The sequence below is a fragment of the Schistocerca americana genome, chromosome 3 (genome assembly GCF_021461395.2).
Source record: "Schistocerca americana isolate TAMUIC-IGC-003095 chromosome 3, iqSchAmer2.1, whole genome shotgun sequence".
Lineage (NCBI taxonomy): Eukaryota > Metazoa > Arthropoda > Insecta > Orthoptera > Acrididae > Schistocerca > Schistocerca americana.
This window is the reverse complement of record NC_060121.1, coordinates 89713909-89785997: the sequence shown is the minus strand read 5'-3', so window position 1 is coordinate 89785997 and position 72089 is coordinate 89713909. Positions and strand designations below refer to the sequence as shown.

The 72089-nt window shown below is 48.4% G+C and overlaps 1 protein-coding gene across 1 annotated transcript; it reads left to right on the top strand.

The window, feature by feature from the left end:
* The first annotated feature begins 33199 nt into the window (after positions 1-33199).
* LOC124605887 (proline-rich protein 2-like) lies at positions 33200-34720 on the top strand. Its single transcript, XM_047137834.1, has one exon. It carries the CDS (start codon positions 33200-33202, stop codon positions 34718-34720), a length of 1521 nt encoding a protein of 506 aa, XP_046993790.1.
* Positions 34721-72089: the final 37369 nt, after the last annotated feature.

The following is a 72089-nucleotide window of genomic DNA, read 5'->3' as shown; positions in this document are numbered from 1 at the left end:
AGGAGGGTGAGGGATGGAATATTCAGCAGCAGCGAGAATGACTTCCGTGAGGTGTGCGACCTGACGATTGCAGCTTGTAAAGGTTTGATCCTGAAAGGTCGCCCTGGAAGAGAAGAGCCCCCAGTCTGCCTTGGAGATGGTCCAATTAGAGAAGCACGGAGAGGGGGTATGCTGCAGGAGATGGATAACACACGGGAAGTGGTCGCTCGAATATGTATCAGAAAGTGCATACCACTCAAACCGGCGTGCAAGTTGGGGAGTACATATAGAGAGGTCTAAATGGGAATAGGTGTGAGATGTGTCCGAAAGAAAAGTAGGGGCGCCAGTATTGAGGCAGACAAGATCGAGCTGGTTGAAAAGGTCTGCTAACAAGGAGCCCCTCGGGCAGGATGCTGGAGAGCCCCAAAGGGGATGGTGGGCATTAAAGTCTCCAGTTAACAAAAATGGTGCAGGTAGCTGAGCAATAAGTTGCATCACGTCTGCCCTGGTAACGGCAGATGACGATGGAGTGTAAACGGTACAAAAGGAAAACGTAAAAGTGGGGAGAGTAATGCGGATGGCAACTGCCTGCAGGCCGGTGTGCAACGTGATGGGATCGTAGTAAATATCATCCCGGACCAGCAACATAACCCCTCCATGAGCTGGGATACCTACCACAGGGAGTAGGTCAAAACGCACAGAGGTGTAGTGTGCCAACGCAATTTGATCGCATGGGCGTAGCTTCGTTTCCTGGAGGGCTACGACAAGCGGACGGTGCAAGCGGGGCAGCAACTTCAAGTCCTCTCGGTTGGAGCGAATGCTGCGAATATTCCACTGAATAAGTGCCATCGTAAGAAAAGGAAGATGAGAGAAGTGGTCACCTCGAAGGCCGCTTAGGGCCTGGCTTCGAGCGAGCACTGCCGCCGCTATCAGTAGGCGGACAGTCATCGTCCATTGGGTCTATAGGGTCATCGGCCATCTCGGGAGGATGGCCGGGAGGGGGAGCTTCCTCCGCCAGTGAACTGCCAGATGTACGGCGACCAGCGGTGCGGCCAGGCGAAACGGATGACGGCCTGGGGCGGCAGCCGCTGGGTGGCGCACGAGAAGAAATGCGCCGTGGCGGGGAAGGAGAACTGTGCTTCCTATGCGCCTTTTTGGAAGGACGTGTAGTGGAAGCACCGGTCGAAGGCTGGGAGGTCGAGGTACGGAGGAAGTCTGCATGGGATGATTCCTTCTTGAAGGCCCGTGCATCTGACTTCGGTGTCTTCGTCTTAGCAGAAGCTGAGGAAGGTGCTCGTGTCTGTGGGGTGATGGGAGGAAGAGGAGACGTCGACCGCGCGATCTTAGCACTGGCCGAACGGACGACCGTGGTGCTGAAGGTCAGATCGCATGTCTGGGTTGCTACCTCCCGGGTAGTCCGAGGAGAGGCGAGGACAGTACTGTATTTCCCCGCTGGGAGCAGCGTGGGCTTCCTACTAGCCAATAGCTTGCGAGCAGCCGAGGTGGACACTTTCTCTTTGACCCGAATTTCCTGGATACAGCGTTCTTCCTTATACACAGGACAGTCGCGGGAGGATGCGGCATGGTCACCCTGACAGTTCACACAACGAGGAGACGGAGGTGGACAGTCACCCTCATGGGCATCCCTGCCACAAGTGACACATTTAGCCGCATTGGAACAAGACTGTCAAGTGTGATTGAAACGCTGACACTGGTAGCAGCGCGTAGGTGTCGGGACATAGGGGCGAACAGAAATAACCTCGTAGCCCGCCTTGATGCGCGATGGCAGCTTAACACTATCGAAGGTCAAGAAAATTGTCCGGGTCGGTACAAGGTCATTGTTGACCTTTTTCATGACCCGATGGACAGCCGTCACGCCCTGCTCAGCGAGGAATGATTGAAGCTCCTCGTCAGTCAATCCGTCGAGGGAGCTAGTATAGACTACACCACGAGACGAATTCAAAGTTCGGTGGGCCTCCACCCGGACAGGGTACGTGTACAGGAGGGTGGCCCGAAGCAGTTTTTGTGCCTGAAAGGCACTCTCAGTTTCTAGTAATAAGGTGCCGTTACGCAACCTGGTGCAAGATTTGACAGATCCGGCGATGGCATCTACGCCCTTCTGAATAACGAAAGGGTTGGCAGAGGAAAAATCCTTTCCGTCCTCAGATCGAGAAACTACGAGGAACTGTGGTGCAGGCGGTAGTACTTTTGTCACTGTTGGCTGGTCACGTTTCCGTTTTTGGGTCGAAGTCGAAAGAGATGGAGTAGAATCCATTGCGGAGGAATCCCCCATGATTGCCAGCGTCTCCGATGGCGCGCTCCTTCCTTGTGGGGACCCTCTCAGAGGGCACTCCCGCCTTAGGTGAATGTTTACACCTCAGGTCACACCTCCCGAGAAACAGACGGAGGGACCAATCGGCATGGTCAGAAGGTATCAGCTCAGGCAATCACCCCTCCCCGGGCCTGGCCTTTACCAGGGGGTACGCGCGTGCCTTACATGTCTACCCAGGGCGGGGACTTACGCGTTACCCCGTCACCGGCTACGCGTGCGAACGCGTGGGTCGGCCTTCAGGCACGCACAGGGAGGAAGGAAGAAGAGGAAAAAGAAGAGAGAGAGGGAGAAAGAGGACAGACTGTCTCAAACGCCGAGGCGGAGACCAGAGAAGGCAAGGAGAAGAAGGCAATGAGAAAGCAAGGAGAAGAAGGCAATGAGAAGGCAAGGAGAAGAAGGCAATGAGAAGGCAAGGAGAAGTCAAGGGAAAGAGTAAGGAAGACAGTGAGGTGGAGAAGAGCAAAGAAAGGAACCAACAATAGGAAGGAAGAAACGAGAAGTGAAAAACCAAAAAGACCACGATGATAGGTCGTGGAACCGTCCGTCTCCGGACGCAGGCGCTAACTACCCCCGTGAGGGGGATGGACTCCTTTTAGTCGCCTCTTACGACAGGCAGGAATACCGCGGGCCTATTCTAATCCCCGGACCCGCAGGGGGGCTGTTGATATGTGATCTAAAGGGTTGTAGAGGTGGTTATGAAATTGCAGTGTTGTAGCCGATGTATTTATATGAGTCATTGCTTTGTGTATTTTGCTAGTTTCTGCTCGTTCTACAAATAATTTTCTTAAATTGTCTACCTGTCCATAATGTAGGTTTTTTATGTCGATGAATCACCTTCCTCCATCCTTTCTGCTTAATATGAATCTTTCTGTTGCTGAATGTATGTGATGTATTCTATATTTGTGGCATTGTGATCGTGTAAGTGTATTGAGTGCTTCTAGGTCTGTGTTACTCCATTTCACTACTCCAAATGAGTAGGTCAATATTGGTATAGCATAGGTATTTATAGCTTTTCTCTTGTTTCTTGCTGTCAATTCTGTTTTCAGTATTTTTGTTAGTCTTTGTCTATATTTTTCTTTTAGCTCTTCCTTAATATTTCTATCATCTATTCCTATTTTTTGTCTGTATCCTAGATATTTATAGGCATCTGTTTTTTCCATCGCTTCTATGCAGTCGCTGTGGTTATCCAATATGTAATCTTCTTGTTTAGTGTGTTTTCCCTTGACTATGCTATTTTTCTTACATTTGTCTGTTCCAAAAGCCATATTTATATCATTGCTAAATACTTCTGTTATCTTTAGTAATTGGTATTTTTTTCGTAGTTCCACACGACTTCTTCCTGTTTTCTCGATTGATCTGTGTTCAGTTTTTCAAGGCCTATCCACTGTGCCAACTTATAACAAAATCTGAGGGGGTTGCGATGGGGATGTTCCCTTATTAGTGGTACTGTGTGTTGGTGGCGTTGCCAGTTTACATACTGTGCATGTAACACACAATAAATGTGTTGGATGCCTCCTGTGCTCAGTTTACTTGAAAAACGTTTGTTGTCATCGTAATTTATGTAACTGGCTCTCCGACTTCCAATTTGACAATTTGTGGAATAATTGTCTGAAGAGAAAACGTAGGCATGAAGGAGTAAGTAAAAGAAATTATTCGCTATTATAGCGAACTTTTGAATCCACTGGACACTTGAATTCTCTATATTGATTTTGAGAGTTTTGTTATTTCTCTTCTTATTTACTGTCTCAATGTCATCCGTGAGAATAAAATTAAAGGCAGTTAGATTAGGTTCCTGATCTATAAATTATGATTTAATATTCTGCGCTGCTAAATAAATTTTGGAGGTTATATTCTTTACGTAAAACAGAGTATCGGTTTCAGTCCTAGGATTGACGATTAACTTCAGAAAAACAGTTACAGAATAGTGGCATATCGATTACGGCTCCTCACCATCAACAATAGTTGTTACCCATAGTTTCGTATTCGCTATTTTACCGTCGTTACCCTTTAGAGACCAACCTGATCTTTCCACAATGCCATTTTTGACTTGCTTCTTAATATGTCCTATAACTACAGATTTGTTGAAAATATTAACTGTTAAATACGCTATTCCACAAATTAAAAACTTCCAGTTATTCTTCATATCTTGAAACTTACTACCGTTGACTTTCACTGAAGAAAAGATACATGATAATAAAATGAAATCAAAGATTAGAATGTCAAAGCATAGTGTGAATGGTTAAAAGGAAATGAACTAAAAATCACCTTCTTGTCTAAAACACGTTACTCTTCCAGAGAACTTCAGCACCTCTCAAAATTTTTTACACCTCTGATGTTTAGCCACATGTGGACAAATAGGGGGTCTCATGATGCAGCACTGTTTAGGCGTCACAAAATAAAGCCTCAAAAATCATTAAATAAAACTATTCTTCTACTGTTGCTCCGAATCGCATATACCAACCGCCCTCTGCTGCGACAACGACTCAAAGTCTATTGGGTATTTGATTTTTCTCTGCTTTTTCGGGCCTCCTTACCTCTCCTTCTAGCCCAACCTTTGTTCTCCAATTACGCCTTCATCGGCGAGGTTCTCCTCAATATTTTTCATTTGTGCTGAATCGTTTTGTACCCTTCTTGCATATACACGTGTGCCATGTATTTTTTAGAGACTGCATGAATATATAAGGTGTGTATTTCTTCTCTTGTCAAATTAAATATTACATATCTTGCTGTGAATTAATTTGTTTGTCCACATTCCACTTACTGCGTTTCCTTGAAATTATATAAAATATACGTCTGTAAATAAAGAAAAAACTTGAAACAGCTGTTGCAGCTGATTGGTGAAGGGCTGAAAAAAAGAAAAACACCTCCGCTGATGCTGCTTAGTGTCGCGTATAGCCTCTTTCGGCATCCACAGCAGCTCGAAGTCTATTGGGCATTGAGCCGACAACTCGAGCCACATAACTAGGAGATTCAAGTAGCTCATTCCAAGGGTCATGAATCACATCCGAAAGCTGTCGGCGAGTCGACGATGACTGCCCCTTTTCTCGTATTAATCTGACCATTTCTGCCCAAATATTCTCAATGGGATTCATGTCAGCTCCTTTAGGTGGCCATTCCATTACAGTAATATTACTATGGTCGTCGAACCACCTCTTAACCAAAAGTGCCATATGAATAGGCGAACGATCTAGTTGGAACATGATCAGATCATCGCCAAATCTTGCTGTCACAGAAGGCAACATCACGTTCTCCAGAACTGATATGTAATTGCGGGCATCGAATCTTCCTTCCACTTCCCACAGGAGCCCACACCCTTCGGCCGATATCCATGCCCATGCCGTTACCGATGCCGTTACCGATTCCCTGCCACTCCTTCGGCAACTGTAATATATTTTCGATTATACCTAGCACCTTTAGGCCGGTAAACAAGTACTTTTCCGGTTGATGGCGTAGAGAAAACTTTTTCGTCCGTCAAAATCACTCGCCTCCAAAACAGGAGAGGTTTGTCGACATTTTCAGCAGAAAAAGCAAGGCGAGCTTCTCTGTGAGAAACAGTCAATGTCTGTTTCATAGCAGCGCTTCTTGCCCTCAGTCCACCTTCCCTTAGACGACGAGTGACGGTCTTACTGCTAACATTAAGACCCAAAGTCTGCTGAATTTGTTGTGCGTTGACAAATGGGAGGTTCTCACTGAAACGGCGTATCTGCTGATCCTGAGCTGCTGCTGTTTTGCGGCGACGGCCATGAGGTCTCCCATTCGGGCTACCACTCTCTTCCTTTCGCCTAATCCACCTGGCTAGGCCGGCCTCGGTGGTCTAGCGGTTCTAGGCGCTCAGTCAGGAACCGCGGGACTGCTACGGTTGCAGGTTCGAATCCTGCCTCGTGCATGGATGTGTGTGATGTCCTTAGGTTAGTTAGGTATAAGTAGTTCTAAGTTCTAGGGGGCTTATGAGCACAGACGTTGAGTCCCATAGTGCTCAGAGCCATTTGAACCACCTGGCTACCGTCGACTTGGGAAGACCCATAGTTCTTGCTATATAGCCATTTGAAGATCCTTCTGCATGGAATGCTATTATAGCGCCCTTGTCTTCCTCAGCCAGATGGGCCATTTAGCGTTGACAGAATGATTCGTCGCGGTTAATATCTGCTGCGGAAACAGCGCTAGTAGGAAACAGACTGCCTCCTCCACGACGGCAGCCACAACGCAGTGGCCAAGTATGTGTAACACGGAAATCGATGGCATAAACGAGAGTTCGCAAGCCCGTACCCGTGTCATTACATAGTGGAGCAACTTAGAACCTGTAATTTTTCGGCCGGCCGAAGTGGCCGTGCGGTTAAAGGCGCTGCAGTCTGGAACCGCAAGACCGCTACGGTCGCAGGTTTGAATCCTGCCTCGGGCATGGGTGTTTGTGATGTCCTTGGGTTAGTTAGGTTTAACTAGTTCTAAGTTCTAGGGGACTAATGACCTCAGCAGTTGAGTCCCATAGCGCTCAGAGCCATTTTGTAATTTTTCTCAGAAGCAACTGGTCCACTCTTGTCATGTCTTTTCCTGATAAATATTACATGAAATGAAATGTTTACGTTTTGCATATGCGGCAGGCCTAAAGCAAGAAACATTTCTGAAATATATGAGGCAACCTGAAGAACACTTCGTGAATTTTAGCTGTAGAAGGTTGCCTTATAAGAATTAAAACGTGTTTATCCTTGCTCGCCGTGTTTTTAAGTGGCGCAGTTTACTCTGAGGCATACATAATTCTCGCCGGGCATAAGAAGCGACTCGACTAACGAGGGGAAATCGCCAGGTGTCCTAGGCTGATTGTCCGGAAACTTTGCTCAGTGAAGGAGAGGTCAGAATAAGCGAAAATGTGTTTCGACTTATCTGCAGACACTCGACAGTTTCCGAGAAAACGACGGTCAAAGTTATCAACGCGCTCTTGCTATGGTGTAGATACCTTCTGCAGCCGAGAATTGAAGCGGTGGCTCAGTGGCTGCCGTCGTTCCTTCTTAACTTTGATTCCCATGTTCGAGACCATATTGGGTTTTTTATTATTATTTTTCCTGCCTCTCTAGTAGATAATTCTGATAATGTTTTTTTCTAATTTATGTTGAAATAATGTTGTCATTATTCGCCAATTAACTTTGTGTAATTAATGAATTAAAAATAATAAACGAATGAGACAAGCTGATCTAAAATCATCTGGTCTGCCTCATGTATCGTTCTATCCAAATGGTTTATAAATGTTAATCTACATTCAGATCCGATTATGGCACCTTTAATGTGTTGAAACCGGTTATCCAGTAAACAGTATTTAAGCGATCTTGGCTTCTGAATTATTTCTACAACAGAGTGATCGCCCCACTACACACTATATGTTCCCTTTTTGACTTATTTCTTTACACAGTAAATTAACTGACGAATAACGACAACAGTGTTTCAACATAAATTGGAATAAAGATTTGTAGATAATTCAGAGAGTGCGTGGTAGGGGGGGGGGGGGGGGGGGGGAGGAAAAACCGGGTTTCGAAGTCGCTAGTCGCTATGGTAGCCGCAGAGCCACCGCTTCAGTTGAATCCTTACCCGCTAAGAGGTATCTACATTATAGGAACAGCGCATTGAAAACTTTGACCGTCGTTTTATCAGAAGCGGTAGAGTGTAAGCAGATAAGCCGAGACACGTGTTCGCTTATTTTGACCCCTCTTTCACTGAGCGAAGTTTCAGCAAGATCGGGGTATGACACTTGGAGTGTCCCCTCGTAAGTGGCCTGCGTTGGGATTCAGTAGACATGTTTGGAAACTTTCTTTCTTGTTGTGACACTTTGCATTATGAGGGCTGATTTTCCTGATAACGATCTACTAATGGACTTTGCTCCTAATTTACGTTACTGCGTAGTAGACCTACTGCAACTGCTTAAACCGGAAATGTTTGTTTATTTGGATACTCCGCTTCTTAGTTGCTACATTTCGCTGTAATATTTTCCTCTGTTTCAAAACGGCAAGTTAAGGTGACCACTGCAACTTGGTAACATCAGTAACAATTTAATACTTTGAAACAGTTACATGTGGTGTAGGAGGAATGTACTCTGTTGAATGAGGAATACATTAAACACGAAATCTGCGTCCAATGACAGTAATTAACTTTCGGTTACATGACAAAACACAAGTCGAAGCACTGTCAGTTCATCTTAGTACCCAGTAAAACTCAAACTGGAACGATCGGAAAACATACTTTTGTGGGGAAGGCAAACGAATGACTGCGTTTTATTGGCCGCACACTAAGAATACTCAACAGGCCAAATGAAAACACTGCCTACATTACGTTTGTCCGTCCACTGCTATAATGTCTTTGACAGACGTGATTGACTGTGCACGCAAAAACGTCCAAGGTACGGTAGCACGATTTGTAATGTCACGAAAAAGGGGAGAGATGGTCCTAGATTTGATAATCGAGTTGGGGTAACATTCATGAAAACAAAAGCGTTTTACGTTGCTGCGAGATCTTTTCACGAAATTTCAATCACCAAAATCTGTTCTGAATGCCAAAACATTATTTCCTCGGGAATTTACACAGGAAGAAACCATAGTAAAAATGTAATTCAAGGCTCTCAAGAAAAGATTTCAAAAATGGCTCTGAGCACTATGCAACTTAACTTCTCAGGTCATCAGTCGCCTAGAACTTAGAACTAATTAAACCTAACTAACCTAAGGACATCACAAACATCCATGCCCGAGGCAGGATTCGAACCTGCGACCGTAGCGGTCACGCGGTTCCAGACTGAAGCGCCTTTAACCGCACGGCCACACCGGCCGGCAGAAAAGATTCAACTGGTCCTTTTTCCCGCACACTGTTAATGGGTGGGACGGTAGAGAAATAGTCCGAAACTTCTGCCAGGCATGTAAGTCTGGATTGTAAAGAAATCTTGTTGATGTAGTCTTGTAGATGTAACAACGAAATTATGTTGTAATTGCGACATGTGACTTTCATTTGATTTGAACATCGAAGTTGTTTGCTGTTTTTTTACTTTTTGTTCATTAGTTTCAGCCATATACGAACGCCTAGGCGCGTTAAATTGATATTGAAATGAAAAGTGATGCATGGACCAATAACAATAAATTCTTACCTACTTGTTATGGTACTGCAGTATCTGCCATCGTCTTCAGAAGTGGATATCGCAAACGACATTCCTGGGGTGTTTATAAATGGATATTGCAGACAACTTCGAACAAAGTTTGAAAGTAGCTTCGTAAAAGTTCCGTGATCAAACGATCTGAGTTGCTGGCGAATACAGTTTATCCTCACTAGACAGTATATATTGTCATTATACATGAGTTGAATAAGGTTCCGCCGGGTTCTGTGGCGCAAGCGGTTCCAGGCGCTTCAGTCACGAACCGCACGGCTACTTCAGTCGCAGGTTGGAACCCTACCTCAGGCATAGATGTCTGTGATGTCCTTAGGCTAGCTAGGTTTAAGTAGGTCTACGGGCTGATGACATAAGCAGTTTGGTCGCATAGTTCTTGAAGCCATTTTTGACCTTTCGCGTAAACTTTCTTTACATAGACGACCATATCTTTAGATTGCGTTGACATAGAAGCTCACTTTTTTACACTACCAAGGGACCGGTTACCGCAACAAGTGAGATACATTTCCGCTTATTATGTCCACCCGTTCTGGAAGTAAACGGGTTTTAAATGTTGAGTAGACCGATAGACGGTCAAGCAAATGAGACTTGTAGGGTTCCGTTTTTACCGGTTTAGGTGACGAAATCCTAACAACGAAAACAGCTACGACAGCTACTGAAGATGAGGGCCGCATAAATAACACCCCCTACTCTTTATTCGAAATGTTCTAGTTGTAGTCGATACATCAGCATATTAATCGTAGCTACGCTTTCGATCCAAATCATGTTTACAGGAATGCAAATAGAATCCATTTGCCTATAAACGTGGTAATTCACATCCCAGCATTAATGCCAACGCGTTTTAGAAGTGCGAACATTCCCATTGCTAGCTAGATTAAGAAACACTTAGGCTAGTGAATGTTTTCCGGCTGTGGCGAGTCTAGTGGAGAATTCGAAACAGTGTAGAATATGTTTGGCAGCTATGTAGCCGTTTATTTTCCGAGGTGGTGCAGAATTATCCTACTAAATTTACCCTCTAATAACAGTATTTTGTTATTTCGATAAACATCCCGAATTATTGTCACATAATCGGTGACATAAAGGAAGAAAATTCATGTTTTTGAGCCCAGAAAGCTCTATGCAACAGAAACTGCAGATCATTTTGCCATTTTCATTGCGAAATTGCCGGCTTATTCATGTCTGGGGTAATAATAGAGGGCTGTTTGCCTGGGTTGTCTGCTAGCGTAGTGAAAGGAAGGTCTGGTTTGTTTTCGGTTCTAATGTCGATGAAGGCAGGTAGAATATCAGTAAAGCAATTTTAGAAATTCTCGCGCCCCCAATACGTTTTACCGCTACCTTTATTCTGTACTGGCGCCCTGTGCATGTCAATATGACACTCTTGTAGAATTTCATACATGTTACTGCCTACTTTTTCCGCTTCTGTCAATAACGGAATTGACTTAAGTGTGGCACTGAATGATTTTTAACTGAATTTTGTTATGAATCTTCACGCATTGCTAAATTTGCACACTTTCATGGTAGGTCAGCAACGGTAATCCAGTATGACTGGTCTGAACGTTGACACAAACCGTTTCGCGGCCGAATGCGGACAATATTTTTTTAATTCGTAACGATCTGGGGTTCTTTGTCTTACTAAAACAGTTATGTTATCTCGATAAGTTGAAATTCATTTTTATTGGTACAGTTCATACCAATTAGCGTTTCTTCTTTCAGTTCTGTCTTATATTTACGTGTTCTATTTAACACACTAATCAGCATTAATATAATCTTACAAATTATTGAAAACAGCCTAAAGAAGTTCAGATAGTTTGTCAATTTCACTGCTGTGCATAGTATGTTGGTAGCACTTCGTCGCCTTGCCTGTTATGCTGTGTAGCAGACTTAAACGTGCAGATCAGCATAACGAAAAGGCGAGGTGTCTCACTCATTTTGTCCGCGACTGTACACTCGCCTTAATAATTCACATTTTTCAGGTTTACCTCGATGAATTTGTTGGAAAAGTAATTGAAGTTGACACCTAGAATACCTCCTCTAACATTTTTTGAGCAGATGATGCAGAAGTTCTGGTTTAATTGCATCAAAACCATGGGATCATTTTTCTACGCTTTTACCCAGTGGCTTTACAATCAAAGAGAAAAATTGGCCAGTAGAGCTGTTCCACTGAAACCTCAAACCACAATATACACACAGCACTTTCTGTCTGTCAACCCAACGTGCAACATTTACACTTACCACACACTGCAACACAATTAACTGCTGAAAAATAGAAGTAAGTCACTTAACACACAGTACAAACAAATTTTCATAATTTAAGAGCCACAAAAATTTACCCTGCAGTTTAGCACATCAGATATGTGCCAATACATGAATAGAACACAACAGAGGGGGACTTCACAAAATGGAGGTAACTGATGTAGTCAAAAATGAGCTTGAAAGATTACCACCTTGGCTCCTGCCTCATGTGTTTATTCTTCTTGGTAAGGAATAAGTCCATAGTCTCCCCACTGAAATCTTTACAATTCTGAATGTTATTGTATAACAGGTGCAACACAATTGTCTTGTAGTGTCAGTTGGCCACACTTTCGTTAACTTTGAATTGACAGTTTGGATGATGACTAGTCACCTAACACTTGTACACTGAAATGCCAAATAAATTGGTTTAGGCATGTGTATTCAAATACGGAGATACATAAACAGGAGAATATGGTGCTGCAGTCGGCAATGCCTATGTAAGATAAGAAGTGTCTGGCACAGTTTCTAGATCAGGTACTGTTAGTACAATGGCACATTATCCAGATTTGAGTGACTCTGAAAGTGGTGTTATAGTTGGTGCACAAGTGATGGGACAAAGCATCTCCAAGGTAGCAATGAAGTGGGATTTTCCCATACAGCTATTTCTGAGTGTACTGTGAATATTAAGAATCTGGTAAAACATCAGTTCTCCAACTTTTCTGTGGCTGGAAAAAGATTCTGCAAGAACAGAACTAATGACGTCTAAAGAGAATCTTTCAACATGACAGAAATATGCCCCTTCCACAAATTGCTGCAGATTTCAATGCTGGGACATCGAGTGTCAGTGTGTGAACCATTCAACAAAACATCGTCAGTATGGGCTTTTGGAGCCAAAGGCCCACTTGTGTACCCTTGATGACTGCGCAACACAAAGCCTTACACAATGCCAAGGGTTGTCGACACTGACATTGGACTGTTGACGACTGGAGACATCGTGCCTGGTCAGACAAGTCTCAGTTCAAATTGTATCAAGCATGAAGCAGATGGACACGTACGGGTATGCATATAAACCCATGAATCCATTGACCATGCATGTTACGAGGGGACTCTTCAAGCTGGTGGGGGCTCTATGATGGTGTGTGGTGGGTGATGATGGAGTGATTTGGGACCCCTGATATGTCCAAATATGGTCTGACAGGTGATACACACGTAAGCATCCTGTCTGATTACCTGCATCCACTCATGTACATTGTGTGTTTTTATGAAATTGTGCAATTCCAGCTGGACAACATGATGCCCTACATGTCTGAAATTTCTATAGTGCATGTTGCAAGGCATCCCAGATATGCTCTATAATGTTCATGTCTGAGGAGTTTGGCAGCCAACGGAAGTGTTTAAACTAAGAGAGCATTCCTGGAGCCACTCCAGGAACATTCCTGGAGCCACTCCAGGAATGCTCTCTTGAGTTTAAACACTTCCACTGGCTGCCAAACTCCTCAGACATGAACATTATAGAGCATATCTGGGATGCCTTGCAACATGCTGTTCACAAGTGTCTCCAAAACCTCATCCTTTTATAAATTTATGGAAAGCACTGCAGGATCCATGGTGTCAATGTCTGCAGTAGTGCTGGAGGGAACTGAGTCCATGCCATCTTGAGTTGTGGTATTTCTAAACGGTATTAGGCAGTTGTTGTTGTTGTTGTTGTGGTCTTCAGTCTTGAGACTGGTTTGATGCAGTAGGTACTGGGAGATGAAAAAGCTTGCACAGGATAGAGTAGCATGGAGAGCTGCAACATACATCCTTCTGAATCTGCTTAGTGTATTCATCTCTTGGTCTCCCTCTACGATTTTTACCCTCCATGCTACCCTCCAATGCTAAATTGGTGATCCCTTGATGCCTCAGAACATGTCCTACCAACCGATCCCTTCTTCTGGTCAAGTTGTGCCACAAACTTCTCTTCTCCCCAATCCTATTCAATATTTCCTCATTAGTTTTGTGATCTAACCATCTAATCTTCAGCATTCTTCTGTAGCACCACATTTCGAAAGCTTCTATTCTCTTCTTGTCCAAACTATTTTTCATCCACGTTTCACTTCCATAGATGGTTACACTCCCTTCAAATACTTTCAGAAACGGCTTCCTGACACTTAAATCTATACTCGATGTTAACAATTTCTCTTCTTCAAAAACGCTTTCCTTGCCATTGCCAGTCTACATTTTATATCCTCTCTACTTCGACCATCTCCATTTATTTTGCTCCCCAAATAGCAAAACCCCTTTACTACTTTAAGTGTCGGATTTCCTAATCGAGTCAAATTAAATCGGGTGATGCTGAGGGAATTACATTCCATTATCCTCGTTTTGCCTTTGTTGATGTTCATCTTGTATCCTCCTTTCAAGACACTGTCCATTCCGTTCAACAGCTCTTCCAAGTCCTTTGCTGTCTCTGACAGAATTACAGTGTCAACGGCGAACCTCAAAGTTTTTACTTCTTTTCCATGAATTTTAATACCTACTCCGAATTTTTGTTTTGTTTCCTTTACTGCTTGCTCAATATACAGATTGAATAACATCGGGGAGAGGCTACAACCCTGTCTCACTCCCTTCCCAACCACTGCTACCCTATCATGCCACTCGACTCTTGTAACTGCCATCTGGTTCCTGTACAAATTGTAAATAGTCTTTCGCTCCCTGTATTTTACCCCTGCCTCTTCAGAATTTGAAAGAGAGTATTCCAGTTAACATTGTCAAAAGCTTTCTGTAAGTCTACAAATGCTAGAAACGTAGGTTTGCCTTCCCCAAGGTCGGCTTCTGCCAGTTTTTCCATTCCTCTGTAAAGAATTCCTGTTAGTATTTTGCAGCTGTGACTTATTAAACTGATAGTTCGGTAATTTTCACATCTGTCAACACCTGCTTTCTTTGGGATTGGAATTATTATATTCTTCTTGAAGTATGAGGGTATTTCGCTTGTTTCATACATCTTGCTCACCAGATGGTAGGGTTTTGTCAGGACTGGCTCTCCCAAGGCCGTCAGTAGTTCCAATGGAATGTTGTCTACTCCGGGGGCCTTGTTTCGACTCAGGTCTTTCAGTGCTCTGTCAAACTCATCACGCAGTATCGTATCTCCCATTTCATCTTCATCTACATCCTCTTCCATTTCCATAATATTGTCCTCAAGTACATCGCCCTTGTATAGACCCTCTATATACTCCTTCCACCTTTCTGCTTTTCTCTTTTTTGCTTAGAACTGGGCTTCCATCCGAGCTCTTGATATTCATACAAGTAGTTCTCTTATCTCCAAAGGTCTCTTTGTTTTTCCTGTAGGCAGTATCTATCTTACCGCAAGTGAGATAGGCCTCTACATCCTTACATTTGTGCTCTAGCCATCCCTGCTTAGCCATTTTGCGCTTCCTGTCAATCTCATTTTTGAGACGAAAGGAGAAAATACGAAAATGCAGTAAATGAAGCAGGCAAAAAGGAATACAAACGTCTCAAAAATGATAACGACAGGAAATGCAAAATGACTAAGCAGGGATGGCTAGAGGACAACTGTAAGGATGTAGAGGCTTGTCATACTAGGTGTAATATAGACACTGCCTACAGGAAAATTAGAGAGACCTTTGGAGAGAAGAGAACCACTTGTATGAATATGAAGAGCTCAGATGGCAACCCAGTTCTAAGCAAAGAAGGGAAGGCAGAAAGGTGGAAGGAGTATATAGAGGGTATATACAAGGGCGATGTACTTGAGGACAATATTATGGAAATGGAAGAAGATGTAGATGAAGACGAAATGGGAGATAAGATACTGCGTGAAGAGTTTGACAGAGCACTGAAAGACCTGAGTCGAAACAAGGCCCCGGGAGTAGACAACATTCCATTGGAACTACTGATGGCCTCGTGAGAGCCAGTCATGAAAAAACTCTCTCATACATCGTGCTCACCAGATGGTAGGGTCGAAATACCCTCAGACAGCAAGATGAATATCATAATTCCAATCCCAAGGAAAGCAGGTGTTGACAGATGTGAAAATTACCCAACTATCAGTTTAATAAGTCACAGCTGCAAAATACTAACACAAATTCTTTACAGACGAATGGAAAAACTAGTAGAAGCCAACCTCGGGGAAGATCAGTTAGGATTCCGTAGAAACACTGGAACACGTGAGCCAATACTGACCTTACGACTTACCTTAGAAGAAAGATTAAGGAAAGGCAAACCTACGTTTCTAGCATTTGTAGACTTACAGAAAGCTTTTGACAATGTTAACTGGAATACTCTCTTTCAAATTCTGAAGAGGCAGGGGTAAAATACAGGGAGCGAAAGGCTATTTACAATTTGTACAGAAACCAGATGGCAGTTATAAGAGTCGAGTGGCATGAAAGGGTAGCAGTGGTTGGGAAGGGAGTGAGACAGGGTTGTAGCCTCTCCCCGATGTTATTCAATCTGTATATTGAGCAAGCAGTAAAGGAAACAAAAGAAAAATTCGGAGTAGGTATTAAAATTCATGGAAAAGAAGTAAAAACTTTGACAGAATTACAATGTCAACGGCGAACCTCAGAGACAGCAAAGGACTTGGAAGAGCTGTTGAACGGAATGGACAGTGTCTTGAAAGGAGGATACAAGATGAACATCAACAAAGGCAAAACGAGGATAATGGAATGTAGTCAAATTAAATCGGGTGATGCTGAGGGCATTAGATTAGGAAATCCGACACTTAAAGTAGTAAAGGAGTTTTGCTATTTAGGGAGTAAAATAACCGATGATGGTCGAAGTAGAGAGGATATAAAATGTAGACTGGCAATGGCAAGGAAAGCGTTTTTGAAGAAGAGAAATTGTTAACATCGAGTATAGATTTAAGTGTCAGGAAGTCGTTTCTGAAAGTATTTGTATGGGGTGTAGCCATGTATGGAAGTGAAACATGGACGATAACTAGTTTGGACAAGAAGAGAATAGAAGCTTTCGAAATGTGGTGCTACAGAAGAATGCTGAAGATAAGGTGGGTAGATCACGTAACTAATGAGGAGGTACTGAATAGGATTGGGGAGAAGGGAAGTTTGTGACACAACTTGACCAGAAGAAGGGATCGGTTGGTAGGACATGTTTTGAGGAATCAGGGCATCACAAATTATGCATTGGAGGGCAGCGTGGAGGGTAAAAATCGTAGAGGGAGACCAAGAGATGAATACACTAAGCAGATTCAGAAGGATGTTTTTTTTTTGGTAGGGTTTAAGGGCGCTCAACTGCTGAGGTCATTAGCGCCGGTCACTGGTGTTAGAGCAAATGGAATCTGCTAAAACTCAAGGGGATGGGGGGACACCAGAAGTACCTGACAAAGATGCAGATAAAATAAGTAAAAAGGTTAAATGTCTTTGGACAAGCCAGTTAAAGTTATAAAACGCAGAATACGAGCAGCTGCTCGAGGGTCATCAGCTAAAACATCCGGTAAAGTAGATGGCAGGGACAGGATAACACGAAATTGATTAAAACGGGGACACGACAACAAAACATGGCACACTGTTAATGCCTGACCACAAGGGCACTGCGGGGCTGGATCACCGGAGAGCAGGTAGCAGTGGCTAAACCGGCAATGCCCAATCCGCAACCTGGTCAGAAGGACCTCCTCGCGCCGAGATGGTCGGGAGGATGTTGTCCAAGCAGTTGGGAGCGGTTTTACTGCCCGGAGCTTGTTTCCTTGGAGGGATGACCAAGCATCCCACCACAACGACACAAACCTCTTACATACATCCCCACGAACGTCAGATGACGGGATACAATGGGAGGCTGGCCGAGGCAGGAGGACTGCAGCCTTGGCTGCAGCATCCGCAGCCTCATTCCCAGGCACTCCTAAATGTCCGGGAACCCACAGAAAGCTGACAGAACCACCATTATCAGCGAAAGAACGGAGGGACTGCTGTATCCATTGAATCAAGGGATGGACCGGACAGGGAGCTCCAAGGCTCTGAAGAGCACTGAGCGAGTCAGAGCAGAGTACATACGATGAATGGCGGTGGCGGCGGGCATACTGAACGGCCTGATGGAGAGCGAAAAGCTCGGCCGTAAAGCTGGAACATTGGTCGAGGAGCCGGTATTTAAAGGTGGCGGTCCCGACGACAAAGGCGCAGCCGACACCATCGTCAGTTTTGGAGCCATCGGTGTAAATAAAGGTGTGACTGGCAAGTCGAGCACGAATTTCGACAAACCGTGAGCAATACACTGCAGCGGGAGTACCCTCCTTCGGGAGTGAGCTGAGGTCGAGATAAATAGGAACCGGAGCCTGGAGCCAAGGTGGTGTCGGGCTCTCACCCTCTCTGAAGGTGGTAGGGAGGGCAAAATCCAATTGTCGAAGCAGGCGACGGAAGCGGACTCCGGGGGGCAGCAAGGCAGACACATACAACCCGTACTGACGGTCGAGAGAATCGGCGAAGAAGGACTCGTAAGAGGGGTGGTCAGGCATAGACAACAACCGGCAGGCATACCGACACAGCAGTACGTCGCGCCGGTAAGTCAATGGTAACTCGGCAGCTTCAGCATAAAGACTCTCCACAGGACTAGTGTAGAAGGCTCCGGTCGCAAGACGTATCCCCCGATGGTGGATGGAGTTGAGCAGGCGTAAGAGGGACGGCCGAGCGGACGAGTAGACGAGTAGACGAAGCTCCCATAATCCAGCTTCGATCGGACTATGGACCGATACAAGCGAAGCAGGACAGTGCGATCCGCTCCCCAAGATGAACCGCTAAGAACTCTGAGGACATTAAGGGAACGTTTTTTTTTTTTTTTTTTTTTTTTTTTGATTGTGGTTTTAGGGCGCAAAACTTCTATGGTCATTAGTGCCCAGCCCGTGACTTAGGAAACAGGAAAAAAACGAAATTTGAAATCAGCAGCAAGGGGAACAAAGTCATAAAATTAGAGAAACTATAGGCAGAAGGAATGCTTAAAAATCCACTATAGAAAGGGGTTGGTTGTCCAAAAAATCAAATGACTGACGTCATTTCACTGTCACTAATAAACAGTAGAACGCGGTCAGCTGAGTGCTTGTCATCTGCTAAAATCAACGATAGATCAGGCGATAGCTGTAGACGGGAGCGTAACGGATTAAAATAGGGGCATTCAATTAAAAGGTGTCTGACCGTCCACAGCTGAGAGCAATGGGGACAGAGTGGGGGAGGATCACCGCTTAAAAGATGTCGATGGCTAAAAAGACAGTGCCCTATCCGGAGTGTAGCTAAAATTACCTCCTCCCGACGACGCGTTCGGGAGGAAGAGGTCAAAGTGCAAGGAAGGGCTTTCACTTCCCGCAATTTATTATGGGGAAGTGTTGACCAATGCGCATGCCATAACTGAGCAACTTGGCGACATAAACCGCTCCGTAGATCGGTAAACGGAAGAGACTGAATAGCTGGCCGAGGAAGAGAGACTGCAGCCTTGGCCGCTATATCGGCCGCCTCATTCCCACAGATACCAGCGTGTCCGGGAGCCAGAGGAACGCCACTGAGACGCCCCCCAGGTGGAGCAAGCGCAGACAGTCGTGAATCCGGTGGACCAGAGGGTGCACAGGGTAAAGAGCTTGGAGACTTAGGAGAGAGCTGAGAGAATCTGAGCAGATTACGTACTGTATCCGCTGATGGCGGCGGATGTAGTGGACAGCATGGAGAACAGCGTAAAGCTCTGCAGTATAAACCGAACACTGGTCGGGAAGCCGAAAGTGATTTGGGGTGTCGCCAACAATATAGGCACTCCCTACACCTAACGATGTTTTCGAGCCGTCGGTGTAAATAAATGTGGCTTCCGTCATTTGTGCACATAGAGCAGCAAATGCCCGACGGTAGACAAGTGTAGGGGTACCATCCTTGGGAAATTGACATAGGTCTCTGAGCAAGTCGATCCGGGGACGGAGCCAAGGCGGTGCTGTACCCCAAGTTGTCAAGAAGGTTTTAGGAAAGCGGAAGGAGAGTGAATGGAGCAGCTGACGGAAGCGGAATCCCGGGGGTAGTAGGGAGGAGGAGCGGCCTGCATACCCTACCTCCAAGGAGGTGTCGAAAAAAAGGTCATGGGCTGGATTAGGAGGCATGGAAGATAGATGGCTAGCATAACGACTCAGAAGGACTGCCCGCCGATTGGACAGCGGAGGTTCAGCAGTCTCAGCATAAAGGCTTTCCACAGGGCTTGTGTAAAAAGCTCCAGACACTAAACGTAATGCACGGTGGTGGATAGAGTCGAGACGCCGAAGAATAGACGGCCGGGCAGAGGAGTAGACTATGCTTCCATAATCCAATTTCGAGCGCACTAAGGCGCGATAGAGGCGGAGAAGGACCACTCGGTCCGCTCCCCAGGAGGTACCATTCAGGACACGGAGGGTGTTAAGGGAACGCAGACAGCGAGCCGAAAGATAGGAAACGTGGGAGGACCAGCACAGTTTTCTGTCAAACATAAGACCCAAGAATTTAGCGACGTCGGAAAACGGAAGGTTGACAGGACCTAGATGTAAGGAGGGCGGAAGAAACTCCTTACGTCGCCAAAAATTAACACAAACGGTCTTACTGGGTGAGAAACGGAAGCCGGTTTCGATGCTCCACGAGTGGAGGCGATCGAGACATCCTTGAAGACGTCTTTCAAGCAGGCTGGTCCGTTGAGAGCTGTAGTAGATCGCAAAATCGTCCACAAAGAGGGAGCCCGAGACATCAGGAAGGAGACAATCCATAACTGGATTAATGGCGATGGCAAACAGTACAACACTCAGCACGGAGCCCTGGGGTACCCCGTTGTCTTGGGAGAAAGTACGGGAGAGAGTAGTGTTCACCCGCACCCTAAATGTGCGCTCTGCCATAAATTCGCGAAGAAAAAGGGGCAGCCGGCCTCGAAAGCCCCAAGAGAACAGTGTGCGGAGGATGCCTGTCCTCCAACAGGTATCGTATGCTCTCTCCAGGTCAAAAAATATTGCTACCGTTTGGCGTTTCCGGAGAAAATTGTTCATGATGTAAGTGGAGAGAGCAACAAGATGGTCAACTGCAGAACGATGCTTTCGGAATCCGCATTGGGCAGGTGTTAAAAGACTGCGGGATTCCAGCCACCAAGCTAAACTGTAATTCACCATATGCTCCAAAACCTTACAGACACTACTCGTGAGAGAAATGGGGCGATAGCTAGAGGGGAGATGTTTGTCCTTTCCAGGTTTCGGAACGGGAACGACAATAGCTTCCCGCCATCGCCTGGGAAAGGTACTGTCGGTCCAAATTCGATTGTAAAGGCGAAGGAGGTAACGCAGGCTATGGGTTGACAAATGCAGCAACATTTGGACATGGATACCATCCGGTCCTGGGGCGGAGGAGCGAGAAGAAGAGAGGGCATGTTGGAGTTCCCGCATGGAGAAAACAGTATTGTAGCTTTCGTGATTTTGAGAGGAGAAAGCAAGATGTCGCACTTCCGCTCACGTTTCTTCGTGAAAAACGCTGGCGGGTAATTTGAAGAGCTCGAAATCTCAGCAGAGTGCTGACCCGATGAGTTAGAAATTGCGACGGGGTCCTCGAATGTATCATGCGCGACAGTGAGCCCAGAGACCGGGGAGAAACTAGGCGCGCCTGAGAACCGTCGAAGCCGACTCCAAACTTCCGAGGAGGGAGTGAAGGTGTTAAATGAGCTAATAAGGAATTTCCAGCTTGCCTTCTTGCTATCGCGGATGACGCGACGTCATCGCGCACGGAGCTGCTTATATCGGATACAGTTTGCCAAAGTTGGATGGTAACGGAAAATGCGAAGAGCACGTCCCCGCTCACGTATTGCGTCACGGCATGCCTCGTTCCACCAAGGAACTGGGGGGCGCCGGGGCAATTCGGAGGTGCGTGGTATTGAACGTTCCGCAGCTGTGAGAATAACGTCGGTAATATGTGTGACCTCATCGTCGACGCTGGGAAAGCGACGGTCATCGAATGTCGCTAGAGACGAAAAAAGTGTCCAATCGGCTTGGGCAAACTTCCAGCGTCGCGAGCGCATATATGGCAGTTGAGGCTGCAATCTAAGAACACATGGAAAGTGGTCACTCGAGTGTGTATCATCAAGGGCGAACCATTCGAAGCGCCGAGCTAGCGGAACAGTACCGACCGCAAGGTCCAAATGAGATATATTTGTCGTGGAGGCAGACAAAAATGTGGGGACCCCAGTGTTGAGGCAGACTAGATCCGCTTGGTGGAAGACGTCTAGCAATAGTGAGCCACGTGGACAAGGATGTGGAGATCCCCAAAGCGGGTGGTGGGCATTGAAGTCCCCAACCAGCAAATAGGGGGGTGGAAGCTGACCAAGAAGATGAAGGAGATCAGCTCGTGCCATTGGTGTGGACGATGGAATGTATACCGTACAAAGAGAGAACGTGTATCCAGAAAGGGAAAGACGGATGGCGACAGCTTGGAAGGAACTGTTTAAGGGGATTTGGTGATAATGGAGAGTATCGTGGAGCAGAATCATGAGTCCTCCGTGTGCTGGGGTGCCTTCAACAGAGGGGAGGTCATATCGGACAGACTGAAAATGAGGGAGAACAAAGCGGTCATGGGGACGCAGCTTTGTTTCCTGAAGACAGAAGATGACCGGCGAGTAGGATCGTAAGAGGATCGACAATTCATCCCGATTGGCTCGAATGCCGCGGATATTCCAGTGGATAATGGACATAGGGTGAACAGAAAATGGAGGAACGTGACCAAGGGTGCTGTCAACTCAACGACTGCTCAGAGCTTGCGACCGACAGCATGAAATGGCATTCAGTCGAAGGCAGAAGATCCTGATCCATAGGTTGGTCAGGAGCAGCTCCAGCCACCAACGATCGGCCATTTGACCGGCCACCAGCAGTGCGCCTCGGCGACACAGAAGATGGCCGAGGGCGATTTCGCCAGGTGGTGCTGTAGATGGGACACGCCTTGGCGGAGAAGGAGAGGAACTGTGTTTCTTCGTAGCCTTCTTGGAAGTATGATGTTTAGAGGAAGTAGGAACCAAAGGTTGGGAAGTTGTGAAGAGTTTTTACGTACCGCGAGTATGCTCTTTTTTCGAAGTCTTGGTGTCTGACTTTTGGGCTCGAGATTTAGCAGAACCCGACGAAGGGTGAGCCATAGAGTGGGCAGGCGAAAGTGGTGAGGTTGAACGGGCGCTCTTTGCGCTGGCCGATCTGACGACCGTGGTACTAAAGGTGAGGTCGCGAGTCTGCGTGGCCGCCTCCTTTGTTGGCCGAGGAGAAGCAAGGACAGTGCTGTATTTTCCTTTCTGAGGCACAGTGGGCTGTCGACTGGCGAGTAACTTTCGAGCAGCAAAGGTCGACACCTTTTCCTTTACTCTAATTTCCTGGATGAGTTTTTCGTCCTTAAAAACGGGACAATCTCGAGAGGAAGCAGCGTGGTCACCCACACAGTTGATGCAGTGAGGGGATGGAGGTGGACAAGCACCCTCATGGGCATCCTTGCCACACGTAACACATTTGGCCGGATTGGAACAGGACTGGCTGGTGTGATTGAACCGCTGACATCGATAGCAACGCGTAGGGTTTGGGACATAAGGGCGAACGGAAATTATCTCACAGCCTGCCTTTATCTTTGATGGGAGTTGAACTCTGTCAAATGTCAAGAAGACAGTGCGGGTTGGAATGATGTTCGTGTCAACCCTTTTCATAACCCTACGAACAGCCGTTATGCCCTGGTCAGACAGGTAGTGCTGAATTTCTTCGTCAGACAATCCATCGAGGGAGCGTGTATAAACGACTCCACGCGAGGAATTTAAGGTACGGTGCGGTTCCACCCGGACAGGGAAGGTGTGGAGCAGAGAAGAGCCTGGAGGGCACTGTGTGTTTCCAACAACAGGGTGCCATTCCGTAATCTGGAACAAGACTTTACAGGACCCGCAATTGCGTCGACACCTTTCTGAATAATGAAAGGGTTGACCATGGAAAAGTCGCGACCTCCGTCAGACCGAGAACCAACAAGGAACTGTGGCAACGATGGAAGAACCGTCTGTGGCTGAGACTCAGTGAACTTACGTTTGTGAGCAGACATAGTGGAAGGTGAGGAAACCATTGCGGAAGAATCCCCCATGATTACCGGCGTCTCCGATGGCGCGCTCCTCCCTTGTGGGGGGCCCTCACCGAGGGCACACCCGCCTTAGGTGATTGTTCACACCTCAGGTCACACCTCCCGACATACGGACGGAGGGACCAATTGGCACTTTCGGAAGGTATCAGCTCGGGTAATCACCCCTCCCTGGGCCTGGCCTTTACCAGGGGGTACGTACGTGTCCTACCTGTCTACCCGGGGCGGGGAATTACGCGTTACCCCGTCACCGGCTACGCATGGAAGTGCGTGGATCGGCCTTCAGACACGCACAGGGAGGAAGAAAGAGACAGGGAAAGGAAAGAAGAGAAGTCTCAAACGCCGCAGCGGAGAAAAGGGTAAAGAGAAGAGGTAAGGAAAAGAGAAGGGCGAAGAAAGATGAAGACATACAAGCAAGGAAGGAAGGCGAAGAGTGGGGTACATTTACGAGCGTCCGTTTCCGGACGTAGGCACAAACCGTACTCCCAGAGGGGGAGAGAGGGAAAGAAAGAGCCAGAGGTGAGAGGGGGGGGGCGAAGATGGGGGATGGGGAAGGATACGGAAAGGGAAGGTATGCAGCCCGGAAAGGAAGGAAGGCCACATTAGCTCGGGGTCCCGTGCTCGCTACACACGTATCCACAAAAGAGTTGTGGATCCCCTGGGGGGTTAAGGGAACGTGTACAATGGGCCGCCAAATAAGAGACATGTGGAGACCAACACAGTTTCCTGTCCAACGTGAGCCCTAGAAACTTAGTTGTGTCCACGAATGGGAGAACAACGGGACCGAGATGTAAGGATGGCGGAAGGAACGCTTTATATCGCCAAAAGTTGATACAAATTGTCTTCTCTTCAGAGAACCGGAAGCCATTTGCCACGCTCCATGAGTACAGGCTGTCTAGACAACGCTGAAGGCAGCGCTTCAGGAGGCATGTTCTCTGGGCACTGCAGTAGATCGCGAAGTCATCGACAAAGAGGGAGCCTGAGACATTAGGTGGAATGCAATCCATAATTGGATTGATCGCTATGGCAAAAAGGGCTACGCTCAAGACGGAGGTCTGAGGCACTCCGTTCTCCTGGAGGAAGACGTCGGACAATACGGAACCCACACGTACCCTAAACTTTCGATCCGTTAAAAAGGAATCAATAAAAAGGGGCAGGTGACCGCGTAGGCCCCACCTGTGCATAGTGCGGAGGATACCTCTTCTCCAACAGGTATCATAAGTCTTCTCCAAGTCGAAGAACACGGCTACCGTTTGGCGCCTTCGCAAAAAGTTGTTCATGATGAATGTCGACAGGGTCACAAGGTGGTCAACAGCGGAGCGGCGGCGACGAAAGCCGCATTGGACATTAGTAAGTAGTCGTCGAGATTCAAGAATCCAGACTAACCGAGCATTAACCATGCGCTCCATCACCTTACAGACACAGCTTGTAAGAGAAATGGGGCGGTAACTAGAAGGAAGGTGTCTATCCTTCCCGGGTTTGGGTATAGGAAAAACAACGGCGTCACGCCAACGCATGGGGACTTGACCTTCGGTCCAGACGCGATTGTAGGTACGAAGAAGGAAGCTTTTGCCCGCCGGAGAAAGGTGTGCCAGCATCTGAACGTGAATGGCATCTGGCCCCGGAGCAGAGGACCGGGACAGTGCAAGCGCACGTTCGAGTTTCCGCATAGTAAAGGGGGCATTATAAGTTTCCAGATTCAGCGAGTCGTAGGAAGGTCGCCGAACCTCTTCTGCCTCTTTCCTGGGAAGGAAGGCAGGATGGTTATGGGCGGAGCTTGAAACCTCCGCGAAAAAGCGGCCAAAGGCGTTGGAGACAGCCACAGGATCAACAAGGACCTCATTACCTGAGGTCAGGCCAGGTACCGAGGAGTGGGCCTTAATGCCCGACAGCCGGCGCAGGCTACCCCAAACGACAGAAGAGGGAGTGAAACTGTTAAAGGAGCTGGTGAAAGAGGCCTAACAAGCTTTTTTGCTGTCTTTGATGACTCTACGGCATTGCGCTCGGAGTCGTTTGTATTCTATACAATTCGCCAACGTAGGATGGCGGCGAAAGGTGCGTAAAGCACGTCGTCGAGCACGGATAGCGTCCCTACAAGCCTCGTTCCACCAGGGGACAGGAATGGAACGTTCGGCAGCATTGATGATAACAGCCGTGAGGTATTCGACCTGACTGTCACAACTGGGAAAATCGTGGTCCGGAAAGGTCGCCAGGGAGGAGTAAAGTCCCCAGTCAGCTTTCAGTATGTTCCAGCTCGAAGGACGTGGGGATGGGGTGTGGTGCAGGAGACGAACGACACAGGGGAAGTGGTCGCTCGAATAGGTGTCAGAAGGACATACCACTCGAACCGACGGGCAAGAGTGGTAGAACAGATCGAGAGGTCCAAGTGGGAGTAAGTATGAGTAGAGTCCGAGAGGAAAGTCGGGGCGCCGGTATTGAGGTAGGCAAGATTGAGATGGTTGAAGAAATCCGCCAAGAGTGAGCCTCTTGGACAGGATGCAGGAGAGCCCCAAAGCGAATGATGGGCATTGAAGTCGCCAAACAATAAGAACGGCGGGGGAAGCTGAACGATCAGATGCATCATGTCAGCCCGACTAACAGCAGATGGTGGAGTGTAGATGGTACAAACTGAAAAAGTAAAAGCAGAAAGAGTAATGCGGACAGCTATTGCTTGGAGTGGGGTGGTCAATGGGATGGGATAGTAATAGACATCGTCCCGAACAAGCAACATGACCCCACCATGAGCTGGGATACCGTCCACAGGGGTGAGGTCATACCGCTCCGAGGTATAGCGGGTAAAGGCAATACGGTCAGTCGGGCGAAACTTGGTTTCCTGGAGACCAAGGACGAGCGGACAGTGCAGGCGGAGGAGCAGTTGTAATTCCTCCCGATTAGATCGAATACCTCGTATGTTCCAATGAAACAACGCCATCGCTAGTCAAAAGGTTGGGGGAACGAGACGGGGGAAGAGCTGGTCAACCTCGACGGCCGGGGAGGGCCAGGTTGCGAGGGAACTACGCTACAACCACCGGGAAGCGGATCCGGTTCGATCGACTCGTCGCCAGCTGCGACCGCTGTCCCTGGTTGTGTAGGATGGGCTGCATCATTTGCCAACGAAAGGCCGGCGGAGCGCCTGGCAGCAGAGCGTCCCGGCGAAACTGAGGACGGCCGGGAGCAGCGACTCACGGATGGAGCGTCAGACGAAACGCGCCGGGGTGGAGAGGGGGATAGAGACTACTTCTTGGAGGCCTTCTTGGAAGGCCGAGGAGGCACAGGGATGGTGGGCTGGACCCGAAGAAGGTCCTCATGCGCGGGGTCCGTTTTGGAACGCCGGACCTCGGAAGATGGGGTCCGGAACGCTTCCCCGATGGACGCCTGAGAAGAGGATCGCTTCTCAGGTGGCGTGGGGGGGGAGGAGGAGGAGGAGGAGGAGGAGGAGGAAGGGTGGCCCCTGGGGCAGAGGGGGTGGGGGCCAAGGGGGAGGAGGATTTGGAAGGGAGTGATTTGGGAGGCGGAGGCAGAGCCCCCTGATGGGCGGAGGAGGCGGAGGGGGGACAGGATAGGGGTGAGGATACCGCGGAAGGTGTGGACACAACTGAGGCAAACGAGGTGGTCAATGGCACGGGATGGAGGCGGTCGTACTTCTTCCGGGCCTCAGAATAAGAGAGCCGATCCAAAGTTTTGATTTTTTGTATCTTCTTCTCCTTCTGATATGCGGGGCAGTCTGAGGATCTAGGCGAGTGGACGCCAGGACAATTAACGCACCGAGGTGGTGGGGTGCATGCATGTTCCTCACGAAGAGGACGTCCACAATCGCCACAAAGGGGCTCAGCCTCACACGGTGACGACATGTGCCCAAAGCGCAAACACCTAAAACAGCGCATAGGAGGCGGGACGTAAGGTCGCACATCACACCGGTAGCACATCACCTTCACCTTCTCTGGGAGAACGTCTCCTTCGAAGGCGAGGATAAAGGCCCCGGTGTCGATGCGACGGTCTTTGGGGCCGCGCTGGACTCGCCGGACGAAATGCACGGCTCGGCGCTCCAGGTTGGCCCTGAGCTCCTCGTCAGATTGTAGCAGGAGGTCACGATGAAAAATAACCCCCTGCGTCCTATTTAGTGCCAGATGTGGGACAATGGATACTGGGATGTCCCCTAGGCGGTCGCATGCCTGGAGCGCCGCCGACTGTGTGGCGGAGGTGGTCTTGAGAAGAACGGACCCTGAACGCATCTTGCTGAGAGCCTCGATTTCCCCGAAGACGTCCTCAATGTGCTGAACAAAGAACATGGGCTTGGAGGTGGCGAACGTCCCCCCATCGGTTCGAGAACAGACCAAATAGCGGGGGAAGTACTTCGCCCCAAGCCGGCGGGCCTGTCCCTCCTCCCATGGAGTGGCCAAGGGGGAAAGGGGGAAAGGGCTGGAGAACCAGAACTAGAACTAGAAACGGTACCTTTTCTTTTGAAAGACTCGGCCGCAGAGTGACCTGATACATGTTGACGTTTCATCTGCGTAACGTCCACCCCGATACCACCCACTCCGACCAGGGGCTCTCCCCACGGGCGCCACCCAGCCGCAGCAAGGGCCACCTGGCAGGATGACCATTGCCGGGAGTCCTGATGCCCCAAGGAGACGGGCATCTACTCCTTGGCCGACGTGGGGAGGGTGCAGCTCAGGTATCGGCAGTACGATCCCTGTGTTGTCAGGGGGCTACAGCCTAGAGGGTACATGACGACCCCACCACAACGGGCTGGCTACCGTGCTGGATTTCTGGTGCCATGGAAAGTCCATCATGATCGCTGGTGCAGATGGAGATGCACTATGGGCGTAACTTGGACAACCCATCACGCGTTGAGGCCCAATTTGAAGAATAGTGGGTATGGTTACAACGCCGGTGCAATGCTGAGTGCCAAGGTCTTAGTGCACCTAGGACCAGTGGTACACCATGTAAGGTGTCCTTCCCCAAAAGGCTCGTACTTCTGTAGAATTTTGAAAAATGGAGGTCAAACCCCAAGGGGGACAATTACATGGAAGGCCGAAACGGTTGAAACTCCTTTTAGTCGCCTCTTACGACAGGCAGGAATACCGCGGGCCAATTCTAACCCCCGAACCCGCAGGGGGAGGATGTAGGTTGCAGTAGGTACTGGGAGATGAAGAGGCTTGCACAGGATAGAGTAGCATGGAGGGCTGCATCAAACCAGTCTCAGGACTGAAGACCACAACAACAACAACAACAAACCTGTAGTCACCGTTTAATATTTCTAAAATTTAAAATCTCTTTCACACCAGCCTGATTTAGCTTCACTGAGCAGGATAGTAAAAACATGCGTATATTAAGGGAATTTTCATTGACAAACCAGGCTTATCACATTCACACAGTTCAATACTGTTCTATCCTGATTAAATTAAGCTTAACTTAAATTCCATAAGGCAGTGAAGCAATGTTGAATTCTCGGTGCGACGAAAATTGTCAGTCGATCTCCTGGAAACATTTGTAATAATTATTAACTTTCGGTGATCACATGGGGAAGACTGGAGATCTGCTGGTAAGACCGTGTTAGCCCATTTATTTGAAGTAACTGGATATCTTGAGCATACAAAACGGCAGGTTCGTCCAGTGTAAATCAGACGTTTCCCACTGATCCCGTGCAACACAGCGTAGTAAGCAGACATTGTTAACAATAATAATCCGTTAAATAATACGCGAACACACTTACTTTAGTTTAGTTCATGTATTAAATTCCGTCTCATACAGAATCTCATCAAGATGGCGACTAGCTCAACAATACATACATATACCTCCTTCTTTCACGACTAATCGGCAAGAAGTCCCTATTCTTTTCATAAGAGAAATCATAGATAGCAGAAAAGCTATTCCATGGAGTAAATGGACGCTCCAAGGAATAATTGGGCTTGAAACTACTTTGCATTGATAATCGGTAAGATAAGAAGAGATATTTCGAGATATTTACTGAGTTATATAATTTATAAAATTTCTAAAAATATCACGGAGAGACCGCTGCAAGAGACATTACAACCTGACCAGAAGTTTTGTTCCTCCTGCCACCGAACTTCACTAATTCCCACTATATCTAACTTTAACCTATCCATTTCCCTTTTTCAATTTTCTAACCTACCTGCCTCATTAAGGGATCTGAAATTCCACGCTCCATTCTGTAGAACACCAGTTTCCATTCTCCTGATAACAACATTCTCTTGAGTAGTCCCCGCTCGGAGATGCAAATGGGGGTCTATTTTACCGTCGGAATATTTTACCCAAGAGGACGCCATCATCATTGAATTATACAGTAAAGCTGCATGCCCTCGGGAAAAATTATGGCTGTAGTTTCCCCTTGCTTTCAACTGTTCGCAGTACCAGCACAGCAAGGCTGTTTTGGTTAGTGTTACAAGGGCAGATCAGTCAATCTTCCAGACTGTTGCCCCTGCAACTCCTGAAAAGGCTGCTGCCCTCTTCAGGACCCACGCGTTTGTCTGGCCTATCAACAGATACCCCTCCGTTGTGGTTGCGTCTATGGAACAGCTATCTGTATCGCTGAAGCACGCAAGCCTCCCCACCAATGGCAAGGTCCAAAATAATTGTCATTGATGGAATATGGGTATGGGAGCTATTCCTGAAGTTTACTGTCTTACTAAGAAACACATTCTTGTGTTTCTTTTTGTTGGAATATTAAACATTATATTCGTTTGTTGGAAGTGATCAGTAATTAATTGCTTTTTGAGATTGGGTACTTGTGTCTTAACTGCATAAATCATTTAAGCATTAGATTACTTTTGAAAACAGTATGTGCAAGCAGCAATATAAGTTTCATTACCTGTTCTGTGAGTTATAGATTCATTCTATCTTTTACTTACACTACCATAAATAATATATATTATTCAAGTTACGTAGGTGTTATATGTCAACAAACAACATAGTTGCTTCTATGTAGTTGTTTGCCAGATACTTCATCAAATTCTTTCCATACAAGTTTCTAAACAACACCACTTCATGTTCCACTTCTCCTAATCCATATTATTAATTTTCTGTACTACAAATTCATCTTACTCCAGTGCTTCATACTCCTTGCTACATTTCGTTGATTGTGATGCACAGTGTCATTTAAAAAATACTAGTAAGTATCAAATTACATAGACAAAATATACCGTCATTATTACATCTATCTTATCATAAACATGACAATCATCATCTACTGTACTTCAGTGCTCTAGCTAGGATATTAGTTTAAAGTAAACTACTTATTTTTCTGTACTTTCTCTGACAGGAGTCTCACATCACAAGTATGTCTTCAGTGACATCATTAAAGGCATCAGTATTTAAATACCCTTTCCTCCCTTAACTACAGCTTGAACAGGAATATGATAAACACTAATCATGAAACTACACATTACAGGTGCCATTAAAAATCCTGCCACTGCAGCTGAAGTACCATCTGCTCCAACTGTCTGCACAAGTGGTGGGCCAAGTTCACGGCCTGGCTGTTCCATCATACCTCCACATCTGATGGGCCTAACCAACACCGAGCGAGGTGGCGCAGTGGTTAGACACTGGACTCGCATTCGGGAGGACGACGGTTCAATCCCGCGTCCGGCCATCCTGATTTAGGTTTTCCGTGATTTCCCTAAATCGCTCCAGGCAAATGCCGGGATGGTTCCTTTGAAAGGGCTCGGCCGACTTCCTTCCCCGTCCTTCCCTAATCCGATGAGACCGATGACCTCGCTGTCTGGTCTCCTTCCCCGAAACAACCAACCAACCAACCAACCAACCAACCAACTGCGCCCCCTCACTGCCGCGGCTGATGTACCTGGATCACTGCTCGCCTGTGGGCCTGGCCGACTCCACTGACTAGCCGCCGTGCCCCGTGGGCATTGCCGACCGCACCGCACCGCGGCGCCGCCGCCGCCGCCGCCGCCGCCGCCGCCGCCGCGTGGGCCTCGCCGCCTCGCCGCGTGTGCCTGGCCGGCAGCGCCGCCCCGCGACCGCGCCTGACGGGCCTGGCCCGACCACAGTGCCTCGCCGCCGCACCTGATTGGCCTGGCCGACCACAGTGCTTTGCCTGGCCGACCACAGTGCTTTGCCGCGACACATGATTGACCTGGCCGACCACAGTGCCTCGCTGCCACACCTGATGATCCGGGCCGACAGCAGTGCTTCACCGCCGCACCAGAAGGACCTGGCCTGACTACAGTGCCACACTGCCGCACCTGATGGGCCTTGCCCGACCCTAGTGCCTCGACGCCGCACCTGAAGGGCCTGGTCCGACTGCAGTGCCTCGTTGCCATACCTGATGTGCGTGGCCAAACGCAATGCCTCTCCACCGCGCCCCGTCAGCCTGGCCGACCGCACCTTAAGGGCCTAGTTCACCACATGGGCTCACGGTCTTATTCTACATGCCTAGGTACCCATACAGGCTCACGACTCCACCTTAATGGCCTAGGTGACCACACTGGCTCACGACCCCAGCTTAATTGCCTAGGTGACCACACTACCTGAGGCTCGCACTGCGTCCGGACTGCATGTGATGAGCCTGGCCTACCACACAGCTTCACGACCACACCTCATATGCGCGGATGGCCCTTTTGTTTCGAGACCAACCTTTGTTTCCCTGGCTGACTGCTCTACGTCCCTACCGACTTATTGAGCCTGGCCAAAGCTCTGCCTCAAGACTGTACCTGAAGTGACTGGCTCATCGCACTGCTTCTCACTCGTGCCAAATGGGAATAGCTAACCACACTGATTCACGCTGGCTACAGTTGGGAATGACTGTCTACTGTGCTTCACGAGCCCATAATATGGTTCTGGCTGACTGCCAGGAAGCACTTCCTCACATTTCCATCTCATGGTACTATATGATGGGCCTAGCCAAACAAACCGCCTCAGAACCCCACCTGATAGACGTGGCGGACCCTGCCGCATCATGACTGAACGTGATGGTCCTTGCCGACTGCTCTGCTTCCATACCTGAATTAATGGCGATGGGTGATTCCTAAAGGGCACGGTCATCTGTAGTGCTAAACTATGATGATAGATGGGCTGGGCTGAACAAACCAGCTCAAAACCGCACGTGATGGGGTTGACTGGTTGCTAAGCCTCGCGATCACTTATGATGGGAAAGGAATACCGCTCCATATGACGACTGCACATGATGGGCGACATCTCTGCCACACAACCACACCTGATGTGCCTGGTCTATCTCACCTGATGGGCCTGGTCCACGGCACGTGATGGACTGTACTGACAGCACAGCCTCACAACAGCTCCAGATTGTGTTGGACATCAGCACCGCATGAAGACTGTACCTGATGGGCCTTGATGAACACACTGTCTCACGACCTCACCTAATGGGCCTGGCAGACACACCTGCCTCATGACAACACCTGCGTCACGACCACACCTGATTGGCCTGGCAGACTGCACGACTTCACGACTTCACGACCGCACCTGATGGGCCTGGCCCGACCGCAGTGCTCCGCCGCCACACCTGGTGGGCCTGGCCCGACCGCAGTGCTCCGCCGCCACACCTGGTGGGCCTGGCCCGACCGCAGTGCTCCGCCGCCACACCTGGTGGGCCTGGCCCGACCGCAGTGCTCCGCCGCCACACCTGGTGGGCCTGGCCCGACCGCAGTGCTCCGCCGCCACACCTGGTGGGCCTGGCCCGACCGCAGTGCTCCGCCGCCACACCTGGTGGGCCTGGCCCGACCGCAGTGCCCCGCCGCCACACCTGGTGGGCCTGGCCCGACCGCAGTGCCCCGCCGCCACACCTGGTGGGCCTGGCCCGACCGCAGTGCCCCGCCGCCACACCTGGTGGGCCTGGCCCGACCGCAGTGCCCCGCCGCCACACCTGGTGGGCCTGGCCCGACCGCAGTGCCCCGCCGCCACACCTGGTGGGCCTGGCCCGACCGCAGTGCCCCGCCGCCACACCTGGTGGGCCTGGCCCGACCGCAGTGCCCCGCCGCCACACCTGGTGGGCCTGGCCCGACCGCAGTGCCCCGCCGCCACACCTGGTGGGCCTGGCCCGACCGCAGTGCCCCGCCGCCACACCTGGTGGGCCTGGCCCGACCGCAGTGCCCCGCCGCCACACCTGGTGGGCCTGGCCCGACCGCAGTGCCCCGCCGCCACACCTGGTGGGCCTGGCCCGACCGCAGTGCCCCGCCGCCACACCTGGTGGGCCTGGCCCGACCGCAGTGCCCCGCCGCCACACCTGGTGGGCCTGGCCCGACCGCAGTGCCCCGCCGCCACACCTGGTGGGCCTGGCCCGACCGCAGTGCCCCGCCGCCACACCTGGTGGGCCTGGCCCGACCGCAGTGCCCCGCCGCCACACCTGGTGGGCCTGGCCCGACCGCAGTGCTCCGCCGCCACACCTGGTGGGCCTGGCCCGACCGCAGTGCTCCGCCGCCACACCTGGTGGGCCTGGCCCGACCGCAGTGCTCCGCCGCCACACCTGGTGGGCCTGGCCCGACCGCAGTGCTCCGCCGCCACACCTGGTGGGCCTGGCCCGACCGCAGTGCTCCGCCGCCACACCTGGTGGGCCTGGCCCGACCGCAGTGCTCCGCCGCCACACCTGGTGGGCCTGGCCCGACCGCAGTGCTCCGCCGCCACACCTGGTGGGCCTGGCCCGACCGCAGTGCTCCGCCGCCACACCTGGTGGGCCTGGCCCGACCGCAGTGCTCCGCCGCCACACCTGGTGGGCCTGGCCCGACCGCAGTGCTCCGCCGCCACACCTGGTGGGCCTGGCCCGACCGCAGTGCTCCGCCGCCACACCTGGTGGGCCTGGCCCGACCGCAGTGCTCCGCCGCCACACCTGGTGGGCCTGGCCCGACCGCAGTGCTCCGCCGCCACACCTGGTGGGCCTGGCCCGACCGCAGTGCTCCGCCGCCACACCTGGTGGGCCTGGCCCGACCGCAGTGCTCCGCCGCCACACCTGATGGGCCTGGCCCGACCGCAGTGCTCCGCCGCCACACCTGATGGGCCTGGCCCGACCGCAGTGCTCCGCCGCCACACCTGATGGGCCTGGCCCGACCGCAGTGCTCCGCCGCCACACCTGATGGGCCTGGCCCGACCGCAGTGCTCCGCCGCCACACCTGATGGGCCTGGCCCGACCGCAGTGCTCCGCCGCCACACCTGATGGGCCTGGCCCGACCGCAGTGCTCCGCCGCCACACCTGATGGGCCTGGCCCGACCGCAGTGCTCCGCCGCCACACCTGATGGGCCTGGCCCGACCGCAGTGCTCCGCCGCCACACCTGATGGGCCTGGCCCGACCGCAGTGCTCCGCCGCCACACCTGATGGGCCTGGCCCGACCGCAGTGCTCCGCCGCCACACCTGATGGGCCTGGCCCGACCGCAGTGCTCCGCCGCCACACCTGATGGGCCTGGCCCGACCGCAGTGCTCCGCCGCCACACCTGATGGGCCTGGCCCGACCGCAGTGCTTCGCCGCCACACCTGATGGGCCTGGCCCGACCGCAGTGCTTCGCCGCCACACCTGATGGGCCTGGCCCGACCGCAGTGCTTCGCCGCCACACCTGATGGGCCTGGCCCGACCGCAGTGCTTCGCCGCCACACCTGATGGGCCTGGCCCGACCGCAGTGCTTCGCCGCCACACCTGATGGGCCTGGCCCGACCGCAGTGCTTCGCCGCCACACCTGATGGGCCTGGCCCGACCGCAGTGCTTCGCCGCCACACCTGATGGGCCTGGCCCGACCGCAGTGCTTCGCCGCCACACCTGATGGGCCTGGCCCGACCGCAGTGCTTCGCCGCCACACCTGATGGGCCTGGCCCGACCGCAGTGCTTCGCCGCCACACCTGATGGGCCTGGCCCGACCGCAGTGCTTCGCCGCCACACCTGATGGGCCTGGCCCGACCGCAGTGCTTCGCCGCCACACCTGATGGGCCTGGCCCGACCGCAGTGCTTCGCCGCCACACCTGATGGGCCTGGCCCGACCGCAGTGCTTCACTGTCACACCCAGTGAGATTGGCCGACTGCACCTAAATTGCTAGGTGACCACACTTCCTCACGACCGCACCTTAAGCGCCTAGGTGACCACACTGCCTCACAACCCCTCCTGAAGGGCCTAAGTGACCACACTGCCTCACAACCCCTCCTGAAGGGCCTAAGTGACCACACTGCCTCACAACCCCTCCTGAAGGGCCTAAGTGACCACACTGCCTCACAACCCCTCCTGAAGGGCCTAAGTGACCACACTGCCTCACAACCCCTCCTGAAGGGCCTAAGTGACCACACTGCCTCACAACCCCTCCTGAAGGGCCTAAGTGACCACACTGCCTCACAACCGCACCTGAAAGGCCTAGGTGACCACACTACCCGCAGGCCATGCTGCCACAGTACTGCAATTGATAAGCATGGCCTACCTCACAGTTTCATGACCACCCCTCATATGCATGGCTGGCCCTTTTCGTTTCGAGACCACACTTGATTTCCTAGGCCAACTGCTCTACTTCACTAACTAGGTATTGAGCATGGACAAAAGCTCAGCCTCAAGACTCTATATGATTTGCCAGGCTCATCGGACTGCTTCACACTCATGCCAAATGGGAATGGCTGACCCCACTGTTTCACGCCTGCCACTGATGGGAATGACTGTCCACTGTGCTTCACGAGTGCAGCAGATGGTCCTGGCTGACTGAAAGGCAGCACTTCCTCACATTCCCACCTAAAGAAAGTAGATGATTGCATTGCTGCACTACCTCATGAACTGAAAAATGGGTCTAGCCAACCAAACCGTGTCACATCCGCACCTGATAGACATGGCGGACCCTGCCACATCATGATCGAACATAATGGTCCTAGCTGACTGCTCTGCTGCGTTACTTGAACTAATGACGTTGGAAAATTACATGGCCATCTGTAGTGTTAAACTGCCCTGTCGGATGGGCTGGGCTGAACAAATTGCCTCAAAACCGCATGTGATGGGTCTGACCTGTCGCTTAGCCTCACGAACGCATATGACGGTGTAGGAAGGCAGCTCTGTATGATGGCTGCACCTGATGGGCGACATCTCTACCTCACAAGCACACCTGCCATACCTGGTCTATTGCACCTGTAGGGCCTGGTTTAGGGCACCTGATAGACTGGGCCGACAGGACGGCCTCACAACGGCACCAGATGGACCTGGACAACTGCACTTCCTCACGACAGCTCATAATGGGCCTTAATGAACACACTCCCTCATGACCTCACTTGATGGGCCTGGCCGACAGCACTGCCTCCCGACTGCAAGTGATGAGCCTGGCCGGTCGCACGGACTCACGACCATACCTGATGGGCCCGGCCAACCGCACTTCCTCACAACCGCACCTGATGGGTCTGGCGACCGTACTTCCTCATGACTGCACCTGATGCACCTGGGTGACCGCACTGCCTCAAGACCGCAACCCAAGCTGCTGGCTGACTGCAAGGCACCACTTCCTCAATTTCCCACCTAATGGCATTGCTGCACCACCCTAAGAGCCGAGAAAATGGGCCTAGCCAACCAAACCACCGCACAATCACACATAATGGACACGGCGGACACTCCCGCATCATGACCGAACATGTTGGTCATCGCCGACTGCTCCGCTTTGTGACCTGAACTAATGCCTCACAAACTCACCTAAAGGGCATGGCCATATGTAGTCTTTAACTACAGTGATGGATGTGCTGGGCTGAACAAATCGTATCGATACCACACGTGATCGGCCTGAGCGATTGCTTAGCCTCATGATCAAATATGACGGGAAAGGAAGACCGCTCTGTATGACGACCGCATCTGATAGGCGACATCAATACTACATAACCACATTTAATGGGCCTGGCCAAATGCACCTGGCCAAATGCACGTAATGGGCCTGGTCTATTTTACCTGAAGGATCACGATGCGAGCATGGCAACACAACGGCACCAGATGGTCCTGGACATCAGCACTGCATCAAGACCATACCTGATGGGCCTTGATGAACGCACTGCCTCACGTACTCAGCTAATAAGCCTGGACGACAGCCCTGCCTCACGACATCAACAGATGTGCCCGGCCGACCGCTCCCAACGGGCCTGGCCGACCGCACTGCCTCACGAATGCACCCTATGGGACTGGCCGACCACACCTGATGGGACTGGCCGACCACACCTGATGGGACTGGCCGACCACACCTGATGGGACTGGCCGACCACACCTGATGGGACTGGCCGAGAGCATTGCCTCATGACTGCAACACATGGTGCTGGCTGACTGCAAGGCACCACTTCCTCAGATTCCCACCTAACGGCCCTAGATGATCGCATTGCTGCACCACCACATGAATGGATAAAATGGGCCTAGCAAACCAAACCACCGCACAATCCCACATGATGGACATGGCGGACGTGTCGCACCATGACCGAACATGTTGGTCCTCGCCGACTGCTCTGCCTTGTGACCTGAACTAATGGCGTTGCCCGATTTGCACTGCCTCACAAACTACAAATGGCCATGCTCTTTTGGTGAGTGTTAAACTACAGTGACAGATGGGCTGGGCTGAACAAACTCTCTCAAAACCGCACAAAATCGTCCTCACCGATTGCTTAGCCTCACAACCACACCTGATGGGACTGACCGACAGCACTGCCCCATGACCGCAACTGATGGGCCTTGTAGAAGGCACTGCCCCATGACCGCATCTCATGGGACTTTGCGACGGCACTGCTACACGTCCACGCCTGATGGGCCTGCCTGAGGTCACTGCCCCACATCAGCAACTGATAGGCCTGTTGGACGGCACTGCCCTATGACCACAACTGATTATCCTGGCCACCGGCTCTGCCCCACCACTGCAACTCATTGGCCAGCCCGACGGCTCTGCCCCTGAACCGCAACTGATTGGCCTTGCCAACGTCATTGCCCCACAACCGCAGCAGATGGGCCTGGCCGTAGGCACTACCCCACAACTGCAGCAGATGGGCCTGGTCGGCAGAACTGCCCCACAACTGCGTCCCAAGGGCTTGGCCGACAAACTGCCACAATACAGCAACTGATGGGCCTGGCCTACGGCACTTCACCAGAACGCACCTGAGGGGCCTGGCTGACGGCACTGCCCCACGAACACAGCGGATGGGCTTGGCCGACTGCACTGCCCCACGACCATAACTGATTGGCCTGGCTGACGGCACTGCCAAACGAAAGCACTTGATGTGCCTGGGTATATCACTGAACCCCTGACAGCACCTGATGGGCCTGGGCAACAGCACTGCTCCCTGACAGCACCTGAGTGGCCTGGGCGACAGCACTACCCAACGACCACACCTGACGGGCTTGGCCGACGACACAGCCCCACAGCTGCACCTGATTGTCCTGGCTCACGGCACAGCCCCACAGCTGCACCTAATGGTCCTGGCTCACGGCACAGCACCACAGCTGCACTTGAGGGGCCTAGCTGACGGCCGGACAAATCAGGTGCAGTCCTGGGGCAGTGCTGACATCACTGACCCACGGCTGCACCTGACTTGTCTGGCCGACGTCACTGACCCATGGCTGCACCTGATGGGCCTGGCCACAGTCACTGCCCAACAACCGAAACTATTAGGCTTGCCGAAGTCACTGCCCCACGACTGCAACTCATTGGCCTGGCTGATGGCTCTGCCCCACGACCGCGACTAATTGGCCTCACAGACAGCACTGATCCACACTGCCGCACCATTTCATTGCCCCACCTGATGGGTCTGGCCCATCGCACTGCGTTACTGCCTCACGACCACTCTTGATGGGTCTCCTGACTGGCAAAGACCATCAGTGGGGGGTCGTGAGGAGGTGCATTTGGCCAGGCCCACCTAATGGGGCATGAGGCAGGGTGGTCAGCACAGCCCATTAGGTAGGGTGGTAATGTGGTGCAGCAGTGCGAACACTCTGCCTAGTGGCCACATTTACTTTGTCTAGCTAACTGCTATGCATAGTTTCCCCACTGGACTTGCCTGAACCACTGCTCTGCCTCAGTACTGCACACGGTTTGCCTGGCCGACCACTGAGTCACACAACCCTACCTGATGGGCCTAGCCGACCACTGTGCCTCACGTCGCAACCGGTGTGCCTGCAGACCACCCTGCCACACTGCCCCACAACCATATCTGTTGGGCCATGCTGACTGCTATGCCTCTAGTCCACACCTGATATGCCACGCCAACTCTTCACCTTATGACCCCACATGATTGGCCCAGCCATCCACACTGCCAGACCACATGACGGGCACACCTGATGGGCCTCCCCTCAGGGGACTCCGCATTTATGTGCTGGGTACGGGCTTGGCGAACCCGGGATCCCCGAGCTGGGGACTGGTATGCGCCGCCAGTCCTCTGACACTGTAAGCTCTGAGCATGCTTCAGCGGCCACCGTGTGGCGCAACGGTGGAACATTGTGTGTCGCAGGGACCGGGGATCTTGGCTTGATTGCCTGGATCGCGAGGATGGTACATACCTCTCTAAAAAACCCTTCAATCTTAAGGTGTGCTGCGCGCCGATAAGTTGCATGGCTGTTGAGGTGGAACAGTCGCTAGCGGGCGACCTCTGAGGAACCTGCCGCACCTCAGTTGTATAAGGCTTACCCAAGCATGCGGGGCTCTGTCTGGGCTGACGATTCGTTCCCTAGCTGCTCGTGGGACGCACATGGCAACCACGTATTTCCCTTCACCAACTTCGCAATCAGTCAAGCGCATGAGGGAGGCTAGTCCTCCAGATATGCAGATGGAAAAGAGTAACAGGGCTCATGGAGTCGTAAATGACAATGTTTTCATCGTGATTAAGAGGAAGGAGGGCTCATTTGAAAAAGTGTCTCCTTTCTACATACATTAAGGTTTAGAAGGACTCGCAGGTACACTGAAATCTATCAAACGCCTGAGGAATGGTACCCTGTTAATTGAGACTACTAGGGCATCGCAAGTGGAGCTGCTTCGGAAGTCACCCAAGTTAGGCGAATATGATATTACTGTCGAGTTGCACAATTCCCTCAACTCCAGTAAAGGCATTGTCACCTGCCGTGATTTAATGGATATCGATTTCGATGAGCTGAAGCAAGAATGGGCAACACAGGGGATTGTAGACGTGGAACAAAGGACACGTAGGAATAATGGAGTTATTGAGAAATCTGCCACTTTCATTGTGACTTTCAATTCGCCTGTCTTACCTGAATACGTTCTGGCTGGTTTCCTCCGACTTAGGGTTCGGCCTTATATACCTAACCTTATGCGCTGTTTCAAATGTCAGCGATTTGGCCATACGACAATGAGTTGTGGGGGTGAACCAACCTGCGGTATCTGTGGCAAGGCAGCTCATAGAGCTGGGACCAACTGCACATCTCCAGCGCTGTGTATAAACTGCTGTGGGAGCCATCCCGTCTGGAGCAGGGACTGCCCCGTCTTTGCGGAAGAACGAAAAATTCAGGAGATCAAGGTGACAAAGAGGGGGTTTTGTAGCCCTATACTCTTTTTTGGCTTCCACATAAGGTAGCCTGTCTTTCCCACATCCTATGCCTCCTTGATGCACAACCGTGCGTCGCAAGTAGACGCTTTGACGCAGACCATGTCCAGCATCGCAGTATCCTCCACCAATACTTGTACCTGTATTTGTACCTGCCAGAGCACTCCCACTAACGATATAGCTATTCAGGCTGCTCCGCCTGCACCCACCGCTATTGCAGAGAAAGCTCCAGTGAAGCCTTCGAAGGCCCTCCAGAAACAGAGTGCCTCTCCACTTCCCCCATCCCCAGCTTCCACAAAGAAAACGGGACCAGGGAAAGGGGCACAGCATTTGATGTCAAACCTGCCAAAGGCACCATCGGATGTCGTCATGGCATCCCTGACTGATGAGGAGGACATCGTCATGGATTTTGATACCTCTTCCCCAGAACCTGGCAGCCCCTCTGCTGCCACTCGCTCTACAAGTGCCTCACCAGCGCGGCGCAAAGACAGGGGGAAACCTAAACCGAAACGCTGATATGGCTCCCATACTTCAGTGGAATCTGAATAGAGTCAGACCTCGCCTTGCAGAATTGCGGCTGTTAGTACAGGCAAACCCCATTTGCATCTCTTTGCAAGAGACACATTTTAAAGAGACTGACACGCCTGTACTCACGGGATATCACATGTACAGGAAAGACGACCTGACTGGTAATAGGGCTCAGGGTGGGGTGGCAGTGTTCATTAAGGACACATTCCACTCCTCACCTGTGACCTTAACCTCAACGCTACAAGCGGTTGCAGCTCGGATCCTGGCCCAGGTTCATGTTACAGTGTGCACCTTGTAGTTACCACCCGCTGAGCTCATTGACAGTGAAGCCCTCGCACGGCTCATTGATCAGCTACCCCGTCCCTTTCTCATTTTAGGAGACTTTAATGCTCATAATGCATTACGGAGTTCCAACAAAACCTGCGCCAGAGGCCAGATGATTAAGCAGTTGCTCAGGACTTCCGACATCATACTGCTGAACACAGGTGAGGCCACGCATTTTAGCACCCCTTCAGGTTCGTCTTCTGCCATAGACCTCTCTATTTGTTCACCTGTGCTTGCGGATATTGCTCAGTGGGTCGTCGACGACGACCTTCATGGCAGCGACCATTACCCTATTTGGCTCCATCTGCCAGTTGAAATGGGTCGTGTCGCACAGCCGCCGAAATGGTTGTTCCGGAAGGGAAACTGGACGCTCTACCGGCAGTTGGCTGTTTTTGAACGGTGTGAAGGCGTCCAGGATTGGGTGGATCACATTACGGCGGTGATGCACCATGCCGCTGATGTATCCATACCAAAGTCAAAGGGAACACCTGTGAGGCAGCCTGTCCCTTGGTGGAATGACGACTGTCGTACCGCCATCAGAGACAGGCGGGCGGCTTTGAGGAGATTCCGTCAGTGCCCCACTGCTGCGCATCTGACAACTTTCCGGATAGCACGGGCGCGGGCGAGGAAAATCGTTAGGGAGAGTAAACAGACGTCTTGGCGTGAGTTCCTGAACTCCATCAATAGGTCCACATCTTCAAGCAAAGTATGGGAAGCCATTAGGAGGATCTCAAGGCTATACTCTCGACCGCCACTAGCCGCTATACGTGAGCGGGGGTGTCTCCTAACATCTCCGAGAGACATCGCCCGGGCGTTGGCAGAATCTTTTCAAACTATTACGGCCGATTCTAGCCAGGACCCCGAATTTCTGAGCTATCGGGGTACACAGGAGAGGGCTGGTTTTGATTTCCGTTCGCAGAACACTGAGGAATACAACCAGCCTTTCTCTTTGTGGGAGTTGGACTCTGCACTGTCCATATCTCGGGATACCGCACCTGGTCCGGACCTGATATCGTATAGCATGCTGCAGCAGTTGGATCTGCGGTCAAAGGAAGTCCTCCTTCAACTTTTTAATGAAATTTGGAAGACAGGCGACTTTCCTAGTTCGTGGAAAGAATCGATTTTAATTCCGCTTTTAAAACCAGGGAAGGATCGGACCGAACCCAGTAGCTACCGTAGCATTAGTCTCACGAGCTGCGTCGGAAAGACATTTGAGCGTATGGTCAATAGGCGCCTGGTGTGGGTTCTCGAATCTAGATCCATACTTACCCGCTGCCAGTGTGGATTCAGGAGGTATCATTCCACCCTAGATAACCTGATCCTACTCGAAACAGCAATACAAGATGCTTTCCTACGTAAGCAACACCTTATCGGGGTTTTCTTCGACCTGGAGAAGGCGTACGATACTACCTGGAGGCATACCATTTTGCGGCAGCTTTATGAGTGGGGTTTCCGGGAGCGTTTACCCACACTCATCCGATCCTTTCTGTCGGACAGGTATTTTAAGTATAAGGTTGGGAATGTCCTGTCTGACCGTTTTAAGCAGGAGAACGGTGTCCCTCAAGAAAGTGTCCTCAGTGTGACAGCTTTCGCAATTGCCATCAATAGTATTGCGTCCACAGTACGACGGCCCGTGCAGTGCTCCTTGTTTGTGGACGATTTCTCCATTTTCTGTGCGTCTTCCTCCGTCACAGCTGCTACACGCCAATTACAGCTGACACTCGTGCGATTGGAGGAATGGTCTAAGACCACGGGCTTTAAATTCTCTTTGGAGAAGACCATTTGTGTAGATTTTAACCGTTCCCGTTCTCTTTTTAATCTCCCTGTCTTAAAACTAGGAGACACGGTTCTCCCCTTTATGGAAAAAGTGAAATATCTCGGGCTTATTTTTGATGAGAAGCTCACATGGTTGCCACACTTAAAGGATCTAAAAGTCCGCTGTTTCAAGGCTTTAAACGTCCTTAAATGCGTCAGTCAAAGATCCTGGGGCGCTGACAGGGCACGTCTGCTCTAACTTTATAAGGCCTTTGTGCGACCTCGACTGGAATATGGATGTCAAGCTTATGGCTCTGCAAGACCTTCCTACCTCAAAATGTTGGTTGTGATTCACCATGAGGGTATTAGGCTTTCAACGGGGGCTTATCGCACGAGTCTGGTTGCTAGTCTGTGTGTCGAGGCGGGAGAGCCTCCGCTGTCCATTCGGCGTCTTCTCCTCGTGGTACGGCACGCGTACAGGACCAAGTCCACTCCTCTTTCATTGGCGTCCGACACTTTTTCCCAGCCAGCACTGGCACGTCTCTTCCGCCACCGTCCGGCGGCAACAAAGCCGTTTGGCATCCGTGCAAAGGAGAGTCTCGAGTCGGTACACCTGGAGAGCATTAAGGTCCTCCACCAGGGATGGAGCAGGGGATCTCCCTGGCGACTATAAATGCCAAGATTACTTCTTGATCTGGCTGCTTACAGGAAGTATTGTACCCTGGACCACCTTTTTAAAATTAAACTTACTGAGATTTTAGAACGCCATTCCGATTTTACTACTGTTTACACGGATGGTTCTAAACAGGGGGATTTTATGGGCTGCTCTGCTGTGTTTCCCGATACTGTCCATCGGATAGGGCTCCCAGAGCAGTTCTCAGTTTACTATGCAGAACTGTTTCCCATTCTGCAAGCATTAGAGCATATGCGCCGACGTCGTGGCACGAAATTCATCATCTGCTCCGATTCCCAAAGTGCTCTTCACGCTCTTGAACAAATGTACCCAGCAGATCGGATGGTGCTAGAGGTGCAGGACGCACTCCTGCTCTTGCAACAGCAGGGTAAGGTTGTGATTTTCTGCTGGGTTCCAGGGGCACATAGGGATTCCTGGAAATGAACTTGCAGATGCGGCTGCCAAGGAGGCTTGCTCCATCCCACCTCCTGCTCGCTGTTCCGTCCCCCTGCAGGCCATTACGTCTTTCGTGACTCGGAAGGTCATGCGTTGGTGGGAGGCTCAGTGGCTGGACGTGAGGGATAATAAGTTGTGAGCGGTGAAGGATTCTGTCCGACCGTGGCTCACCTTCCGACAACGACGCGCTGAGGAAGTAGCCCTTACACGGCTTAGAATAGGACATTGTCCTTTGACACATGGCTTTCTGTTACGTCGTGAGGAGCCACCAACGTGTCAGACATGTGGGACACAGTTGTCGATACGGCATATTTTAACCGAGTGTGTTTTATATGCGGGTTTGAGGGAAGATTTCGGTTTCCCCACCAGACCTACCCTCTCTTTTAACTAATAATGAGGCGAGTGTCGCTAGAGTTTTACGTTTATGTGTGATGTCTGGCCTTCTTCCCAAAATATTGGGATTGAAGTCTTAATGTGCTGTCCAGTGGTTTGGTCAACCATTATTTGTAAGTGGTCACTCAGCCACCGTTACTTATTTTTCCCTGTTTGTACTGCTATTTTATTTTTAGTTTTATCTCCCTGTTTTGATGTGCTGTGTCCAATCTCACAATTTGAAAAATACCACTTCTCTCTCGATTCGGCTCTGAATTGAACTTTTGGAAACGGGCGCTGATAACCTCGCTGTTGTGCGCCCTAGAACACTAATCATCTAATATCATCTAATATCATATCATATCATCTAATATCATATCATATCATCTAATATCATATCATATCATCTAATATCATATCATATCATCTAATATCATATCATATCATCTAATATCATATCATATCATCTAATATCATATCATATCATCTAATATCATATCATATCATCTAATATCATATCATATCATCTAATATCATATCATATCATATCATATCATATCATCTAATATCATATCATATCATCTAATATCATATCATATCATCTAATATCATATCATATCATCTAATATCATATCATATCATCTAATATCATATCATATCATCTAATATCATATCATATCATCTAATATCATATCATATCATCTAATATCATATCATATCATATCATCTAATATCATATCATATCATATCATCTAATATCATATCATATCATATCATCTAATATCATATCATATCATATCATCTAATATCATATCATATCATATCATCTAATATCATATCATATCATATCATCTAATATCATATCATATCATATCATCTAATATCATATCATATCATATCATCTAATATCATATCATATCATATCATCTAATATCATATCATCTAATATCATCTAATATCATATCATCTAATATCATCTAATATCATATCATATCATATCATCTAATATCATATCATCTAATATCATCTAATATCATATCATCTAATATCATCTAATATCATATCATCTAATATCATATCATATCATCTAATATCATATCATATCATCTAATATCATATCATCTAATATCATATCATCTAATATCATATCATCTAATATCATATCATCTAATATCATATCATCTAATATCATATCATCTAATATCATATCATCTAATATCATCTAATATCATCTAATATCATCTAATATCATCTAATATCATCTAATATCATCTAATATCATCTAATATCATCTAATATCATCTAATATCATCTAATATCATCTAATATCATCTAATATCATCTAATATCATATCATATCATCTAATATCATATCATATCATCTAATATCATATCATATCATCTAATATCATATCATATCATCTAATATCATATCATATCATCTAATATCATATCATCTAATATCATATCATCTAATATCATATCATCTAATATCATATCATCTAATATCATATCATCTAATATCATATCATCTAATATCATATCATCTAATATCATATCATCTAATATCATATCATCTAATATCATCTAATATCATCTAATATCATCTAATATCATCTAATATCATCTAATATCATCTAATATCATATCATCTAATATCATATCATCTAATATCATATCATCTAATATCATATCATCTAATATCATATCATCTAATATCATATCATCTAATATCATATCATCTAATATCATATCATCTAATATCATATCATCTAATATCATATCATCTAATATCATATCATCTAATATCATATCATCTAATATCATATCATCTAATATCATATCATCTAATATCATATCATCTAATATCATATCATCTAATATCATATCATCTAATATCATATCATCTAATATCATCTAATATCATCTAATATCATCTAATATCATCTAATATCATCTAATATCATCTAATATCATCTAATATCATCTAATATCATCTAATATCATATCATATCATCTAATATCATATCATATCATCTAATATCATATCATATCATCTAATATCATATCATATCATCTAATATCATATCATATCATCTAATATCATATCATATCATCTAATATCATATCATATCATCTAATATCATATCATATCATCTAATATCATATAATATCATATAATATCATATAATATCATATAATATCATCTAATATCATATCATATCATATAATATAATATCATATCATATCATATCATATCATCATCATCATCATCATATCATCATCATCATCATATCATCATCATCATCATATCATCATCATCATCATATCATCATCATATCATATCATCATCATATCATATCATCATCATATCATATCATCATCATATCATATCATCATCATATCATATCATCATCATATCATATCATCATCATATCATATCATCATCATATCATATCATCATCATCATATCATATCATCATCATCATATCATATCATCATCATCATATCATATCATCATCATCATATCATATCATCATCATCATATCATATCATCATCATCATATCATATCATCATCATATCATATCATATCATCATATCATATCATATCATCATATCATATCATCATATCATATCATCATATCATATCATCATATCATATCATCATATCATATCATCATATCATATCATCATATCATATCATCATCATATCATCATCATATCATCATCATATCATCATCATATCATCATCATATCATCATATCATCATCATCATATCATCATATCATCATATCATCATCATATCATCATCATATCATCATCATATCATCATCATATCATCAGATCATCATATCATCATATCATCATCATCATCTGATGGGCCTGGCTGACTGCATTGCCGCACCGCCTCATGACCTTAACTGATATGCCTGTTCGACTGCACTGCCTCACTGTCACATGACGCCAATTGATGGGGCTGGCTGGTTGCACTGCGTCACAACCCCTCCAGATGTGCCTCGCCGACCATGCTGCCTCTTTTCCCTACCTGATTTGCCTGGCCGACCACGCCACCTCACGACCCCACCTAATGGGCCTGGCCGACTGCGCCTCATCACGACCGCACCTCATGGACCTGGCCAATTGTGCATCGTCATGTCCTTACCTGATGGGACTCACCAAATACCCCCCTCACAACGTCACTTTATGGGCTTGGCAGAGTGCACCGCTTCAGAACCCCACTGCTTCACGTTCTCATTTGACGGGCCGTGTTGGCTTCAATGCCTTAGACTCCATCTGATGGGCTGTGCCGACTGAACCAGCTCAGACACCACATGATGGGCTGTGTCGACTGCACCACCTCACTATGCTCCACCACATGGGCCTAGCCTGAGCGCACTGCCTCAGGACCCCACCTGATGGCGCTGGTCAACTGCATCACCTCACAACCTCACCTGATGGGCCTGGCTGACGCAACTGCCTCATGACCCTACCAGATGGGCCTGGCTGCCCACCACACCTCAACACAGCACCCGATGGCCCCCCCTGCAGGTTCAGGAGTAAGAATAGGCCCGCGGTATTCCTGCCTGTCGTAAGACACGACTAAATGGAGTCTCAACTGTTTCGGCCTTAATGTGATGGTCCCCATTGGGGTTTGACCTCCATTTTTCCAAATTCAACAGAAGAACGAGCCTTTTGGGGAAGGACACCTTACGTGGTGCACCACGAGTCCTCTGTGCCCTAAGACCTCGGCACACGTTATCGTCTTGGTGTCGTAACTGCACCCTCCATCCCTCATTTTGGGCATACACACCTGATGGATTGTGTCAGTTACGCCCTTAGTGCATCACCATCTGCACCCACGATCACTATGGACTGCCAATGGCACCCAAAATCCAGCACGGTAGCCAGCCCGTTGTGGTGGGGTCATCATGTACCCTCTAGATTGTAGCCCCCTGACAAACAGGGATCATACTGCCGATGCCTTCGCTGACACCTCCCCATGTAAGCCAAGGAGTAGATGCTCGTCTGTCTGGGGCATCAGAACTCCTGGCAACAGCCATCGTGCCAGGTGGCCTTAGCTGTGGCTGGGTGGCGCCCGTGGGGAGAGCCCCATGTCGGAGTGAGTGGCATCGGGGCAGATACCCCGCAATGAAGCGGGTGAAGTCTCAATCCGGTGGTCGCACGACCACCAACGTCTCTAAGCGCGGTAAAGTCAACTTTAACGCTGTGGCATATGACCCCAAATCGTTCCCTTCCCTAACCACGCCCTGGGAGGGACGCAGGGCTGCGGACAGACAGGAGCCATATTCACCGTGATACCTTGTGTGCAGCAGAACTGATGGGGATTTATTTTTGGGGACGAAGCCTCTGTCGTTTGTGATCCATCTTGAAGATAAGTTCGGGGAAGTGGCATCTCTTTCCAAAATGCGGAGTGGGGCGATTTTGATACAAGCAGCTTCCTCTGCACAGTCAAGGGCGTTACTCGCCTGTGAGAAGCTTGGTGACATACCCATTACCGTCACTCCCCAGAAGTCACTGAATTTCGTCCAGGGGATTATCTTTCATGAAGATCTTTTGCTACAGTCTGATGAAGAGCTAAGGGAGAACTTGGCATGACGAGCTGTACACTTCGTTCGTCGTGTCTTTAGGGGACCCAAGGATAATAGGATCTCTACCGGTGCTTTCATCCTGGCCTTTGAGGGCGACTGCTTGCCTGAGAAGGTCAAGGTCATGATCTACCAGTGCGATGTCAAGCCCTATGTCCCGCCCCCCCCCCCCCCCCTATGCGATGCTTCCAGTGCTGGAACTTCGGACACATGTCCTCCAGATGCACTGCCAGCCCCACGTGTCGAGATTGTGGATGACCTTCTCTTCCCAATGCTCCGTGTGCTCCGCCTCCCACCTGCGTTAACTGTGGGGAGCATCATTCTCCCTGCTCACCAGACTGTGCAGTCTACCACCGAGAGCGGAAGATACAAGAAATTAAGACCCTGGACCGTTTAACTTACCAAGAGGCAAGGAAGAAATTAGAACGGCTCAACCCCAGACCTATGTTGAGGAGTTATGCTGCTGTAACACTGCCGCCACCAGTTCCTGCAACGGTTCCTCTCACAGTTGGTCCACCGAACAGTCACGTTACGCCTGCCCCACCACAGGTGGGGGCCACTCTCTTTTCCACTGCTCCCAAAACACACAGTTTGGGAGCAGTGCGCCCCGAACAACTGGGGGGCGACGGCCCCCTCAGGCCTCTCGGCCCGAGGGGCGACGGCCCCCTCAGGCTGATCAGCCGGTGATGCGCGGGTCTCCCCCGGCCTCACTTGTTCGGAAGGGATCCCTTGAGGGGGTCCCTTCCAAGGACTTCCCCACTGTCTCACAAGACACTAGCCAGTAGCTGAAGCAGCTACCAGCTGCTGGTCGAAGGCCTTCACGCTCTTCGTCTGTTCCTGATAATGCGTCAGGAAAGCCCTCCCAGCATGTAAACCCTCCTCCAAAAGACAAGAGAGAGAAGAGGAAGCTCTCTAAGAAGCCTAAGGACCCAGTGGTTCCCGCGCCACCGCTTCCTGGCAGCTCAGCCTCTGAGGATGAGGTCGAGCTCTTTGCGTCCCCTGATGACCTAGATCTCGCCGTCTCCTCAGAAACGATGGACGTAGCGACGTCCGTCTCTCAGTCGATGGCAGCATGTGACCCTGCGAAGTAATTTCATTTTTCAGTGCCTGCATGCCCCTACAGGATACGCTTTGTACAATCCTCCAGTGGAATTGTGGCGGTTAGTTTAGCCATCTACCTGAGTTACGTCAGCTTCTAAGCACGACACCTGCTTTCTGCATAGCCCTCCAGGAAACCTGGTTCCCAGAAATGCGGACCCCTGTCCTTCGTGGATACAGGGGTTATTACTGCAACCATAGTACTTACACGCAGGCTCCACCTGACACACTATTGTATGTCCTTACCTCTGTATATACTGCTCCTGTGCCCCTTCAAACATCATTGGAAGCTGTGGCTGTCCGCGATAGGGCTACCCAGGACATATCTGTCTGCATTGTCTATCTCCCTCCAGGTGGTACAGTCTCCCTGACCGAATTGGCTGCACTTGTCACCCAACTTCCCACGCCTTTTCTTCTTCTGGGGGATTTTAACGCCCATAACCCCTGTGGGGTGGAACGAAGATTACTGGCCGAGGCAGAGATGTCGAGAATCTCATCTCCCAACTCGACCTCTGCTTCTTAAACGCTGGCGCCGCCACACATTTCAGTGTGGCGCATGGCACGTTCTCGGCCATAGATCTGTCATTTTGCAGCCCAGGGCTTCTACCATCGGTCCACTGGCGAGTCCATGACGACTTGTATGGTAGCGACCATTTTCTAATCTTCCTTTCACTACCCCAGCGTCGCTCCCATGAAGGCTTGCCTAGATGGGCATTTAGCAAGGCTTAGTGGGAAACGTTCTCCTCTGCTGCCACTGTTGACTCTCTCCACCACGGTACCGTCGATGTGGCGGTTGAGACACTGACTGCAGCGATTGCTTCTGCTGTGGAACGTACCATTCCTCGTTCGTTAGGATGCCCCCGGCGAAAGTCAGTGCCTTGGTGGTCTCCAGAGGTCGCTGAAGCCATTAAAGAACGTCGGCGGGCTCTTCAGCGACATAAGCGGCACCCGTCTTTGGAGAACCTCATTATTTTCAAACGTCTCCGTGCTCAGGCACAGCGGCTCATCAAAAGGCGGAAACAGGAGTGCTGGGAGAGGTGCATTTCCACTATTGGCTCCCGTACTTCACCCTCACAGGTGTGGATGAAGATTGGGCGCATCTTTGGATTGCAGCACTCTACAGGTGTCGCAGGGCTTACCCTCAACGGGACGGTATCCACCGATGCCGATGCAATCGCCGAGCATTTCGCACAGCACTATGTTCGGGGCTCTGCGTCAGGGAATTACCCGCCTGCGTTTAGCGTGCTCAAACGCTGGGAGGAAGGCAAATGGCTTTCTTTTGCTTCTCGCCACCCTGAGGCTTATAACGCCCCATTTAGTTTGTGGGAACTCCAGAGCGCCCTGGCACAGTGCCCCGATACAGCCTCGGGCCAGATGGCATCCACAATCAGATGCTCAAACACCTGTCCCTGGACTGTCAGTGGTGTGTTCTTGCCATCTTTAACTGCATATGGGGCGATGGTGTCTTTCCGTCGCAGTGGCGGGAGAGTACCGTCATTCCGGTGCTGAAGCCTGGTAAGGACCCGCTTAATGTGGATAGCTATCGGCCCATCAGCTTGACAAATAGCCGCCGACTCACCATACGTTCCAATAGCTTGCACAGATTGTGTTGGAGCCAGAAGACCCCGAGACTCGAGCAGCCATGCCAGAGCGGCTCCCGTCAGGGCCGTTCCACCGCCGATACTTTGGTCTTTCTTGAGTCTGCAATCCGCACTGCTTTTTCCAGGCGCCAACACCTCGTCTCCGTCTTTTTCGATCTCTCCAGAGCATATGACACGATGTGGCGGCACCATATTCTCGCCACGTTGCACGGGTGGGGTCTCTGGGTCTCTCTCCCCATTTTTATTCAGAATTTTATATCTATTCGGACATTCCGCGTTTTAATTGGCACATCCCATAGTTCACTTCATATCCAGGAGAACGGCGTTCCACAGGGCTCTGTATTGAGCGTGCGCCTTTTCCTTGTGGCCATTAATGGCCTTGCAGCAGCAGTAGGGTCGTCTGTCTCACCCACGCTATATGCTGACGATTTCTGCATCTTTTTCAGCTCCTCCACCATTAGTGTTGCAGAACGTAGGTTTCAGGGAGTCATACGCAAGGCGCAGGTGTGGGCCCTAGCCTATGGGTTTCAATTTTCATCAGCGAAGACTTGTGTTATGCACTTTTGTCGGCGTCGTACTGTCCATCCCCACCCTGAGCTCTATCTTCAGCATGCCATGCTCAGGGTTGTTGACACTTACCGTTTTCTGGGATTGCTGTTCGATGCCTGGCTTACTTGGCTTCCACATATTCGTCAGCTCAAGCGTCAGTGTTGGTGGCATCTGAATGCCCTCCGCTGCCTCAGCAACACAACGTGGGGTGCAGATCGTAATACGCTGCTGCAGCTCTACAACGCCCTCATGCTGTCCCGACTGGATTATGGGAGTGTGGCGTATGGCTCAGCGTCACCCTCAGTGATACAACTGCTGGACCCCGTTCACCACTGTGGGATTCGACAGGCGACAGGAGCATTCCGCACCAGCCCTGTTAATAGCCTCCTTGCTGAGGCTGGGGTTCCTCCACTTCGTATTCGGCGTCAACAGCTGTTAGCCAACTATGCTGCCCACATCTGTTGTTCGCCCCATCACCCTAACTACCGTCTCATTTTCGCTAATGCTGCAGTTCATATCCCACACCGGCGGCCGCGGTCAGGCCATACAATTGGGATCCGTGTTTGGTCGCTCCTTAATGAACTCGAGTGTTTGCCTCTTCCATCTGCTTTCCAGGTCCGCTCACATACACCACCTTGGTGTATTTGTCGGCCGCAGCTTCGGCTGGAACTCTCCCGATGGCCAAAAGATTCAGTTCCTCCTGCAGTCTTGCGCCGCCATTTCCTTGCTCTCCTAGGCGCCTACCATGCCTCTGAGGCTATCTATACCGATGGCTCGATGGTTGATGGCCGTGTGGGGTATGCTTATGCTCATGCGGATTTTTTTTATTGGGTAGGGTTTAAGGGCGCTCAACTGCTGAGGTCATTAGCGCCCAGTCACTGGTGTTAGAGCACATGGAATCTGCTAAAACTCAAGGGGATGGGGGGACATCAGAAGGACCTGACAAAGATGCAGATAAAATAAGTAAAAAGGTTAAATGTCTTTGGACAAGCCAGTTAAAGTTATAAAACGCAGAATACGAGCAGCTGCTCGAGCGTCATCAGCTAAAACATCCGGTAAAGTAGATGGCAGGGACAGGATAACACGAAATTGACTAAAACGGGGACACGACAATAAAACATGTGGCACTGTTAATGCCTGACCACATGGGCACTGCGGGGCTGGGTCACCGGAGAGCAGGTAGCGGTGGCTAAACAGGCAATGCCCAATCCGCAACCTGGTCAGAAGGACCTCCTCGCGCCGCGATGGTCGGGAGGATGTTGTCCAAGCAGTTGGGAGCGGTTTTACTGCCCGGAGCTTGTTTCCTTGGAGGGATGACCAAGCATCCCACCACAACGACACAAGCCTCTTACATACATCCCCACGAACGTCAGATGACGGGACACAATGGGAGGCTGGCCGAGGCAGGAGGACTGCAGCCTTGGCTGCAGCATCTGCAGCCTCATTCCCAGGCACTCCTACATGTCCAGGGACCCACAGAAAGCTGACAGAACCACCATTATCAGCGAAAGAATGGAGGGACTGCTGTATCCGTTGAATCAAGGGATGGACCGGATTGGGAGCTCCAAGACTCTTAAGAGCACTGAGTGAGTCAGAGCAGAGTACATTCGATGAATGGCGGTGGCGGCGGGCATACTGAACAGCCTGATGGAGAGCAAGAAGCTCGGCCGTAAAGCTGGAACATTGTCGTCAGGGCCGCCACCTTTAAATACCGGCTCCTCGACCAAAGGCACAGCCGACACCGTCGTCAGTTTTGGAGCCATCGGTGTAAATAAAGGTGTGACCGGCAAGTCGAGCAGCGAAGTTCGACAAACCGTGAGCAATACACTGCAGCCGGAGTACCCTCCTTCGGGAGTGAGCTGAGGTCAAGATAAATAGGAACCGGAGCCTGGAGCCAAGGTGGTGTCGGGCTCTCACCCTCTCTGAAGGTGGTAGGGAGGGCAAAATCCAATTGTCGAAGCAGGCGATGGAAGCAGACTCCGGGGGTCAGCAGGGCAGACACATACAACCCGTACTGACGGTCGAGAGAATCGGCGAATAAGGACTCGTAAGAGGGGTGGTCGGGCATAGACAACAGCCGGCAGGCATACCGACACAGCAGTACGTCGCGCCGGTAGGTCAATGGTAACTCGGCAGCTTCAGCATAAAGACTCTCGACAGGACTAGTGTAGAAGGCTCCGGTCGCAAGACGTATCCCCCGATGGTGGATGGAGTTGAGACGGCGTACGAGGGATGGCCGAGCGGACGAGTAGACGAAGCTCCCATAACCCAGCTTCGATCGGACTATGGACCGATACAAGTGAAGCAGGACAGTGCGATCCGCTCCCCAAGATGAACCGCTAAGAACTCTGAGGACATTAAGGGAACGTGTACAACGGGCCGCCAAATAAGAGACATGTGGAGACATGTCGAGACCAACACAGTTTCCTGTCCAACGTGAGCCCTAGAAACTTAGTTGTGTCCACGAATGGGAGAACAACGGGACCGAGATGTAAGGATGGCGGAAGGAACGCTTTATATCGCCAAAAGTTGATACAAACCGTCTTCTCTTCAGAGAACCGGAAGCCATTTGCCACGCTCCATGAGTAGAGGCTGTCTAGACAACGCTGAAGGCAGCGCTCCAGGAGGCATGTTCTCTGAGCACTGCAGTAGATCGCGAAGTCATCGACAAAGAGAGCCTGAGATATTAGGTGGAATGCAATCCATAATTGGATTGATCATGATGGCAAAAAGGGCTACACTCAAGACGGAACCCTGAGGCACCCCGTTCTCCTGGAGGAAGATGTCGGACAATACAGAACCCACACGTACCCTAAACTTTCGTTCCGTTAAAAAGGAATCAATAAAAAAAAGGGCAGGCGACCGCGTAGGCCCCTCCTGTGCATAGTGCGGAGGATACCTCCTCTCCAACAGCTATTATAAGCCTTCTCCAAGTCGAAGAACACGGCTACCGTTTGGCGCCTTCGCAAAAAGTTGTTCATGATGAATGTCGACAAGGTCACAAGGTGGTCAACAGCGGAGCGGCGGCGACGAAAGCCGCATTGGACATTAGTAAGTAGCCGTCGAGATTCAAGAATCCAGACTAACCGAGCATTAACCATGCGCTCCATCACCTTACAGACACAGCTTGTAAGAGAAACGGGGCGGTAACTAGAAGGAAGGTGTCTATCCTTCCTGGGTTTGGGTATAGGAACAACAACGGCGTCACGCCAACGCATGGGGACTTGACCTTCGGTCCAGACGCGATTGTAGGTACGAAGAAGGAAGCTTTTGCCCGCCGGAGAAAGGTGTGCCAGCATCTGAACGTGAATGGCATCTGGCCCCGGAGCAGAGGACCGGGACAGTGCAAGCGCACGTTCGAGTTTCCGCATAGTAAAGGGGGCATTGTAAGTTTCCAGATTCAGCGAGTGGTAGGAAGGTCGCCGAACCTCTTCTGCCTCTTTCCTGGGAAGGAAGGCAGGATGGTAATGGGCAGAGCTTGAAACCTCCGCGAAAAAGCGGCCAAAGGCGTTGGAGACAGCCACAGGATCAACAAGGACCTCATTACCAGAGGTCAGGCCAGGTACCGAGGAGTGGGCCTTAATGCCCGACAGCCGGCGCAGGCTACCCCAAACGACGGAAGAGGGTGTAAAACTGTTCAAGGAGCTGGTGAAAGAGGCCCAACAAGCTTTTTGCTGTCTATGATGACTCTACGGCTTTGCGCTTGGAGTCGTTTGTATTCAATACAATTCGCCAACGTAGGATGGCGGCGAAAGGTGCGTAAAGCACGTCGTCGAGCACGGATAGCGTCCCTACAAGCCTCGTTCCACCAGGGGACAGGAATGGAACGTTCGGCAGCATTGATGATAACAGCCGTGAGGTATTCGACCTGACTGTCACAACTGGGAAAATCGTGGTCCGGAAAGGTCGCCAGGGAGGAGTAAAGTCCCCAGTCAGCTTTCAGTATGTTCCAGCTCGAAGGACGTGGGGATGGGGTGTGGTGCAGGAGACGAACGACACAGGGGAAGTGGTCGCTCGAATAGGTGTCAGAAAGGACATACCACTCGAACCGACGGGCAAGAGTGGTAGAACAGATCGAGAGGTCCAAGTGGGAGTAGGTATGAGTAGAGTCCGAGAGGAAAGTCGGGGCGCCGGTATTGAGGTAGACAAGATTGAGATGGTTGAAGACATCCGCCAAGAGTGAGCCTCTTGGACAGGATGCAGGAGAGCCCCAAAGGGAATGATGGGCATTGAAGTCGCCAAACAGTAAGAACGGCGGGGGAAGCTGAATGATCAGGTGCATCATGTCAGCCCGACTAACAGCAGATGATGGTGGAGTGTAGATGGTACAAACTGAAAAAGTAAAAGCAGAAAGAATAATACGGACAGCTATTGCTTGGAGTGGGGTGGTCAATGGGATGGGATAGTAATAGACATCGTCCCGAACAAGCAACATGACCCCACCATGAGCTGGGATACCGTTCACAGGGGTGAGGTCATACCACTCCGAGGTATAGTGGGTAAAGGCAATACGGTCAGTCGGGCGAAACTTGGTTTCCTGGAGACCAAGGACGAGCGGACAGTGCAGGCGGAGGAGCAGTTGCAATTCCTCCCGATTAGATCGAATACCTCGTATGTTCCAATGAAACAACGCCATCGCTAGTCAAAAGGTTGGGGGAACGAGACGGGGGAAGAGCTGGTCAACCTCGACGGCCGGGGAGGGCCAGGTTGCGAGGGAACTACGCTACAACCGACGGGAGGCGGATCCGGTTCGATCGACTCGTCGCCAGCTGCGGCCGCTGTCCCTGGTTGTGTAGGATGGGCTGCATCATTTGCCAACGAAAGGCCGGCGGAGCGCCTGGCAGCAGAGCGTCCCGGCGAAACTGAGGACGGCCGGGAGCAGCGACTCACGGATGGAGCGTCAGACGAAACGCGCCGGGGTGGAGAGGGGCATAGAGGCTTCTTCTTGGAGGCCTTCTTGGAAGGCTGAGGAGGCACAGGTATGGCGGGCTGGACCCGAAGAAGGTCCTCACGCGCGGGGTCCGTTTTGGAACGCCGGACCTCGGAAGCTGGGGTCTGGAACGTTTCCCCGATGGACGCCTGAGAAGAGGATCGCTTCTCAGGTGGCGTGGGGGGGGGGGGGAGGAGGAGGAGGAGGAGGAGGAGGAGGAGGAGGAGGAGGAAGGAAGGAAGTGTGGCCCCTGGGGCAGAGGGGGTGGGGGCCACGGGGGAGGAGGATTTGGAAGTGAGGGATTTGGGAGGCGGAGGCAGAGCCCCCTGATGGGCGGAGAAGGCGGAGGAGGGACAGGATAGGGGTGAGGGTACCGCGGAAGGAGTGGACACAACTGAGGCGAACGAAGTGGTCAATGACACGGGATGGAGGTGGTCGTACTTCTTCCGGGCCTCAGAATAAGAGAGCCGATCCAAAGTTTTGATTTCTTGTATCTTCTTCTCCTTCTGATATGCGGGGCAGTCTGATGATCTAGGCGAGTGGACGCCAGGACAATTAACGCACCAAGGTGGTGGGGTGCATGTATGTCCCTCACGAAGAGGACGTCCACAATCGCCACAAAGGGGCTCAGCCTCACACCATGATGACATGTGCCCAAACCGCAAACACCTAAAACAGCGCATAGGAGGCGGGATGTAAGGTCGCACGTCACACCGGTAGCACATCACCTTTACCTTCTCTGGGAGAACGTCCCCCTCGAAGGCGAGGATTAAGGCCCCGGTGTCGATGCGACGGTCTTTGGGGCCGCGCTGGACTCGCCGGACTCGCCGGACGAAATGCACGCCTCGGCGCTCCAGGTTGGCCCTGAGCTCCTCATCAGATTGTAGCAGGAGGTCACGATGAAAAATAACCCCCTGCGTCCTATTTAGTGCCAGATGTGGGACAATGGATACTGGGATGTCCCCTAGGCGGTCGCACGCCTGGAGCGCCGCCGACTGTGTGGCGGAGGTGGTCTTGAGAAGTACGGACCCTGAACGCATCTTGCTGAGAGCCTCGATTTCCCCGAAGACGTCCTCAATGTGCTGAACAAAGAACATGGGCTTGGAGGTGGCGAATGTCCCCCCATCGGTTCGAGAACAGACCAAATAGCGGGGGAAGTACTTCGCACCAAGCCGGCGGGCCTGTCCCTCCTCCCATGGAGTGGCCAAGGGGGAAAGGGCCGGAGAACCAGAACTAGAACTAGAAACGGTACCTTTTCTTTTGAAAGACTCGGCCGCAGAGCGACCTGATACATGTTGACGTTTCATCTGCGAAACGTTCACCCCGATACCACCCACTCCAACCAGGGGCTCTCCCCACGGGCACCACCCAGCCACAGCAAGGGCCACCTGGCAGGATGACCATTGCCGGGAGTCCTGATGCCCCAAGGAGACGGGCATCTACTCCTTGGCCGACATGGGGAGGGTGCAGCTCAGGTATTGGCAGTACGATCCCTGTGTTGTCAGGGGGCTACAGCCTAGAGGGTACGTGACGACCCCACCACAACGGGCTGGCTACCGTGCTGGATTTCTGGTGCCATGGAAAGTCCATCATGATCGCTGGTGCAGATGGAGATGCACTATGGGCGTAACTTGGACAACCCATGACGCGTTGAGGCCCAATTTGAGAAATAGTGGGTATGGTTACAACGCCAGTGCAATGCTGAGTGCCAAGGTCTTAGTGCACCTAGGACCAGTGGTACACCATGTAAGGTGTCCTTCCCCAAAAGGCTTGTACTTCTGTAGAATTTTGAAAAATGGAGGTCAAACCCCAAGGGGGACCATCACATGGAAGGCCGAAACGGTTGAAACTCCTTTTAGTCGCCTCGTAGGTCAGGCAGGAATACCTCGGGGCTATTCTAATCCCCGGACCCACAGGGGGGATGCTCATGTGGACTATGTCGACCAGCACTCCTTGCCGGAAGGCTGCAGTTTTTACACCGCAGAACTGACAGCCATTTTTCGTGTCCTTGAGCATATTCGTACCAGCACTGGAGAGTCCTTTGTCATTTGCAGTGACTCGCTCAGTAGTCTGCAGGCTCTTGACCAGTTCTACCCACGCCATCCCACTGTTGGTGCCATTCAGGGGTCCATTCACGCTCTTTAACAGCATGGTCGTTCGGTGGTGTTCATATGGACCCCGGGACACGTTGTGATCGCGGGAAACGAACTCGCCGACAAGTTAGACAAAGAGGCTACCCGCAAACTGCCGTTGGAGATCGGCCTCCCTGAAACTGGTCTCCAAACGGTTTTGCACCGTCGGGTCTTCGGGTTGTGGGGAGACGAATGGCGCACTCTGTCTGCACCCAATAAGCTGCGGCAGGTAAAGGAGACCACGACTGTGTGGGGTTCCTCCATGCGGGCCTCTCGCAGGGATTCTGTTGTTCTGTGTAGGCTCCGCATTGGCCACTCTTGGCTGACGCATGGTCATCTGCTGCGTCGAGAGGACCCCCCCCCTCATTGTCTCTGTGGTGCGAGCGTGACGGTGGCCCATATATTGTTGGACTGTCGTCTTTTAACTGCCCTCAGGCGAACTTTTAATCTCCAGGGTGATTTATCATCTCTTTTAGGTGACAATGTCTCTATGGTAGATCGTGTTTTATGTTTTATTCGAGCAAATGGGTCTTATAGGTCCCTCTAATTTTATTGCGTTACCCTCTTTTGTGCTGTATATTTTACTTAGTTTTGTGTTGTCATCCGACTCCATCCTAAACTTTCAGGCTAGAGGTTTTAACGTGTTGCAGGGTGGCTGGCTTATCCTATTATTTTCATGGTCAGCCAGCCTCAGTCCTCTGCTGTACAGTTTTACTTCCTTCTGCCTTTCTTCTCTGTGTTGTGTTTGTTGCTGTGCTCCATTTTCCATGTCTCTTTATTATTGACCTTGGGGATTTTCGTCCCCTGGAATTTTTATCTTGTGCTTCGAATGACTAATGGATGATTTCCCTGTGCTCTCTGTGTTTATGAAACAAGGGACCGATGACCTCTGCAGTTTGGTCTATTTAATCCTCAAACCAACCAACCAACCAACCAACCAACCAACAAGCACCTGATGGCCCTGGCTTATCGCACTGCCTCGTGACCACACCTGAAGGGACTGGCGGACTCCACTGCCTCACGACCACAGCTGAAGGGCATGGCCAATGCACTACGTTTGACCGTACCCCATTGTCTGGGCTGACCACACTGCCCCACAACCCACCTGAATGCCTTTCGACTGCACTGCCTCACGACCCACCCTGATTGTCCTGGCCGTCTGCACAGCATCTCCACTGCATCTCTTGTGTCTGGCGAAGTACACTGCCTCACAACCACACCTGATGGTTCTGGTCAACTGCACTGCCTCGGGAGTGCAGTATCTCGCGAGCACTGTGCCTTCCGAGTGCAGTTCATTGTGAGCGAAATGCCTTGCGCCCAGCCGATTGCACCCGTTAGTGGTAGCTGCAGTGCTCATACATCAGCCCACTTCTTACTATGTTCCCTCCGATGGTCTTTGTTGTCGTTTGTCGGGCAGTGGTGTCCCATTTCCATCACCAATGGTGCTCGCTTCACGGGAACATTTCCACATTGTCGACTGATGAAGCCTCTCCCAGCATCATGGATGGTGGTTTCTCACCATCTCACCTGTGGGGATGAGATTATTGGAACTCTGCAGCATATTGTTAATGCCTTTTTAGCCATCGCTGTTTGCGGGCTGTAACTGCCTTTTACATTTTATCTGCCAAAGTAAAGGCCATTAAATTTTTAGTTTATGACCTACATTTCTGTATGGTGTTTTTTAGCGTTTTTATACGTCCATTTCTAGCTCTCTCTTATTCTGTCCATTGTGGGCTGACATATAGTTGTTTAACTCCTCTCTGTATCTGTGTTTTGTAGTTCTGACTTGGGTTAATATGACTACAGCAGTTTTTTGCGCTCGAGTGGCCTGGCCGACCGCACCTGATACGGCTGACCCTGCAGCTTTGCCACCATACCCACTAGACCTTGACTGTGGCGTCCGATGATAACTTGTAGAGCATGGACATCTGTTATCTTAGGTAAGTTTGTCATTCCCTTTGGATCTAGTTTTTTGTGTTCCTCTATTTCATAGTGATGTTTTACATGTAGCTTTGTTGCAGTGGAGTTTACTGGCATCATAAATCATATTTGATTAATTTCCGTGTTAATGTTCCCATGCTTCGAAACAGGCAGAATGGTATCTCATTCTATACAAACACTTTTGTGTAATTTACACTTTACTTGTTTGAAACTGTTAGTTTCATATCCGCAAACTGAAAACAAAACAATTTATTATGTTGAGTTAAAATAGTATGTTGCCAACAGTGATACACAGCATTCAGTGTTATATATTGCCCTATTACATATACTGTGCCAGTCACAAAAAAGGGAGTTCATTTATAGTAAATGTTAAATCACTATTATTTTTCTTACATATGTGTTTCAATTTCGATCAGTCTTAGAGAATCTTTGGAAATGATGTATAGAGTGATGACACTATGAACACCAGCAGGCAAATTTCACCAACAGCACTCTGTCCCACTAATCCCTGAAATGGTGTGACTGATGAGGATTCAGGTGATGAAAATAGTGCAGATTTAGATAATTCTCCAGGAAAACTATTGAGAACTGGTAAAGCAGATAGAGTAATTGAATGTGTTGAAGGACAACAACTAGTTATCGAATGTGAACACACTTTGAATGAATGGAACAAGAGGAGAAATGGTAGGTGCAAGGGAAAGGAGACAGAATGAAAATGGTGCTACTGGGAGGAAGGTAACTTGGCTGAGTTTAATAAAGATTGGTCTCACCAATATTATGTTCCCAACAATTGAAGACCGTTTCAAATGGTTTGGTCATTTTTAATAATGACTGTTACAGTCACATACCAATATGTTTCAAGCTTAATAGACTCGGTGATGTGACTTCAATTGAAATTAGGTCATTTACTGAAGTAATTTCAGTTAGCAGTTATATTGAAGAATTGAGGTGGAACATGTTGCTGCAAATTTTTTCCCATTGCAGATTCAAATTCATAGTAACTAAATTAGACTTATGATGATCTAAATAAGCGAAACAGGCTGACTGACATGAGGCAGTTATTTCACTTGCTTGGCAAATGATTCCAAAACAATCAATCCACTCCATGAAGGAAATCATAGCACTGATAAAAGAATGGTGCCATATTTCAGTAAAAATTGGTGCAAGCAGTTCATTGTAGAAAAACAAATATAGTGTGGCTACAAAACTTGGACTGAAGCTGCAAGGACTTGATACTTTAAAAATGTGTATCCTTGCCCAAATTAAAATACCACCGTACTGCAGAACTACAAACAATTGGGTTTAGGAGCAAGTATCGTTCTTCAGTATTATTCAGTGTTGCCGAGTTTGGGGAAATACTATTTTCCCTGGTTTTGACAATTGCATCACATCATTTACCCCTCCTTATTGAATTATATGATAAAGGAATCCAAGATACATGGACAATTAGATGGAAGCTGATCTCAGATGCCCCATACTGAACAAGAAGAACAGGAAACAATTTATTTCAGGAGTCACAAGCCAAGCAATATAGTAGTTAACAGATGAAATGGCAATAGTGTGGTCACAAATTTTCCACCTCCACACCAGTCAAATGACTACACAGAGTGAAAAAGGTTTTTGAAGAGTAAAAAGAAAACATAATGATCAAACAACCTCAAATGATTCATCTTTGCTGTGAAAATGTTGGAGGAGTTAATTGTGCTGATCATAACATAAGCCTGTACAGAAGATTTGTCAGGGGGAAAAATGATACTTCACTTCGATAGCGCTTCCAGACACAGCTGAACAAAATGCGTGACATGTGCATAGATAATGGGAAACTGGCGCATCTTGAATTTTGATGCCATATTGTAACTTCCTCCCTGGAGACAAATGCCCAAATATGCATGTGTAAAAGGAAGCCATCAAAGACAGAGCATCAAGACTCCAGAATTCACAGAAGAGATCACTGTGTGATGGTCCAAGAGGAACAGTCTCACTGCAACCTTTCCCATGCAAAAACCAAAAGATGTGTAAAGTCTAATGTGGTTTGCATGTAAAAGGGTTCATGACTTACAATACTACATGATTGCTGAAACGTTGGTTTGATGTAGTGTTAACTGCTACTAACTTTGAAATGTCATCAATTTCCCTACAAGTGAGTCCCACAAATGTAATTATGATACACGACAGACATCCTACATATAGGACACCCTCTTTATCACATAATTAGTTCCTAAGCATGTACCTAGTTCTGACAGGTCATATGATACCTACGTAACACATTACTGTAAGGAATACAGAAACATAAACTTCACAAAGGAAGAGAAAACAAATTAAAAAATTGTGATAAGTACATCACACCCTCGCTGTTATGGCATTAAAAAACAAACATTGTCCACTTGAAAATCATTTCAGCCCTTAATACCCAACAATTTAATATATGGGTCTGCCACAAGGAACTGAGGGTTTCGGATGGAGACAAACTAACATAAGAATAATAAACATCCCTCAGAAAATAATGCAATATAGAAACCCTACGAAAGAAATGGTATTGATGACCTCAGAAACTTGGTACAACTACCCAACACCATAACACCACATGAAAAACTACACTATTCTAATATAGTACTTCAATATACTCAGTTCACCTACATACTTAGTAAAAATTATTCTATACTGTATCTGCAACAAAATATATTTGTATTGATGTCTTTAACTTATTTGCACAGCTACTTTCAAAAACTTTGGAGAAAGGTTTATTATGGAAAAAGAAATAAAAAAAAGGTTATGTATACACATTTCTAAAAACAGTTCTTTCTGAATTATTAACAAAATTTTACAATTTAGCTGATCAGGGCTTAGGAAAGTAGAGACTGATAATAAATGCTAAAAATGTCATCTGCTTCTTCCTGAACATACATGTACTCGTCAAATAGTGAACTGTTGCGCAATTTCAAATAGTTTTGAATGCTTTTGTGGGCTTCTGCGTCACATTGATGTATCATTTGTGCATTGTGATCAGCTGGATGAAGCAGTTTTTAAGCTATCCCCAGAGATAATACTGCAAAAGATTGCAGTTTGAAGAACGTGCAGGCCACGGAACTGGTCCTCCTCCACCTGTACATCCGTTCAATACAATCAGATCACTGAGACTGGAATGTAATGGTGCTCCATCAGACATAAATCACATGTTTCTTACTAGCTGGGGCCTGTCAAAGTAGGCAGCAACTGTAAGCTGTACTGGGAAAACATATGATCCTACCAGACCTAAGATACCAGCCCACGCATTAAACTGATATTGATGTCTAGCCTTTACTGTAGCATACCTATGTATGTTGGTTGTGGAAATTTATTTTAGCTCTTTCAAACATTGCCTCCTCTGTAAACAAAACTGAAGAGACAAACAACAGAACCTGAAAGATAATCAGTCCATAAGTTTAAGCAAGCGCTATCAGCATTACAATGAGAATCAGCTTAATTTTTTCAAGGAACTCCTCGACAGAGTAGAAGCAGTGACCCATGAGGAAACTCTTCAGTTTCAATTTGAAAGTGCATGGATTACTGCTAGTATTTTTGAATTCGAGTGGCAGCTTATTGAAATTGGATGCAGCAGTATACTGCACAACTTTTTGCACAAGAGTTAAGGAAGTCCGATCCAAATGGAGGTTTGCTTTCTGCCGAGTATTAACCAAGTGAAAGCTGCTTATTGTTGGAAATAAACTAATATTGGTAACAAGAAACGACAATAAGAAATATACATATTGAGAGGCCAATGTCAAAATACCGAGACTTGTGAACAGAGGTCGACAAGAGGTTCGTGAACTCGCACCACTTATTGCCCAAACTGCCCGTTTCTGAGCCAAAAATATCGTTCTAGAATGGGAAGAGTTACCCCAAAACGTAATACCATATGACATAAGTGAATGAAAATATATAAAGTAGACTAATTTACATGTCAAAGTATCACTCAATTTTGATACCGTTCCAATAGTGAAAATGACAGTATTAAGTCACAGACTGGGCGCTAATGACCGTAGCAGTTTTAACCCCAAAAAACATAAACAAAAAAAAAAAGCCTTGGGAGAGCCAGTCATGACAAAACTCTACCGTCTGGTGAGAAAGTTGTATGAGACAGGCGAAATACCCTCAGACTTCAAGAAGAATATAATAATTCCAATCCCAAAGAAAGCAGGTGTTGATAGATGTGAAAATTACCAAACCATCAGTTTAATAAGTCACAGCTGCAAAATACTAACGCGAATTCTTTGCAGACGAATGGAAAAACTGATAGAAGCCGACCTTGGGGAAGATCAGTTTGGATTCCGTAGAAATGTTGGAAGATGTGAGGCAATACTGACACTACGACTTATCTTAGAAGAAAGATTAAGGAAAGGCAAACCTACGTCTCTAGCATTTGTAGACTTACAGAAAGCTTTTGACAATGTTGATTGGAATACTCTCTTTCAAATTCTGAAAGTGGCAGGGGTAAAATACAGGAAGCGAAAGGCTATTTACAATTCATACAGAAAGCAGATGGCAGTTACAAGAGTCAAGGGACATGAAAGGGAAGCAGTGGTTGGGAAGGGAGTAAGACATGGTTGTAGCCTATCCCTGATGTTATTCAATCTGTATATTGAGCAAGCAGTAAAGTAAACAAAAGAAAAATTCCGAGTAAATATTAAAATCCACGGAGAAGAAATAAAAACTTTGAGGTTCACCGATGACATTGCTGTCTCTGACAGAATTACAAACGACTTGGAAGAGCAGTTGAACGGAATGGACAGTGTCTTGAAAGGGGGGTATAAGATGAACAACAAAAGCAAAATGAGGATAATGGAATGTAGTCGAATTAAGTCGGGTGATGCTGAGGGAATTAGATTAGGAAATGGGACATGTAAAGTAGTAAAGGAGTTTTGCTATTTGGGGAACAAAATAACTGACGATGGTCAAAGTAGAGAGGGTATAAAATGTAGACTGGCAATGGCAAGGAAAGTGTTTCCGAATAAGAAAAATTTGTTAACATCGAGTATAGATTTAATTGTCAGGAAGTCATTTCTGAAAGTATTTGTATGGAGTGTAGCCATGTATGGAAGTGAAACATGGACGATAAATAGTTTGGACAAGAAGAGAATAGAAGCTTTCGAAATGTGGTGCTACAGAAGAATGCTGAAGATTAGATGGGTAGATCACATAACTAATGAGGAGGTACTGAATAGAATTGGGGAGAAGAGGAGCTTGTGGCACAACTTGACTACAAGAAGGGAACAGTTGTTAGGACATGTTCTGAGACATCAAGGGATCACCAATTTGGTATTGGAGGGCAGCGTGGAGGGTAAAATTCGTAGAGAGAGACCAAGAGGTGAATACACTAAGCAGATTGAGAAGGATGTAGGCTGCAGTAGGTACTGGGAGATGAAGAAGCTTGCACAGGATAGAGTAGCATGGAGAGCTGCATCAAACCAGTCTCAGGACTGAAGACCACAACAACAAAAACAATCAAGAGAGAAGTGAGGGCTATCTGTGTGGTAAGCCATTAAGCAAAACTTCAGTTCAGATGCTGTCATTCCTTGTAGTCATAGCAAATATCTTTCCAACTAATATGTTGTGAAATAGTTTCAGTGTCCATTTTCATGGAATAAGTTGTAATAATTCATGGCAGAATTCTAAAGCCAAGAAGCAGAGGCAGTCAGATAATCCCAAAGATACCTTGGCTAAAATGGAATGAGTCACTGCGTATGTTCTAATCCCACAAGAGAACACTATGTTGTGACAGACACAATGAACTTTATTAAGCCTAGACACAGCTTCTTGTAATAGGCACACTGGCAATGGAGAGGTGCACTATAACAGTGAGGTAACACACACATCAAGGCAAATGTGACTGAGTTAGAGCTGGCCAGTCCTGTCTCCAAAAGCTGTCAGCTGGCCAGTAGAGTGCACAGATGAGAGGCTCTGTGAGCATCCATGAGTGTCAGCCTCTGGCTGCTGTTGAACTTCTAGCTGTATCTGCTGACTTGGGTGATGCACATTACAACTGCTTACCCAGATTTTGGGTGTGAATCTGTGCGGGTAAATACAGTGGGCAGTTCAGTAATAAGATTATGATCATCAGAATTGACAGGGGAAGAAACCACTATTGGTTCAGGTATATCTGCCAATGTCACAATCTGATAAAGAGTGAAAGTACATGACAAAATGTTTATGAAAGGAAGATGGAAATCTAATACCCGCGAGTTATTGGAATGCTGTAGTAGGCGATGAAATAGATGACAATTGTAGAACAGTATGAACTTGGCAGTGTGAGTGACAAAGTAAAAAACACAGATTCAATTGTTCTACAAGTTTATTATTAATTATGAATATACTATTCGAAAATTAATCGAGGAGGAGGTATATTTCAAAAATTCCTAGAGTCATGAGAATATTCTAACTGGATTACATCATTTTGAGACCTTTTGCAAAATCTGATATCGGATTGCAAGGTGTACCCGGGAGCAGATAGAGAGTCATATCACAATTTAGTAATGATGTTAGTAATGATGAAGAATAGACTGAAACTTATGAGAATAGTCCAGAACTATTGGTGATGAAGGAAGTGGGGTACTTTGAAGAATTATGTGTGTGTTTGAAGTTCTCTGAAGCAGTAAATACTGTGGTAATGAATACTGCAATAGGCAGGTCAGTTGAAGAGAAATGGATTTATCTGAAAAGGATAATCACAGAAATTGGACAGGCCAATGTAAGTATGCACAAGGTGACTGTAAAGAAACATTGTGTTACAGGGGAAATACTGAAATTGATTTGTTAAGTAAGGAAATACAAAAACGTGCAGTAAAAGATAGGAATACACGAGTCATTTAAGTGTAAAATAAATAGGAAAGCAGAAAAGCCAAAGTGAAATTACTGCAGAAAAAATGTGAAGAAAACAAAAGTGAAATAGTCGTTAGTAGGACTATTGAGCATATAAAAGAGTCAAGGCAACCTTTGGTGAAAATAAACCAAAGAAACAAACATTAAGAGTGCAAAAGTAGTTCCACTGTTGAACTAAGAGTATTGAGCTGATAGGTGGAAAATGTATATTAAGGCATCTACGTGGAGTACAATTTGTCTGATGACACGATAGAAGAGGAGTTAGAAGGCATTGGTTATCCAATGAAGATTAAGAGTTAAACAAAGTACTGGGAGACGTGCAATCAAATAATGTTGGAGGCACAGTTAACATTTCTTCATAAGTCATAAAAGACTGGGGGTGTGGGGGTCAGGGTGGGGGAGCATCGTAAATTTAGAAGGGCCACATAATTGTGTAGATGTCAATTAAGTATTGTGGGAAAACCAGAAAAGGACGGAATCAAAGTGTTAGAGATGTGGTTCTACATAGGAATGTTGAAAATCAGTGGCCCAAACTATAAGAAATGAAGAGTTTAACCACAGAAACAATGACAAGAAGGGACAAAATGACAGGCCACATGTTAAGAGAGCAAAGAGTATCTTCCATCATACCTGGGGGAGCTACAGAGAAAAGAACTTCAGGAGAAGGGAGAGATTAGAGTAGTCCCGAAAATAATTGAGTGTGGTACACTGCGAGGTGAAGTAGTTGGGATAGAAGTGGTTTGTTGTGGCCCATCCTGAACTACTCAGAAGACTGATGAACTCTTCTGGATCATGTACAACAAATTTGATAAGAGAAAACTTGTACTGTATATCTTTAGATAAAATACCTAACTCCTTAGTCAGTTTAAACCAAGGGAGAATACCACATATTTTTATGGAATCCTGTTATACAATAATGTCTTGCTTCATGTGTCTAATTTCATGATCTAATTCACTCAGAATCACTTAATTTAATTAGACTATTTTCCAATACATTTGTTTTGCTTTTGTTGTTCATCTTACAATCTCTTTAAAGTGATTTATTTAACTGCTCTCCAAAGTGATTTTCAATCTCTCACAGAATTAAAATTCATTCAAAAACCTCTATGTTTTCCTTTCATCTTCTTTTTTAAACTTATTGTTCATTGTACAGACTGAATAGCATTTTGGCTCTCTCTCTCCTCCCAAACACTGTTCCCCTTCTGTGCTTTTCAACACTTGTATCTGTGGTGTGGCATCTGTACGATTTTCAAATAACATTTTTCTCCAGGTACAGAGTGTCAAATTGAACACTTGTTAGCCATCTAAATTGCCAAATTGTTATTTTATAGAGAATACTGTTTTTCAATGTGTTGGAAGATTCCCACGTCTGATCCAGTCAGAACAAAGGCCAATATTCAATGACTGGCACCTGTAGATTTTTAATACAGTGATCACTTGAAACATCACATGCCGGCTGTTCAGTTGTACTGATTGGAAAGTCCGTACTGAAAAGTCAAGGCCCACAACCATCTGTGAGAAGATGGATGTATAGAATCTTCCACTCCATGTTTTGTAGAGTTCAAATGCTCCATTAGTGTGTTTGTATGTGACATTCTGTGTGTGGCTAATTTTTGTGCATTAAAACTAAAGGCCTACTCATTGTTCTTCACTACAGTATGTCCATTTGCCCTATTCTCTGAGTAGTGAGTCATGTTTCTTTGTTAGTAAATATATCCATTTAAAATTGGACCTCTCCCTCCCACCCACCTGTAGCTCTGTAAAATATTCTGCATGCCTCCATTATTGTGGTCAAGGCCTTAGAGATGAGCACCTTAAACTAGACTCACTCAAGTACTCCACACATAATACTTTTATCATATTCTGAAGCTGCTGTAAATCTGGCCAACGTTTTGCAGTATATGCTTCTGCGAGTTAAAAGTACACACACCTTTTCCTCATTTCTGTATAATTAACCTAGTGTTTAATTAGTCTGATACAGAAAATGGAACATTCACATGAATGTCACCAATTCTTGTTTTCTAAAGAGTTAATCTATCTTGTTACTTTCACCTACCTTCACTTTGCAAATGGAGCTGTTTTTATTTTATTTTTTTGTTTCATGCAGTTTGATGTCCTGGACTTAACATTCACTTTTCTAAATTTTTAGAATCCATGATATTACTGGGCTGAGAGTTTGATTATAAGCTTACATGGATGTCATACTTATGACTTGAATCATGATTCCGTTGTAATACATATTTTAAAGTAGGTTTATTAATTTAGACTCTGGGGAACAGACCACGCTTTCTTGTCTGTTCCAATTCCACATAACTAGCTCTGCAGACCCAGCTTTGCTACGTATGCATACTTAATGTATCTGCTATACCCCTGAACCATAATTAATTTTATACTCTACACAAGGAGAGAATCAAATGGACCATGAAATAAGGTCATTTTGTATGGAACACATCTGAGGGATGAACTACTTGTCAAGGAAAATTATTCGAGATAGGAATTTTGCTGTTGAGTCTGATACTTTCTGAAGGTAGGCTCGTCCTGTCTATTAATGTCTGGACACGAGGAATAACTTTTTTTACTCAACTCTTCAATTCATCCCCCAGACCCAATATCAGTGTGTCCTTCAAATAGATCTGGTAGCCCATATCTCACTCCAGCTGGCTTACAACCAATGTTTAGTGGTCATTATGCACCCACAGAAATCTAAACTTCACATTAGAATGGGTGTCTGGTGCATCTATTGATGATTTCAATGTGTTTAACGTCTAAGAACCACAACTGTAAAACAACTTTCTCTACAGCATGAGATTTGTCACTTTAATCTCTTCTTGGTTTCCTCCACTTCCATGAGATTCCCACTCCATGACATCCTTCAACCGCCCAGCATCCCCTCTGCCTCTTTATCACATGTGTTTCATGTTGGGAAGAGTCTCTTCTAGTTCTATGTTATAATTTTTTGTTCCCCATTTGGTATCTTGCTCTATCTCTTTTCTGATGACTCTTTGCACTTTTCTGTATATTGGCAAGACACTCTTCTGGGGTGGAATTCCTGCAGGGCACATTTTACATGGTTCAT

Coding starts and splice junctions, on each gene's coding strand:
- LOC124605887 (XM_047137834.1), top strand. CDS start 33,200: ATGGGCCTGGCCCGACCGCAGTGCTCCGCCGCCACACCTGGTGGGCCT.